The sequence below is a fragment of the Blennius ocellaris genome (genome assembly GCF_963422515.1).
Source record: "Blennius ocellaris genome assembly, chromosome: 15".
Lineage (NCBI taxonomy): Eukaryota > Metazoa > Chordata > Actinopteri > Blenniiformes > Blenniidae > Blennius > Blennius ocellaris.
Window position 1 is genome coordinate 18,156,156 of NC_137664.1, and position 60,948 is coordinate 18,217,103.

The following is a 60,948-nucleotide window of genomic DNA, read 5'->3' on the forward strand; positions in this document are numbered from 1 at the left end:
CTTTAATCGATTTTCCTGGTTAAATAAAAGGTTAAAGAAAAATCAGAAGCTAATTGAGGGATATTTCATGCTTGTCAGAGGCAAATGCATAAAAAAAAAAAGGCAAGCAGACTGCATTGCTTTCTTTTGGGTGAAAAGGAAATTGCTAACGCTCCTCAGTTCACTCAGGCACAGCCTGTGTTTCTGTGCTGCAGCTCTAATGAGGGGAGAAGAATTTGCACATAAAGAGACAGTGTTCCCTGAAAGGACACTGTTAAGTGATATTTCTACTCTTTAATCATAACTGGTTGATGTGTAATTGGCTTTTTAAAACATTTAATTTGTTCTGTTTTCAGTTATTCCCACCCTGGCAAAGACAGAACAGTACTTATACAGTAATGCGCCTCTTTTTCTTTTTTTCTTTTTTTTGGGGGGGGTTTATGAAAAAGCTTTGGATTATGAATTTTGTTGTTAAATATACTTTATCTCCTTTTTTTCTTTTAACAGATTTCCTGGAGTCAAACCTTCCAACGAAGCTAAAAAAAAATGAAAAACCCAAATCCATCAATGACCGCCGTTCAAAACACGAGTACTTGCTGCTTTTACTAAGCTTCTCCTGGACTAAATATGACAAACTGTGGCGGCGTTACTCTTTCAAACTGTGACATGCTGCCAAGCGGCCACGTGATCCGTGGAGTGTTGGCAAAAGCGGCTCTGCGAATTAACTGGGAGAGCGTTTTCAGAGGGAAGCTCTCTTTATCTCCTGCGCCGGGAGGAGCGGAGCGAGGCGGAGCGGGTGAGGAGCCGTGGTAATTGAGGAACAGATGTGGCACGAGTGTCGTCAACCTGCAGGCACCATCTGACAACTTCATCCGCCCGGCGGATTACAATGGTTCCCACTGACAACGCCAGTGCCGTGCCTGCTGCAGACCTCTGTCCCAACTGCAGCTCCAGCACGCACCCCGGGGTAGACGTGGCCAAGGCCGTGGTCCTGGGGGTGGTGCTGCTGGTGTTCGTGGTGTTCGGGGTCCTGGGGAATATTCTCGTCATCCTGTCCGTGATGGTCCACCACCACTGGCGTTCCGTCACGCATTACTTCATCGCCAACTTGGCGGCGGCGGACCTGCTGCTCAGCTCAGCCGTCCTGCCCTTCTCGGCCACCTCGGAGGCCCTCGGGCGGTGGGTGTTCGGACGGTCCTTCTGCAGCGTCTGGGCGGCGCTGGACGTCCTCTGCTGCACCGCCTCCATCCTCAGCCTGTGCGTGATCTCCATCGACCGCTATCTGGCTGTCAGCTACCCTCTCAGGTACCCTGCCATAGCCACGGGGAGGCGAGGCCTGACGGCGGTGGCCGCCCTGTGGGGCGTGTCGGCAGCCATTTCGGTGGGGCCTCTGTTTGGCTGGAAGGAGCCCGACCCAGAAGACGAAACGGTGTGCCGCATCACAGAGGAACCGGGGTACGCCTTGTTCTCAGCATTAGGTTCTTTCTATATCCCGCTGGCCGTCATCCTGTCCATGTACTGCCGTGTGTATATGGTGGCAAAGAGGGGGACCAAAAACCTCCGAGAGGGCGGGAAGAGCGAAGGCGTGGAGATGGACGGGGTGATTCTGAGGATACACAAAGGAAGCAACGTTCAGACGGAGAAACAGAACGAAGTCGCCGAGACCCCAAGACCGAAACGTCCTTCTTTCAACCTGGCGAAGCTACTGAAGTTTTCCAGAGAGGAGAAGGCGGCCAAGACTCTCGGCATTGTAGTCGGGTGCTTCGTTCTCTGCTGGCTCCCTTTTTTTCTGGTTTTACCCATTGGTAGGTACCTCACCACCATAAAAACACTTGTTTTGGACAAAGTAACAGTCTTTATGTTTGTCTATATTTCAAGTAGGGACTCTTTTTTAAAAAAAATTCAGAGGGATTTTTTAAAGCAATTGCATTGAAAGACAACTAAAAGACCTCAATGTTTGCATGTGGGCAATAGAAGTTAATACCATGATTCCACAAAATGAAGTTGCTTTTATCTGTATGAACAATACAGTAGTGGTATTACATTATCAAACACAGGAAATGGAAGAAGAAGAAAAAATGAAGGAAATTGCATCCACTTGAATCTGTTGGAAATTATAAGTAAGCTTTATTTTTAGGCAGGACTTTAAGAATACATACATGCTACTTGTTCATCTTGTTCCTCCATAATTGCACAGATGTAGGTTTTTCCAAATCTTTGGGTCATACAATACGTATAACTTCATGAACTGTTGGAAATGTCTGTCAATGTTTATATCTACCAGAGAAAAAAAACCCACCGGTGCTTTATGCAAGCCTCTTGGGCCCTGTTTACCCCGCGTCTTCAAGTGAAAACCTTTGTTGCATATTGGGTTTACGTTTACAGGACAACAGTGGTTGGAGCCGCTCAAAATGCATCTTCTTCTCTTAGATGATGTTCAAAAGTTTAAGCAGGTGTAATAGATGCTCTTTATTTATTTTGCAGGGAAGTCTGGGAATTTCTCATTGGCTCCTAAAAACATTTCTGTAGCATAAGAGAGTAACTCCAAGCCTATTTTAAGAAATATATTCTCAATAGGAGGCCTAAAAACCAAAAGTATGGCACAGAGCCTCGATCTCAACGTAACCAAGTCAGTATGGGAGAACATGAGAAGGCAGAAGTCAGCTCACATTCACTGAAGATCTGCAGCGAGTCCTCTAACAGGCTGGGAACAGACTCCATGCAGAGATTTAAAAAAAACCTAAACTTCCTGCAAAATGTACCTAGAAGAATTGATGTCTTTGTAAAGGCAAAGGGTGGTCAAACCACATACTGATTTCTCTTCTGTTCATTCTCTGACAGTCTGTTTTGAAGGCATTTTGGCTTTCCACGATTTTTCACACCTGCCTCCAACTTTTGCAAAGAACTTTATTCTTTAGGCATTTTTAACGAGCCATAAAACTTGGCAAATAATGAATTGCAGATAACTAATTTAGTAAATACTAATCTGACGGTGGAGATTGAGAACGGTTCACGTAAGTGTCAAGTATCTTCAGCAAATGGTTTAAAATAGATGAAACAAGGGTGTTGAGCCCACCTCAGGAAGATACAAGGCCACGATTATAGTCGGAACATTTCATATTATAGACATTAAATCTGACAACAATCCAAGATGGTCGGTTGAGACTGCATTGAAACTTCACACATTATCGCCGAGTGTGTTATACCTGCTATGGAGTGACTGCATCTTTTAATTAGCGGTTGGTTTCCCTCCAGGCTCAGCAAATCCACAACTCAATAGCGGGAGCAACCCAAAGCAGTGTCTCTGACTATTTGACCATTTGTGTCAAGATCTTTGTTTGGCTCCGCCCATGAAGACCTGGAGCAAGATTCACATTGAAATCCCTTCGAGGAAAAGCAGAGATGTTTTTGTTCTCTTTTCTCACGCAGACATATCGTGCAGAATTCAACCTTCTCCCAGATCTTAAATAAAATGTCATCACCTAAAACGCCCTGAAATCACATCCGGCTCCAAAGAGAGAGACAACACACACAGCAGCGTCACATCTGCTGTTAAACACACACACACACGCACGCACGCACGCACGCACGCACGCACGCACGCACGCACGCACGCACGCACGCACACACACACACACACACACACATACACACACACACACACACACACACACACTGCTCTGGGTCTTTAAAGGTTATAAAGTTGTGTAATTTCAGGATGCGATCAAGAAATGTTTTATTTGTGGCCTTGATGTAATGACTCTGTAGACAAAAACAAGTTTGCAAAAGGATATAAAACATTCTGTTTTAAAGGCTAGATTCTTAAAATGATTCATCTTTTGCCTAAATGTTGACAATTATATTATAATTGAGTCATAATTTCTCACTTTTCCTCCAGAGGTCTTCTCTGAATGGGAAAAAAAGCAAAACCTGATGAAAAGTAATCAGAAAGAAGATGGAATAGAAACAAACCAATTTAGGCTCATTTCGCTGCGGCAGTCATTTATCGGACGGTTCAGAACAGAGGCACATGCCCACCAAGCCTCATATATTCATCATTATCCATAATAGATTCCCTGAACATTTCGTCAGACCTTGTCTGAAGATGGTGATAACGGAGATGATATCAACGATAGTCGAGAGGACAAAAACTCTCCTTTGTGAAGTCTAATCTACAATCTTAATTGCTTCCGAAAAAAACTCCTGTGGCTGAGCGAAGTGTCTGTCGGAGTGGTCCGGTCTGTGCTTAACAGTAATAGTCTGTCAGCAGTTCCCTCCCAGGTCACACACTCTGAGATTGATGCTGAAGCATCTACATGGTTACACACTGCGGGAGCAGAAGAGTCGCAGTGAGAATAAAGGTGTGGATGAAAGACTTCGTTTGGACAGATGTTGTACGTCTTATCGTCTTTGAGGTGTGTGCTTTCGTAACTGGCTTACGTTTACAGGCCTGGAGAGTAGTCCCAATGGAAACAAAGGGCAGGCTGGAAGCTGTTGTCTCTCCTAAGCTGATTAGCCAGCTCTTTTAATGCAAGGATTACCACCGCACAATGATTCGACCAAAATGCAAGAGTACGTCATTTAAAGAGCCCGTGAAATGAAAAAAATAAATGTTTAAATCTTGTGCCGAGCCGCTAATTGATCAACAATCTCTTGATCTGTGTTGCATAATTATCTGAACATTATTGGAGTATTTGTTCTTAAAACGATTCTTTCTTGTCCCGTGAAAAAGCTTGAATTGAAGCACTCAAGAATGTTTCCTGATTCTGCATCCAATAGAAATGTTGGGTTCTTAGCCTGGCCCCCTCCATCATGCATATGTATATTAGCCAGTATATCCTCTGCACCGCCGTGGGCTTCAGATTTGTGCTTTATAACACTTTCACGCACGATTGCCTGCTAAGGATTTCAGTCAAATGTGGAACACGTCTGTTCGAGCATCATTTTATGGGGTCTTCATGTCCGCCACCTGTATGAAATGTATGATTTGACTTCACTCTGTTGTCAAGGAGACATGTTATCATTGTTTTTAAAGTAATTTGTTCATTCATCCATGTATGTTCCATACCTGCTTTATCCAGATTAGTGGGGCAGGGGGTCATCGCACACATTCACTTTCTCATATTGAAGTGTCGTCATGCGTGAGATCAGTAGCTGCCTCCTGCCTGTCCTTCAATGTACTTATCCTTCTATCTCAATAATGTCATTGGGCAAAATTACAAAGAAACATTGAAGCATCCACTCTGTCTTCAGGCCCCAATTACACAATGGTTCAAGTGAAAAGTTTTCCATTTTCACTTGAAAAGATTGTTGTCTAAACGAGGCTTAAAAGTTGTCGCTGACCTGTCAAAAGAAGATATCTGTTTCGACTTCTTGTGCTTCTGATTAATTTAATCATCTCCATCTAATAAGTTTGGTTCAAAACACAACCTTCAGATTATAATACATGCTTCTCGTTATTTTTAATGACTCACAAGTCAGACATTAATATTTTATGTAGATTCTACGACAGCAAAGATTGAAAATTCAAAGATTTCACACAAGTTAGTGATGTGAGAGAATTAAATTTGCTTTTATTTTGGGAGTTTGATATTAACTGTCGAATCAATTTAAAAGAGTAGTAATTTATGAACTTGCAATTACCCACAAAATCACTAACAAATGCAAAGAGATTAACTTTTAGGCCCCGTTAATGAAGTGAAAAGGCAAGGTTGTTACATTTTTGCTCCAGAAACATTTTGCATTTACATGGAAATGTTTTGAAAAACATGTCCACTTACGGGAAACAGTAAACACTATATGTGATGCAGTTGTTGTTTTTGTGATTAAACCACACACGTTTGGAGAGAACAATATCATTAACAATGGTTAGTAAATGGAAATTTGTATGGACAGACGAGCAGGTTGGATCGCTCTTCCAACCCCCAAAACACAACAAAAGTTTTCTGTTTGCACTTGACTTGCCCCTTGTGTAGAAATTTGGCTTATCGAAACGAGCTTGCTCTTTTGGATCCGTTCCCATTTAAAGAGCTACTCAAAAGGCGGACTAAATCTCATTTCTACAATTACTGATTTTTTAGGAGAAGTTAATGCATCACTTCTTTTTTTTTAGCCCTGTTTTTAATGAAACATGTAGATCAACTCACCTTGAAATTTTTCCAATGTTAATAGTTTTACAATGGCAGCAGACACTATGTTTTAACAGCACACAATATACAAATGTATAAAGGCCCCATTTAACACACATGCTACATCTGGTAAATATGGCACTGTCTCATGTATGAAAATGTCCAATTTATTGCTTTCAAATCTCGTTCTCAGCAGATATGTTCATACTCAAGTATTGGTAATTAAATCAAATCAGTACTTAAAATCATTGCACTTGTGTGGTTTAGTTTGCTGCACCTGTGACCTTTGTCTCCCTTGGTCAGCGGTGTGAAGCACAATTTAGTTCAGGGGCCACAAACAATCAAATGTATCTTCAGTGAGTCAGACCAGTAAAATAGTGCAATACTATATTACTACCCAGAATTAATTCACCCTCAACAAAAAGTCAATGATGAACTAATGCTAATTATTGTAATTATGTTAATGAAACGTGCCTGCTGAAAACTTCAGTGAAATGTCAAAAGAAAACTTCTCCTATCGTTGATGCATTAGGCATGTTTCTAAAAACTCTCCCTGACAGCATGGCTTTGAGGCAGTTTGCTCGCAATGAAGTAGCTAACTTTCATGGCAGAATCACTGAAATCTTAGCTCAGGTCAAGGTGTTCTGCTACTCTTCAGAAATGTGTTCAGAAAATCAATCTTTTCGATGAAATTTCTACAATTTTCTTGGTGGTTTGGCCTCAAGCCCTCATGTTATGTTAAGCCTCTATTGCCTCAACTGTAAATGTTGTCTAAAAAAATATGTGCTGTTTCTTCAGTGAAAGGTCTGCTGGGAAATAATGTCTGTTAATCGATAACGTGTTTGACAGAAACACTGAGAAGGGCTTCGGTTGTTTTGCGCTGAGTCATTGCAAATTCAATATTTGGGGTCGTGTGAACCGTTGACCTGACAAAACAGGCAATTTTATGGGATTCCCAGTCGGGTTATGAGACAGTAAAGGGAAGGTTTTACGACCTGACATTTTAGACTCGGATCTTCATGTGCAGATTGTGTTTGGATCGGCATCATCAGTGCACAGAGCAGAAAGAAAAGATCCTCTTGGGTCAGATCAGTCTCACGTTGCTAATCTGGTTGTAGTCAAAGAGATGAGTACACAAGATCAGCATGTTGGGAAATGACAGTTCACAGTTCAAAGTGTCTCAAGGTTGCCTCAAGCGTTGCTTATGAAGCTTTTTCAATGTATAAATAATGTTTGCATCTTTAAAATATTATTTTGAAATAAACTCCAATATTAATTAATAATGTTTTTTCAATCTGTGTTCAAAACCCTTTTCCCACTCAAGCCTTTGTTTTGTGAACAAATAAAGCAAGAACAGACTCAAGAATTGGGTCCAAAAATGTCAGATCAAGGGCTTTGAATCAATCCATTCCTGTGAATATTTAAACAAATTATAAAGTTTTAAAGAACTTTGGAGAAATCTAATCAGCCTTGTTCCTGTAGGTTCCAGACTGCACGAAGCCTCCTACTCGTCACATCACTGTCACAATCAGATTAAGAGGCTTAATATGAGATAATATAACACTTTACTCATCCCACATGGAGAAATTCAGTAGACAGCCACAAACAACAAAACAAGGAAAACTACTCACGGTGGTTTCACCTCCTTAGCATCAGATCAGAAAGAAACAAAGTTAAACTTGAAAAAGATCAAAGCTGTTACAATAAGCTGTTTCTCACATGACGTATACTTTAGGGTCCTTCAGTCCAAACTGTTGGTGAGAAGCTCAAATCAAACATTTGTGGCCAAATCACCATTATTATTTATGTGACTGAAATAGTTTTGCTATTTTTACATTCAAAACCACTTTTGAACTCTATTTATAGCTTTCACTTTGGGTAATGACTAATTATCTTCTAATTCAACTTTTACACTTCACTAATTAAAAACAAGTTTATTCTCCTGTGATTTCCATTTTCACATAAGAATTTTCTGTGAATTGAATTATAGTCATTGGTTGTGTAGCTATATCAGCCATTTAATAATGCATCAACAAAGAATCAAATTAGGGATGCACCGATACCAGTATAAGGTCCGATACTGATACGGAGTACTCATTCTTGTGAAAGCCTCCCAATACAACTCAGCGAGTATTACATGACGTCACACGTCAGCAACATCATCCACAAGGACGCAACAGAGGACGAGCAATGTCCGTGGTGTCAAGATTCTTTAATATAAATGAGAATGACAGACTGTAAATTCTGTCTGTAAAAACAATAACAATAGCAACTTAATCACCAGAGACATTTGGACCAGCAGTCGATACGACGTCGCTCAATGATTTAACTGCTCAGTGGATCCAGGATTACAGCTATGCTACATGCTAGAGAGTGTCAGGGTTCTCAAGCCAGCGATGTTCCACGGTAAATATGATTAACGTATGACTGATTCACTCATTGACACTGAGCTGGAGCGTAGGTCTGCAGTCTACAGTACACATGACGCATTGTGTAGATACTACGCACTGCATTATGTGTACTGTAGACGCAGTAGTATACTGGAGCCCTCAAGGCAACGTGTATCCTTTGTATATGGAGTATGAATTAGGCAATTAATTTAATTTATGGCATTTCGTAAGTACTGGTATCAGTACTTGGTATCGGCAAGTAGCTAAAGGCGAGTACCCATCTTTTAAAAAGCCGATGCATCCCAAACAACAACCACTTGGTCCACTCCGTCTGACGCAGACCTACTTATGTTACAAGACTTTGCTCCTGACTGAAATATCAATGCTGGCTTTTATGCTGCCAGGTCTAAAAATATAAACAGAGGCTTTCATATGTCAGCCTGACAGGAGCCCCAGAGGGAGTGAGCACTGTCGCTGTGTAACTATTGTGATCCAGAAGCTGTCGAGGCCTGAATCATTTGTATAATGTTTCTTGATAATATGTTTATGCATCATGAACACAACACCGGCCAGGACCTTTCGGCTCCCCCGCTGTGTCTTGACTCTACTCTGCCTCTCTTCACTGAAGGGACAACAACAAATTCAATTACGAGCAGCCAAATAGAACAAATAAAATGCCGCATTGTAGCCGAATGGGCTTCTACTGTGAAATGAAATGGAATGCTCCCTCCTATGAAAGCTATTATAGATAACAAGCATGAGGCTTAATGGACTGCAATGCCAGGAGGCATTCTCAGTCACCCTGTAGCCTCCTGAGGCAGCCTGTCATGGGAGGATATGCATTTCAATTGAGACAGACCTTCACGGCTCACGGCGCACCACTCACTTACGCTCTGAGGCCATGATAGTCTGGGATTCCCAGACAGACGGCCTGGCAAAAACTGTTTTTCTTCCCACTTTGAATTTTCTTTGAATACAAATAGCCCGCCTTCCACCGAAGCACCTGTTGCAGCAGCAACACCGTTGCATGTTGCAGTAGCCCAGAGAAAATGGCAATTAAGCTCATTAATGTTATCGCTGCAGTTCATTAGAGACATTTTATAGTGTATTGCGTAGCTATAGAAGCAATTAAACTCCGATTTACGCTAGAAGGCCAGACCTCTGCCTGGATCTTAACGGCTTTTTATTACCTTGTTGTTTACAGACATGTGCACCACGCTACAGATTTGACAAACATTTGGTGGAACCGCACCAAATGAACATTTATGGAGCACTCAGTGCTCAAGCGCAGTAATCGTTCTATGCTCTTCGTGGTGCATGTACACATCTGTATACATCTGTATTGATTTCCCATCTCTCAAAGTACAAAGCGCACCAATCCTGAACAACACAGCTCTTCGATACATAATAGAGATGGATGGCTGCAAAGAAAGTAGTGCACCATTCCCATGATTAGCGTTCGATCTAAAAAAAACAAAAAAAAAACAAGTTTCTCTCAAAAGAATCTTGCCTGGCAGATGTTGTCATTGTGAGTGTGTGTGAGACCAAGGGTGAACATGACTCACAGTGGTAAAAATGCACTATATAAGTGAAGTCCATTTATGATTTCTTCTGTTATTATATAATTTCCCCCAGTTGTTTCAAGGTTTTATGAAAATTGTTCTTTTTCTAGGACATTTTTTGTCTGGTAATGACCACTTTAAGGATAAAAGCACGAGTTCCGTGCAGTCCTGCAGAATACAATGCTATTCATGATTGTTACTTTGCATGTTCATATGCATCACTGTGATTTAGATTTTTGGCAGCCCTGAGAAGTCGAAGGGAACAAAATTGAATTGTGAAGACGACCGTGGGAGTGGCACCAAGCTGATTAAAACTGTTATCCTTCCTCAGGCCAAAAGAATGGATGTGAACAGTGAAACATTACACCCACATGGGATCGCTGAAAGCATCAATACAAAACCATGGGTATTAAAGCCCTTTTTGCTGTTAAAAGAACATATCCAATCCTCTGTTCATTACATGCAATATTATAGTCGGCTGTGCTTTTTTTTGGCCCATTGCTGTTCTTCACTCTGCATTGTCCCTGCGTATCCTTGAATCTGCTGACCAGCAGAATGGAAACTGCAAGCAGCTAAATGTATTGCACTGGCCCTTCAGCTGGGGACCCACTCGTAAGAAACATTGGCTCACAGTGCTATTATTGGTTCGCAAATTCCACAGGGTACTTTAAAGGTGTTCTTAAAATGACCACCGCTCAGATTGAAAGACTCTGTAACCTGGAGATGCAGGAGTCTGCTTCTGCATCTGCAGGATTATTATACCCGGTTCTACAAAAGTTAATAATGAGACCCAACATCTGTGATGGAGGGTCGTATTGAGACCCCCAGAGAGAACACCCAGTCAACAAATTACTTTCAAAGCAGGGCTGTTTATTATTAAGCTTCATTTGTGCAGTCACAGGTTAGCTCACTTACTTTTACGTTGTACTCTAATTTGTGCTTCAGAGGCCTGAAATACACACTGAGGCTGCATTTAGGCGACACCCTTTTCAAGTGAAAATAGAAAACTTTCATTTTGGGTGTCCGTTGCGCTGAAAACTGATTTTTAAAAATGCTCCCAAGATAGAAGTCTCCAAAATCTCCGTGCCAACCTGGAAAAATGTAACCTTTTCAAAACGGTGTTGGTGGAAATGCTGCTTCTGTGCATGCGCGCTATGGCCGTAGCAAAAAGCTCTTTTGCACATGCACGAGTAGATTAATTTCAATATTGTGTGTTGTAGTGCAAACGTGAAACTTTTCTGAAACAAAAATGGAAATAGATGCATTTTCGCTTGAGACGTTGTCGCGTGAACGGGCCTTAAGAGTATGAACAAGTACAAGGAAAAAGGTGCTCTTTGCTCAGTTTAATTGCCGGGAGTTTATTGAGCCTTGGTAGATTTATGAGCGTGCTCAGTGGGAGCTATTGCTACCTGGGCGTGGAACTGGAGGCATTTGTGCTTAACAAGTATGGATTGGATCTTTACAGTCTAAAGTGCTACGTTTATTTTCCAGAGTACTTGTACATTTGATTGTCCAACTCCAACACGGACATGTCATAATGTCAAATGTACTGTAGTTGTTTAAGTGCAACAACAACAAAGTCATTTTAGATTGATTTTTCTTTCTTTGTATGCTTTTTCTAGGCTCAGTCTTCCCGTCCTACAAGCCCTCTGAAACCGTCTTCAAGATAACTTTCTGGCTGGGTTACCTCAACAGCTGCATCAACCCTATTATTTACCCCTGCTTCAGCCGGGAGTTTAAGAAAGCGTTCCACAACGTGCTGCGCGGCCGCTGCCTGAGAACAGGGGTACCAACCATCAAACCGCAAGGCCACGTCACAGCTCACGCCTCCAGTACGGGCCCCACACCGAATACGTCTGCTCCTTTTGTCCAGAGCCGTGAAGCTGCTTCCTCCCGGGCCGGCTCGAGGCTCCCGTCGACCTCCTCCTCATCTGTCGCCGCAGAGCAGACTCAGAGGGCACAAGTCCAGAGCAGGAGTCTGCTGAAGGTGTGCTGCTTGTCAGCGAGTCGAACTCCGCGGCTGCAGAACCCCTCGACGTCATCAGCGAAGGTCTTGCGCCTATCTCTTGGAATCAAAGGGGAAGCTGTTTGACCTGCACTTCCATGCATCTGCACCAGTACTTTCATCAGTTTCCTGTGGACGACGGCTCTGTATAAGCTTTTGCATGAGTATCTGTGTTCATCAGCGGCGCTGGAGTGCAGCTTCAGCTGATAAGAGCTCGTGTCCGGAGCCATAAGAAAATAACTTTATTGCCTCAAGGCTTCACATCAGTCTGAATGATTGGACTGTCAGACAGATTTAGATTAATAGTCTGTATTCAAAGTAATTGAATAAGGCCTCGTTTACATGACAACGTTTCAAGTTAAAATGATTCGTTTTTGTGTTTTTGTTCCAGAAAGGTTTCACACGTACACTGCAGAACATGGAGAAGGAGTCATGACACTCTGGAGTCAAACATTGTTGTTTTGGTCCATCTACTCTTGCATGTGCAGAAGAGCTGTTTACTGAGGCCGTGGTGGGAGGCGCTAGAGCAGTGTTTCAGAACAGTAGTGTTCTTTACTGTACGCCGAGCCCAGTTGTGGAGTAAACAGACACCTAAAATCCAACCAGGGTTTTGTGTTTTCACTAGAAAACATTGTCATGTAAATGGGGCCAAAAAAAGTTCTAAACAAGACATTAAGAGCCTGATTTACTAAACGTTTCCGCAAAAACAGATGCAAACTTCATATCGCCTGTGCACACACACACACACACACACACACACACACACACACACACACACACACACACACACACACACACACACACACACACACACACACACACACACACACACACACATCTCTCTCGTTCTCATTTGTATTACAGTATTCCTACAGCTTTCACTTTCCATCTTCTCCATTGATATGGTTGTCTTTTTTTGTTCAGCTTTTGAGATGCTTTATAACTTCCTGCACCAACATGTCCAAATTACATTTCATTTTGTCACCATAGGATCAAACCAACAGAGAAATAATGTTATTTCCATCACTCTGGTGTAAACCAGAGTTGGTGCATATAAAACCCTAATTTGTGAGCTTATTTGTGGTGTGCCTGCAAGTTGATCATCTGCAAAAACCTTGCAAATCAAAGGTACATCTGAGTAAATCAGGTCTTAAATGTCTAAGAGATGCCTTTTGCTTTTGGTGAATGTATAAATGCACATGCGTTTTGGAGTGGAAGGCAGAACCATCAATGCCCACTAAAGGATGAAAGAGATAATCACAATCTTATGGAAGGGACATTGTCAAAGAGCTCCGGACGCACAATTTCTTCAAACATTAGTGTTATTTCTGCAGATTGCACAAATCCCCCAAGGGCAGAACACTCAGAAGTCTTGGAAATAATTAGCATTCAGTGACGGCGCTGAGAAAGTGGAAGATGGCGTAGGAGTCTGTCTATTATAATTGTGACCTCTGTCTTAACAGCCCAAATGCGATCTGTGACAGAGAGAAAAAGTTTGAAAGCGAGGTATCAGCTCATGTTTGACTAACGAATATAAAAGGGAGAGACATTAAAGCTCAGTATGAAAAAGTACCTTCATCCGGCTCATCCTAAGCTTGCAAAGGTCAGCTTCTGTTATGGACGAATCAAGATTCAGTGTTTTACAACAGTGCTTGTGGTGCTTCCAGACAAATAAAACATTGTTGGATTTTGTTTTGCTGTTATGGTGAAAGACTGTTTATGAAAACTGATTTCCTGCCAGTGCTACAAGTTTTGGAGCTATTTCCCCTCCATGCAGGCACTGGAAAGTTGTTTGGAAAGTTGTTTGGAAGTGATGCATGAGCAGTCAAAGCAGCATCTGTCTGGTGTGCTTGTTCGTTGTTTTTGGCCACTACATGGGGCAGAAGGACCGACTCATTACCTCATTAAAATGCTTTTAACATGTGCAAACTAATGTCTGCTTAATAATCCAGCAAATACAGAGCAACATTACCATCGAATTAAAAACCTTCTGTGCACCAGATTAGCAAAAGTATGATGTGAGGCTCAGCTCCTATTTCATTGTCCACCAGATTCTTGTCTTGTATTGCAACAAAATAGCAAGAATGGAGGAAATCTCCAGGGACATTATCATTGTCATTTTTTTTTTTCAATTACAACTAGTTCTCACTTAGAAAAAAAAATCATAGAAGTCACTAATTTAAGGATCTGCAATGTGAGAGTCTACCTGAAGCCGCCGGCTCACTGAACAACGAAAAACTGTGGGATACTCAACAGCAAAATTAATTTCATTAAGGTCAAAATAAGTTATTTTAAAACGTCATGTAGTTTCCTTCCTGTGTGATTTGCATGTCTCGTTCGCTTACAGTGATCACATTGGCCGTGCCACATGTCCAAACGTCTAAATGAAAGACGTCGCTCTGCGAATCTCATTTAAAGTTACAATCAATTTTTGCTTGATATAATTTTCTTGCAACAAACTGCAGAAACCATGTTTTGTTCACTATTTCACCTGCCAAATTTCGTATTGGAGAGAGGACAGACTAATTGCTGGGTTTACAAGACTGGACGGGCCGAGTATAGCGGATTAGCGCTCTAGCTTTTGTACACATACCAACAACACAAACATTAGCATTTATAAGTTTGATTTTCAAGTTTTTAGTTGTAAAAAGTATATAAAAAAATATTACATAATTGTACATTCAACGGTGACATGATGCATTATTAAATTACTTCATAAATCCATTGCGCAGAAGTACATAAGTGATGCGAGGTGAAGTCTGTCTGTATTTTGCACATTTGACCCTGTTTACACAACAATCTGAAATTAATTTTAGAAAAGCCTTTTTTTTAAATGATGTGTGTTTACATGGAAACAGCAGAAATGTTGAAAACAATGTAGTTTTCACATTGTGCCACTAGTGAGTGCTGTTGTTTGTTTTTGTAATGTAACCACACACAAACATTAATAATGATGAGAACGCAGACATGCGCATGGACAGACAATGAAGTTGGACTGTTCTTACAGTGGCTCTCAACTATAAAACTACGCAGGAGTCCTCGGCGAGTGTGGACTGGAGGTCATGGCTCTGGAGGCCGCCATTGTTGTTATTGTCCTTCTACTTGTGCATGTACAAAAGAGCTGTTTACTACAGCTGTGGAGCTCATGCACAGTAGCAGCATTTCAGAAAAATTGCCCTTCCCACAATTCCAGGAAGAGAGCGTTTTAAAAAATAAGTTGCGTAAACAAAAGTGTTGTGTTTTCCCTTGAAAACATTGTCGTGTCTGACAAGGCCTCAGAGATGCAGCTTGTTAGAATCTCACGTTAGGATTCTTGTAGTACAGCATAAGGACTACGCATTCTGTTCCAAGCCTGACAAGTGTTGGGTGAAGTTAGTTTTTGGCAAGATTTTTTGAATCCACGGTGGTTGTGTGGAGGGTGGGGAAGTGAGCTTCCAGATGGAAGCATGCAGGTTCAAATAAAAGCTTTGGGTCTTTGAGTAAAGAGCAAAATTCCCCCAACTGATCAGGTTGCAACAGGTGGGTCATCTGAAACATGTGGATTCAATTATGAAGATGCTAAGGACTGAAACGCAACTTTTCTCCTCTACCGTCTCATCAGTGTTAGAATGTCCGCATGGAAACTCGATGATTGAAAGGACCTTCGATTAAGGAAAGTGTTGATTAATGAAGGTTCACGTTTATTTGGTCGACTTCTAACTGGAGGACGTCACTGTGACGCTCTTGATATTCCGCTCCCCACAACTCAGCGTGATCACCTCTGTGATGCACAAGCGGTGGCCAATAAATGAAAGCCGCTGTCATGAGGAGAAGATTCACTTTGATCACCGCTGCTGAATTTTAACCATCAAAATTCAAGTTTGTTAATTAACTCGTTGCTGATGCCTGCGACGCTACCGGGAGGATATAATCCATCGCAGGCTGATGGCATGAATTGCATTGTATTCTGTGAAAGTGCCGACACTCTTTATGTCTTCACTGAGATAAATTTATCTAATTAGCTCAACAAAGCTCAACACGAATTCATGAACAAAACATAATGCGGTCCAGAGTCGAGATAACATGAGTCTTCCAATTTAAACACGTCATGAGCACCGATTAGCTTTAAAAACAAGTCTCAGTTGCCTTATCTTTTCCAGAAAAGTTGTCAGCGGCTTGTTTTTTCACTATTAATCCTTCGCCTCATCCTGTTAGCAGTTGTTTTGTTTTTTTCCCCCACTATGCTGGGATTAAAGGCACTCGTCTTCCCCGCAGACATGGAGGCACTGATGAATACCTGAGACCGCTTATCGGCTGCAAGCAGGATGTGGGGAGAATTCCTTGAAGACAAATGGTTTGTCATTTCACAATCACCTGAGGTCAGGGCACAATAAGATGAGTTTTCCTTCATACTTGCTTGGCTCCTCAGGATTCCTGCTTTAACGTCTCACTTTAAACTCTTGTGAACCCCGAGCGCTCCAACACTTTCCTCTTCTGTGTTCACTGGGCTGAACGGCTGAATGCAGCTGTCGTCTGCCAGAATCACGATTCAATGTTACGCTACGTTAGGCGGCTAACTAACATTAAAAGCATGGCTCAAGGTAATAACAAATATATATATTTCGACGCACAAATGTGAAAAACCTGGAAAATTTGGAGGCTTTGTGGAACAAACCATTTCAATTCTTCTCGAATGAAAGCCACATAAAGACACCCCGGGATGTTTTAGCACAAAGAGGCATCAAAATGCTTTAAAAGTTGTCAAATCTATTTAACTTCTCGTCGTATTTCAGCACATGTGAATAGTTCCTATGAGTTTATAGTGAGTGAGTTTATTAGTAGGGTCTTTATTGAAGTTTTCTTTACAATATATTTGAGAACAGTCGTGAACATAACTGAGCCTCCAGGGATTAATTAAAGCTCCCGTCAGAATTGAATTCATACTTTGTAAAAACAAGCATCCAAACAAACTTTTCTAAAGAATTCATTGCAAATTCAACAATTTTTTGGCATTTTGTGGCGCAACTAAACAAAAACAAACAGGTTCTGAACAGACAATATAACTGATTGAGTCATTCATTGATTCATTCATGAGTCATTTAGCATTTCGCTAAATGTCAACTCTGGTTAATATTTTGTCACATTTCAACCCAATTCGATGAATTTCTCTGAAAAAAAGTTGTTCTACAACCAGATTCATTCAATATGGACATGAAGCAATGGCAATAAAGTGCAAATAAATAGATGCATCAAAAAGTGACTTACATATCTTTTAACAACAGTTAATACAGTTCATCACATGTGAGTTAGTAATGTCAGTATTTGAAAAGTCTAAAGTCACTAAATACATGAGGTAGAAAGTCATAAGTAAGGTGAACTTTAAAGGTCATTGGGTGTCAGGCCTTCCATTGAGAACCCAACCTTCAAGAAAAATCAACAGTTGTTTTTGTGTATTTCCAAAGTGGTGCAGTGGTTAGCATTCGCCTCACAGCAACAGGTTCCCCGGTGTGATTCTGACCTTGGGTTAAAATTAGTATGCACTTCATAAACTCTGTTTACATGACAACGTTTCACATTCTCTTATTTCACCATGTTTGTTTGTCCACATTTCGAGTGTTTGTGGCGACTTCTTCGTGTGTCGCTGTAAAACAGCAGCCTCCACGATCCCTCCTTAGAATTCAGTTCACTTGTGTTTTGGTGAAACCTGCCGCCTCACCCTGCATGTGCTGATATTCGATAGGAAAGGAAACCTTGCCAGCTAATGATTCATAGCACAGTGTCAGTGCAAGAGGGCAGAGGAAGAATTATCAAACCACTACTTGTTCTCTCTGCATGCCCAGAAGAATTCATTTCCATCCTTGGATGTGTGTTTGCAGCGTGGGTTGTTTTTATGTATATATATATATACATATATATATACGTGTGCGACGAGCACTGCCCTGCCTCCACCAGTTGCGGTTTTATTTATGGAAATAAATGCATCAGACTCCTATTAAACATGCAGCGCCTCATGATTGGGAGTGCGTTGCAGCAGCTGTGGCATTAAAGCAAACACTGTTGTGATAAATGGATGCGGAGCCGCCGTTACCCGAAAGACGAGCTTTAACCTAATCAGTTGACTTTGCAGGGCGATGTTACGTTACAAAGGGCCATCATGATTCATAACGCTGAGCGGCGGACCGGAGCGGATGACGGGAATGGAAATGGGAGTCGCAGCGGCCTCGTCATTTGTGCAGGAGGAAGTGTGTGTGTGTGTGTGTGTGTGTGTGTGTGTGTGTGTGTGTGTGTGTGTGTGTGTGTGTGTGTGTGTGTGTGTGTGTGTGTGTGTGTGTGTGTGTGTGTGTGTGTGTGTGTGTGTGTGTGTGTGTGTGTGAAACCGAAACTTCTTCTAAAAGTCTGCACTTTTGAACTTGATTAGAAGCGTCTCCATTTAATTGGAATGATGAAAAAATATAGCAACTTCACGTTTGAAAGTGAAAAATAAAATCTTCAAATCCAAAATGCACCGAGGTCTAGCTTTGCAGCTGTGCAGACTGATGTTTTGGGTTATATTTTGGGGTTTTTTTTTTTTTTTTTTTTTGCATAAGCGAGCAGCTCGCTACCAAATGCGACTCCTGGCACGAGCGTGCCTTGGCAAAGTTGCCAAACTCCAAGTCTGTGCTGTTTACTGCGATTATTTTCTGTCTCACTGAATGCTGAGATGATATGTTGCAACCGGAGAGGTGACGAATCCTGCCTGCCGGCACCAATCAAGTTGGACAAAGTTGTTTGATTTCTACCTGAATTATCTTCGGCAACTTCTGAGTGGATTGGTTGAAGGTCAAATGTTTCTCTTCCTGTGAAAGGCGATTTTAATTCGGACTTGGAGAGCCGTCGCACGGAGAATCCGTAATGTGGAAGAAAGAAAATGAATCAGTTTAACTCCGCAGCTTCAGTCGTGCCACAAGCGATGCGGCGTCCTTCCATCTCTGGCTGCTTACGCAGGCGTCTCCCGCCTCGAGTAGCAAAATGATTATTCAAAGCAGCATGAATCCATTTATTTAATGAATCAAACTGGATGTGAGAGACACTTGCAGTGATGAGCGGAAAGAATGATCACCAGCTGTGCAGCTTACATTTATCAGGTAGAAACAAGCGTGACTCCACCTGAATGCCAATGCAGCTTCGGCTTTTATTTGGCCCGCAAGCTTTTTGTGAAGTTTCCGCATTAAGTCAAACTCGATTAAACTGGTTAAAAAAGTGGAGAAATAATTAGTTTTTGAAGGCCAAAGTTCAATATTTGTTTAATGATTTTTTTTGTGGAGCTGTAACAAACCCTGCCACCAAATTTACTCAATATTTTTTGGGGAAATAAAAATGCAATAAACATTTGATTAATATACAATTAATTGAACATGTTGTGATATCAACTAGCACAATTTACAAAACGTGTAACTGTGATCAATTCTTCCAAGGGGAAACTTTCAAAGTACAAACATGATTCAGTACAAGCGTTGTCTACTATTTTACTTTGTTACTGTCATCAAGTGCAGATTTTCAGGGATTTGTACAATGTTGATCACTGGCTTGAAAAACAAAAACAAAAAAACAAAAAGCAGAAGAATCTAGATAGAAGCTGCCTCACCCTCACCCTCACTGACAAATGTTCTTTACCCTCATCTGACCTTTGTTTGTATGACTGTGTTCGGCCTGACCGGCATCTTTAAGTGCGCCTTTAGTATTTGTATTGGTTGTGAGTTTTGTGGCCTCACGCCGTTCAAAGCCGAGCTGCAGAGGTCTTAACAGGCCAGAACAACGGAAACACCTGTGCTGGGAGTGCAGCAGGTCCTTGAAAAATCTATCAGGAACAAGAAAATCCTGCAGCTGTTTCTGCTGATAGTGAAGCATGCACTGCATCCACAGGCAGGCTGCCAGAGGCAAACAGTGACTCTCACAGAATACAAACAAGCTTTCTGATCAATATTTCTCAGCTTTGGGAAAAAGAAAATAAAGCCACTTTCATTGCGGAGGATCAACAGTAATAAGCTGTTACTCCCCCCACCCCACCCACCCCTCCTCTCCTGGTGCAAAATAATGCACACATCAAGAGGAGAGTTCAATAAAGAAAAACACAAATAAGTTGCGTGGGGACCTTTCAGATGATCTACCATCTCAGCCCTGACATTTGGAGCCGCCTGGACTCGTTAATTACGAAAGACTTCAAGCCTATAAAGATGCAGAGATGCATTTAACATTCAGGTCTTTTCCATTTTCAAGTTGTTTTCATACAATTGCATTGTACCCATACATTAAAGTTTCCATATTAAACGGTTTCCCAGCAATTTCTCAATGATGTCAGAGGTCCAACAACAGTGTATTCAAAGTTTATTTCCACAAACCCAGCCTTGGTCCTGAACTTCAGCCAGTCTCAACATCCCTCCAGTAAGCTCAACTGAGAACAGGCTGTTTGTGTGTCCTGTACCTTTAAATGCCAATGAGCTGCCTGTCCATGCCGACTCCATGTCTGTTTTCTGGTAGCGTTTGAGAAAACAATGGCACCCGCACGTAATTTTATAAAAGCTCATCTACCTGTGGGAGGGACAAAGGGCATATCCACTTCCAGATGGAGAGGTTGTTTCCCCAGTTGATGTCATGAAGGGAAACATCTCTGCTTCTCCTGTATGAGCACACGCTAAAAAAGTGGGGTGAGGCAGACGACAGACCTTCTCCACTTCAGGGACCTCATGCACAGGTTGTGTTTCTATTAGAAAGCCATTATGAAGGGAATTTTCTAAAATGCAGGACCTTTAAATATCTTGCAAAGTGTTTGTTGCTTCAAAATATTTCACAGCCGCTGAGCTTATAGTGGTCGTCCCCACCCCCCACATCGTAAAGGATTACTGTGGGAAGGAAATGATGCTGCGACCTGCTCCAGCACCGCAGCTTGGCTTCAGGCAAGCAAACAGATGCTGACAAACGTTAGGACTCATTTCTGAAACCCAGAGTGAGCAGGAAAAGGTTGAATCACTCGCCCAAAGGTCAGCGTGCCTGTCCGGCCGATGATGCTATCTCAGGACATAGTTTCAGGAGAGATTTCTGCAAACTGATTGAATGGCCTGAAAACTCTGTGTTTACCAGAACAATGCCTTTTTTTTTTTTAAATGAGAGAAAACAGCTGAGCCATTGCCTTTCCAAGTGTCTGAATATATTGACAGTCTCCTTACATCCCTCCTATAACCACCGAGACAAAGGTTATTGCAAGAACGTATTTAAATAGAACCAGCAGAGAGAAATAGATCTCATAATTGAATGGTTATATTTAATAGAGCAACGTTCCTATTGGTTTTTAACATGTACAACCTGAATTATCAAGAATGTCCAGGAAGTAGCAGTGTGAATTGAATATCATTTATTTCTTCTTACAAAGACTGAAAATGTGTCTTTTCATCATACCTGTTTATTTAATCTCACCTTTTTTTTAACTGCTAAAGCAATTCATAATAATTTAACCTTCATTTCAAGGTAGAATTCATTCAATGAACAAACCCACTAAATTCAAAAAATATTAGTTTATTGCATCTTCTGTTAAAACAATTATGCTTCTAAATGTAGAACAATTCAAAACTGAACTGAACATTAATTGAAGAACTATGAAGAAAAACTATATCATGGCTTTGACTATAAATGGGAAAATATGCAGAGAAACAATTTGTCACGGTTCAGAGTCAGAGACTCGGGTGCGGACAGAAAATGGCAATCAGGAGTACTCGCATAACACTTTATTAAGTGACGAGGCAAAGAACTCAAACCAAATACACAAGAAAGCAGAACTCCAACAAGACAGGACTAAAGACTAACCCAGGTACTTCAAACTAGAAAAACTGAACTCAGAGGTACCAACACAGGCGCTCTACTCCAGCCAAGAACCACCCAAACCAAACTCCAAGGACCCAGCGGGAGACGAAAGGAGCACACTGCCTGGTATGAAGCGGCAACCAAGCTGAATGGCGTGGTCGGCGCTGGAGAATACAGGAGGTGGTTTAAGGCAGATTGAACACAGAGCAACACAGACTGGGGCCAGGCAAGGCAGAGCAGGGTAGGGTACAACAAACTGTGGGGAGGTTTACAGTCCGGCGCCAAGTCTTAATCTGATGCCAGCTTTATAGGGAGAGAGGTGCATTGTTGAGAGAAGCCCCACCCTGCCGCAGGTGAGTGCACTCAGGTAATCAGCAACTGCACTCCTCCACACCTCACACAGCATGCAGCACACGCTCACCTAGGAAAAAGGAAAGGAGGGAGGGGGAAGGGAAACATGCTGCCACTAGGCAGAGCCAGAGGTGGAGGTCATAACACAATTATTTTTAAAGATACATTATCCTAAATGTACAAATGTTGCTTTAACCAGTTAAAAAAAACATTGAACAAAGTCACATGAAAAGGGAATATTATGTTTCATAATGTAATGTAAAGTAATCCAAACAGCAGGGGAAAGGTTTTTGAATTAAGTGGTTTTTTACTGTTTTCAAACAGGAGATCTTGCTGTGAGGTGATGGAGAAATCAAATGGTGTCTGGTTTCCATAGATAATGTGTATTTTTCTGTTGAAAAGTAGTATTAAATCAAGGTGTGTGTGAGTGAGTGAGTGAGTGAGTGAGTGAGTGAATGAGTGAATGAATGAATGAATGAATGAATTAATTAATTAATTAATTAATGTTCTGAAACACGACCCACTAACTGCTGCTGCTCAAACGTGATGAACTCTGCTGGCTTCATATGCTTGTAAATCTGATTGTGATGGAATCTGATTGCTCATTTTTTTTATTTTATTTTTTACTTATTGATATTTCTCAGATCTCTTGACTGAAATCCCCCAAATTTGTGAAGGATTGAATATGTAGTGTTTTCAAAACAGTCAATATTTCAGACACTTGTGTTTACTTTTACGAGAATAAACCACAGAGAAAATGAAGCAGAACTTTGTGACCAGTGATTCGCCTTGCGTTAGCTGTTCCACACCCACGTGGTGCAACAGTGAATTAAAGGAGACCACGAGGAGTTCTTACCTGGACCGGCTCTTCTGAGCTTTTGTGAAGGTTATTACTCCCCCGGATCTTTGCAGTTTTCCTACCTTTGTTCCTGCTTCCTCCCTCGGTGTGCACAGCGCAGAGGAAATGGAGACTCTCCATTGTCTGCAGCAGTGATTGAACGGTCGCCTGTCTATATGTATCAGAGCCGTGATAGACCTTTGTGGGCTCACTTATCTGCTGCGTAGCTGAATGGACGGAAGCCATTCAGATGATAGGCAGATCACAGATTACAGATCACAAGGGCCAAAGCAGCCAGAGACTCAAAGTCAGGAAGTTTCTGATGTCACTCACAGATAGATGATATGTGTAGGAAAAAGGAATGTACTTAAATGAAAAGCAAACATGAGGTCATTAATAGAATGACTGCAAACAATGGCTACAACTAATAAGAGAAAGACAGGAACAAAAAAGGAAAATGGTTCAAATGTGACACAAAAATGGCCTAAAACAGGGTGCGAATGAACAAGAGATGAAGAATATCAAAATGTGAGTCAAAATGAATAGAAAGGTCAATAAAATGAGAGAAAACATGAAAAAATAAAGAAAAAACATCCCCAACTCCATGCCGAACTGATACGTAACACAACAAACAAACAAACGATCTCAGCGAGGTGCAAAAGCAGTCAATATGAGACAAAGTTGTGCAAAAAACAAAAAGACAACACATACACAAAACTACCAACAGTGACTTTAACTCTGATAAAATGCATGCGAAATAATCTAAACGGTGTAAGTTGGTGACTGAACAGTTTCAGGCTGTTCCCACATCGTGGCTGATTTTAAATGACTGGAGAGTCAGACTGCAGTCACACTGAGTGGTCGCTAGAGGGCACTGTGCGGCCCTGGCGCATCATCATCATCATCATCATCATCATCATCATCATCAGCATCATGATGGTAATGTCCAGTCATTGTTCCATATAAACTCCAGTAAGTGACACACGTGAGAAACAGCAGAAGCTTTCCAGAACAGAGCCCGGCTGCTCCCCTGCGTCACGCTTCAGTATGAAAACACTGAAACCTCCAACAGTTTCATTCACTGTGTATCTCTGGCATCGCCTTTTTCCTGCGCCTCTCAGGAGGAAACATGAAAAGTGCCTCTGAAGTCACTTTAATGCTTCAAGATGTGCTGGATTTGTACTTTTATGCTCTGCAGACTGATCCTTGATTACCGTCACGTTTTCATTGGTTTTCATTGTTAAAGCAGCCGGTGCACCAACGCGGATGATTTACAATGAGAGCAGCAGAAGGATCTTATTCATTCACCTATTGGGATAAAAGTAAATAATAAAAAAATAATAATAAAAACGGAAACCCCCTCAGTTGCTGGGTGATGGAGAAGAAGGAGAGGTGGGTGACGCAGATGACAGCACTGCCACCTCGTGGACAGAAACGGTATCTGTCTGCTGGTGATTCACTGCCTCCACTGTGTGGCGATAAAGGAATTCATGCGACGTTCCAGCCCTGCTGAGGAAGCCTCGCGGGCACGGAGATGTGGATTAAATGTGCATTCGCTTTAGGAATAAACCGAGAAGTATGCATCAGTTTTCTCTCGGTGCTTTAGTCCATCTGGGGTTGCATACTCTGAGATTGAACCCCCCCGCACCCTGGAGGTGTTTGTATGTTTGCTGACAAGTGCAACTGGAGGTCTGCACTTTGCATGCAACCCCTGCCTCCCCATTCTGCAGTCTATGCATTCAAGCAATTTAATAACTCATTGGTTTCACAGGTAGGGTCATAGTGGTCATTTTATACACCTACACAATGTCTGTATTACGGTGTTCATTTCAAGGTTAAAGAGACAAACGGATGACTGTTAATTGAAACTGAAGTTTTTTTCTTTGTTTTTCATTAAATTGCCTTCCATGATTCTCATAAATCCTTGCAAAAGATGTGACCTTAATTTGATAGTCTTTTTGTGAAGAGGAACTGTTTGTGGCCCTCACAATGATCAAAGTTGCTGGGCGCCAGTGCGAGGAGCTTCGAATGGAGTATTTGATGGTCTCCTTTCTGTTGCATAAAATTAGGTAACATGCAACAAACTCATGCAACATTATGTCAACTGAGGTTGTACTTTGTCTCAAGCGTTCGTTTAATTTAAAAAATAAAAGACCTTTGTCCCACTGTTCTTGTAACCACGACTGTCCAGTGTCGAGTTATTGTTCTGACTGTGGAGTGATGCAACACAAACCCCCAAAAAGTTGACTTTCCAGTCTTCTTGCAGTTGCTGCATATTTGTATTTGTATATATTTGTTGATGTAAATTGTGAACATTTTGGGGTTTTCTACAGAGAGTTGTAAATTTGTTCCAGTTTGTTCCTGTTCTTGTTTTGCCCTGGTTCTTCCTGTGACCTATGCCCTCTATCATATACAACCTGTGTGTGATCACTGCCCCCGAGTGTCCAACAGCCACAGAAATTATGGAAACAAAAACAAACAACCGCGCAAGAATTCATATAAATGGTTCCTGCAGTTGTTATTGTTGTGAATCAGCATTTTGCATTTTACAAATGAACATTTACATATTTGACATTTTATTCTTTGTAAATTACTACCTTGTGTGCAGCAGCAAGTTTTAGAATTTCGCCTCTGAAACTAATACATTTTAATCTGAAATCATGTGGAAATTTGTACATAACTGTAAAACATTTGTGGCTGCACTGAAGCTAATTTATTATTTTTATTCTGTCTCCACGACATTTTTAACAAATGGTGAAAACTTCGCTTATTAAAACCCTCCACTTATTCCATTTCTTCATATTAGGGAAAATCATCCCCCTCACCTCACATACCTTCTCCTGCTGGTTATTTTCTATTCATCATTCCATTCGAAGACAAAGTTGTTTGTTTTGGCTCAATTCCAGATGCCTGAATGCTTGTTTTCCTCAGCAGATCTGGCGGCGCTGACGGGAGCCACTAATACAGTGAAATCGGCTCATGTTCAGCTCACAAACATCAAGCTTTTTAAAGAAACGTTGCACAGTAACCATCTGGTGGCGGCAGCAGGCTCTCCCTCTCCCACCAAGGCCAGATACTGACCCCCCCCCCCCCCCCCCCCCACTGTGTACAATAAACAGGGCAACCACCAACTGCCCCAGGCTGACTCTCTGCTCAGCGTTTGACCGTGCCTTTTCAGAACAGGTGCTCATACCTTCAACTGGAAATGGTCTATATGAAATAACGTAATATTTGGTGAATAAAGGCAGTTTTACAGCTGCTGCTAAGCTGGCAATTACATTTAACTGAAGGGAATATGAGCACAAATCTTGTTATCCTTCAGCTTTGTTACAATGATAATGCAGCCTGAGGACTCGATACAGTATTAGATGATTTAGTATCACATTTCTCTGCTGGGTTATATATACTGTGTGTCTCCACTGTGCATGAAATAATATGAGCTTTACTTTCAGACACGTAAATGGACTGATAGGATACAAATATAAAAAAAAAAAGATTGCTAAAGTTTTGTAAGTCATATGCAGCCTTTACTTAAAGTGCGCCTTAAAATACTGTCTATTCAAAAGCAAAAATAACCGAATGATGTTGAGCATTCAGTCAGGTCATCACATCAAAATCTGCACACAGAAGTTCATTAGAAACTAAAAACATTCCAGTCCCTCTTTTTTTGCTGATGTTACTTCTTCTTAAATTAGTGAAGCTGCTTACAGACTTTGGGAATTAAAAAAAGCAGAACAACCTTGAAAATGCCAGGAAAAGGGTTGATTATTATGAGATTTAGTTATTTTTATTGCCAGGTTTGTTTGCTGATGGTGGCATTAAATATGTGTGAGTGTGTGTGAACATCGCCAGACTGTTTGTCACCTTCTCGGTCCTCTGTACCCTCTATCTATCCTCTGTACTCTCTATCTATCCTCTGTACTCTCTATCTGTCCTCTGTACTCTCTATATGTCCTCTGTACTCTCTATATGTCCTCTGTACCCTCTATCTATCCTCTGTACTCTCTATCTATCCTCTGTACTCTCTATCTATCCTCTGTACTCTCTATCTGTCCTCTGTACTCTCTATATGTCCTCTGTACTCTCTATATGTCCTCTGTACCCTCTATCTGTCCTCTGTACTCTCTATCTATCCTCTGTACTCTCTATCTGTCCTCTGTACTCTCTATATGTCCTCTGTACTCTCTATATGTCCTCTGTACCCTCTATCTGTCCTCTGTACTCTCTATCTATCCTCTGTACTCTCTATCTGTCCTCTGTACTCTCTATATGTCCTCTGTACTCTCTATATGTCCTCTGTACCCTCTATCTGTCCTCTGTACTCTCTATCTATCCTCTGTACTCTCTATCTGTCCTCTGTACCCTCTATCTGTCCTCTGTACTCTCTATATGTCCTCTGTACTCTCTATCTGTCCTCTGTACGCTCTATCTATCCTCTGTACTCTCTATCTGTCCTCTGTACTCTCTATCTATCCTCTGTAATCTCTATCTATCCTCTGTACTCTCTATCTATCCTCTGTAATCTCTATCTATCCTCTGTACCCTCTATCTATCCTCTGTACTCTCTATCTATCCTCTGTACTCTTTATCTGTCCTCTGTACCCTCTATCTATCCTCTGTACTCTCTATCTATCCTCTGTACTCTTTATCTGTCCTCTGTACCCTCTATCTATCCTCTGTACTCTTTATCTGTCCTCTGTACCCTCTATCTATCCTCTGTACTCTCTATCTGTCCTCTGTACCCTCGATCTATCCTCTGTACCCTCTATCTATCCTCTGTACCCTCTATCTATCCTCTGTACTCTCTATCAGACCTCTGTACTCTCTATCAGTCCTCTGTACTCTATCTGTCCTCTGTACTCTCTATCAATCCTCTGTACTCTCTATCTGTCTTATGTACTCTCTATCTGTCCTCTGTACTCTCTATCAGTCCTCTGTACACTATCTGTCCTCTGTACTCTCTACCAGTCCTCTGTACTCTCTATCTGTCCTCTGTACTCTCTACCAGTCCTCTGTACTCTCTATCAGTCCTCTGTAACCTCTATCTGTCCTCTGTACCCTCTATCAGTCCTCTGTACTCTCTATCAGTCCTCTGTACCCTCTATCAGTCCTCTGTACTCTCTATCAGTCCTCTGTACTCTCTATCAGTCCTCTGTATCCTCTATCAGTCCTCTGTACCCTCTATCAGTCCTCTGTAACCTCTATCTGTCCTCTGTACCCTCTATCAGTCCTCTGTACTCTATCAGTCCTCTGTACCCTCTATCTGTCCTCTGTACTCTCTATCTATCCTCTGTACCCTCTATCTGTCCTCGTTACTCTCTATCTTTCCTCTGTACTCTATCTGTCAGAGATTGAATGTAGATAATGTCAACTCATCTACAGGTTTGTTGTTTGCTGATAAATTTAGGTGCACAGTGCCACCTACTGTGCAAGATGCAGAAGACATCCTGCCTCTGGTACAGGACTCATCCATCTAGAGAGATGAGCAACTTTAATAAAAAAAAAAAAAAAAGACCTCCATCTTCTCCACCAGATGAATCCTTCATGATGGATTATATAACAATGGAGGGGATTTGGAGCTACTAATTTACTGTAATGTGAAAAGCTAACTCGGATGCTTTTCCATTTTAAAATACATTGAACTATGTTTAAAGGGTAATATAGGCTGATCTTCTATTTAAATGCTGTTAAATGACCTTCACCCTTATTGTGTCTGATTGAGAGGTTTTAAAAGTAATATAGCAAGAACTTGATTCTGAGCCAATCTACTGAGCCTTTTCTATACAAGTATATGCAGACTTTTTCAATTAAATTATAATGTCATTTTAAGATACTCGATTGTGTTAATATCTTTCTATTTTTTTTGACATATTGTGCAGGGCATAGTGAGTTTTTTTGGGGGAGGCTTGGTCATAATGAAGACTGACTTCCCCTTCAGGAGGACATAGCTTCCAGGTGGCTCGCTGGTGGGGTGGGGGTTCAAGCAGGCCTCTGGCTGCTGTGGTTCTGTGTCTTCATGTCCGGACACTTGTCCTCTTGTCCCCCAGCCATCCATGGCTCATGAAATTACCCCGGGCTGCTCTTGCTCTTCTTCTCTCGGTTTCTCTCGTGAGTTGGTTTGCAAATGTGGTTTTAACAAAATAAGGGCGAGAGAAGTGGTGTCCTAACCCTGTTTTTGCATGTTATTGATGTCCACACATAAATCGAATTAGTTTACACTGAGAATGTCCAATATGGAGCCCGTGTTTCTGCAGGAAGAGACCTAAACCATGCAGGACAGAGCTCTCCAGCACTGGAAACACATGCTCTGTAACAGCAATTCACTGATGAAAACTTGAAAATGTGGTGTAAACAAGGCCTCGTATTTTAGTTTGCCAGTTTTTCACCACAATTAACATTTTTGTAAATGCATAAAACGGACTAAATTAAGTTGGAAATCACTGGCACCGAAGATGTATGAATGGATGAAAAAAAATGTACATGAATAAGTCTGTTCACAAATAGTTGTGTCTAAAAATGAGCCCTTTGGCCCTGAAAAGGTTCACAAATGGGATATCATGAACCTGACGTTTCCGCTGTTTAAAACAAAAGAAGAAACACGATCGTTTTTCCACCTTTTTTTTTTTTTATTCTTTGAAGTCCTTTGTGTGTCTTTCCTTTTTATGTTTCTTTACATCGTCATCCGTGGGATTTGACACTTTTTTTCCATCGTAAGCAAGCATCCCAGAAACCCCCACAGCCACCAAGACGAAATACCATCACACAGGTTCACTTTCACGAGGGAGGAGGAAGTGAGGCTCACAGAGGAGAGGGGAGGGGAGGCCTTAGAGGAAAGAAAGGGGAGAGAAGAGGGGGCGACAGAGGGGCTCGGGGGGGGGGGGTGATTCAACAGCATTAGCAACCTCCAAGTGGAGGGAAAGCTCCTCTCAGTCCGCAGCACGTTGCGTACATACATATCACTCATATATCATTAGCATAACATGGCATAGAGATAGCATCCAAGCTGACAGAGCGTTAAAGGAGTATAGGTGAGAGTTTCAGTGTGTCTGTGTCTCAGCTGAGGAGGCATGGGACACGGCGAGGGTGCCGGCCGTGACAGCTGCTTCCTAAATATCCACCTCAGATCTGGAGGCCCGGGGGTGGGCTCGGTCATCCCGGCAACAGCTGTTTGCTGTTTTACTTGTATGTGTGAGTGTGAGGTTTGTTTTTTTTATAATTTTGTATTCTCTTCAAAGGTACTTCAACTGAAAATGTTGAATAATTTCAAAAATGTGTGAAAAAGAAAGGCGAGAAAGGAGTGAAAGGAAAGCTCGCTGCCAAAACCGTGTCAGTGTGGGTGGATTTCGCCTTCCCCCGCCCTTCCGTCGGGGGCATGAGTGCAGAAACAATGTTGTGTCTGTAAGAGAAGCTACAAGTAGCAACGGGATGATAACAGGAAAAAAGAAATCCTCAAACAATGAAAATCCCTCTCCAGGCAAATGAAACCTTGCAGCACGGTGCCGTGAGGGTCGAGTTTCCATTCCTCATTCCTTAGTTGTCTCGTATTTGAATGCTTCAGAACAGCATTTGTTACGTGCCCCCTCCATGCACCCCCCCACCCCACCCGCAGCCTCAGATTCCTTAAATACATAAAGCATTTGTAACGCTGACGAGCTTTGTCAGCAGCTTCCAGTTCTATCAGAGGGGAGTGAGCCCCTGAAACACCGAGGCTGCAAACTTAAAGAGATGAAAAGTGTGTGTGTGTGTGTGTGTGTGTGTGTGTGTGTGTGTGTGTGTGTGTGTGTGTGTGTGTGTGTGTGTGTGTGTGTGTGTGTGTGTGTGTGTGAAGGGGCCAGCTGCTAAAAGGCTCACTTTAAAGCCAAGTGCAAACTTTGGTTTTCTCCTCTGAAGTGGTGCTCATTTATTCAAAAGACAAGTCTGATTAGAGTTTGAAAGAAAAGTGAAATTACATTAATTTTTTCGGCTGGTGGCGGTGAGCCCCTGTAGCGTCCAGTCTGTCGGGATACGTCGGGTTGGAAAAGCTTCAATTACCACCCTTTCCTTCAGTATTAACACAAGCGTTCCCTCCTCTGGAAAGACAAACTGGAGTGACTCACCACACCATCTTGTGGTGTAAAGTGGTATTACACTACAGAGGTCAATGAACAGATCTCTAACTTTAACAATCTGCCAGCAAATATTCAACTCGTGCTTGTTGTTTATTCAATTTATGTTGGGGGTTTTTATGTTTAAACTAAAAGATATGCCACACAGTATTCATTTTCCAATTTAAGGTGATGATACTGAGCGATGAATGCATCCAGTCTGCCTCAGTCCAGCTCCTTAGTTTCTTCTTACATCTACATGCGTTGGACTGAAAGTAGAATGCGCGGTATAACTACAATAGACAGACCAGGCAGAGCTAGTCAGCTTGCTCAATTCAGAAGACTTTCTTAAAAAGCGTCTTAAAATGACCTTCAAAAGTAGAAAACGTGACAATTAAGTGAACGTGAGATGAAAGTCACTGGAGCATCCAGTCTGGCTCTTTTGAGTTTCTATCACTTTCCTGGTGCGAGAAGACAGACTAGACATCACAGGGACTCGGTCCAAAGTGACAACACGACGCAGTGTCGGGGTGAGCATGTTGTGAGCTGTGTTTCATAAATCGTGATGGAAAAAAACGGGCTGCAAAGACATGGTGACTGTTGACGAATGCCTCGTTTACAACTAGAGGAAAAATAGAGGAAACTCAGGGAAACGTTAGCTTCGCTCCATAAACACCAGATCATGTGAGGGAAAGAAAAGTAAAAAGTAGAACATTTGAAAGCTCAGTACAGCACGGGAGCCCCGAGAAGCTCCGGAACCGCAGGGAGAGCCTGCTGTGCGTGTCCCATCCCTCACACATCAACACTTCACACTAGTCAGAAGTAACATTAGCTCATGTCTACTTTCAAGCGTAAATCAATAGCGCTCAGCCCTTAGGCACCTAGTTACAGAATGACACTAAAAAGCAGTTTGACAACAAGTTTAAACCCTAAAACATTAGAACATTTCAAGATATCAAGCGTTTTTCGTCTTTATAAGGGGGGCTCTGTCGGCAGAGAAGACCCTATGAAAGCGCAAAAATCTGGCACCTTTGAATCGGTTAGTCCTGGCTATTTTACATCTCCTTTTTTTTTTTTTTGTTATCTTACATCCTTCTCTTTACCTAAAAAAAACAAAAAACAAAACACAATAATAACAAAAGAATCCCAAAGCAAAAAAATAAACTATCAATACAACTTCTGTGGGTTCAGGCACATAACGAGTGGAAAGGAAAGGGGGATTTCTGATGAGTAAAAAAAAAACAAAAAACGGTCACATCAGGAGGAGGAGACACATTCTGGATGTAAATGCACTGGGCGGTGATGGACGGATATCTGACGCTTCTACATTAAAGACAGAAGGAGCTTTGTGATTTACCCGAATGCAAATAAAGTCTGCAAATGGAGCTGCGCAGTGAATGGCACCTTGCCCGCTTTTCTAACCTTTCTGTTTAGAGGACGGCCTCGAGACACGGTAAGGCAAGGAAAGGCTGAGTAACGCATTCTCTTTCCTCTGGCACCAACACCCGAAGACTTACAGACGACTGCATTTTACTACCTGCCAGTGCTTCCTCGCGCCCGACAGTGTGCGTACCTTCGCCAGTCAGCTAGTGAGAGGACCCAAAAGATCACTCAGTCTGTCGGATGGTGAACTGTAGTGATTGCAGCAGAGTGCATCGGCTGGCAATGCGCCGGAATGGAACAGATCGACCAGTTAGGGAAGTGAGGAAACGATAAGATTTTTTTGTCAACTCTGTCGTACTTAACATGAGAAATACATGAATAGAGCAACACTGGTGTTGTGCCCATGAGCCATTTTGAACTGGTCCCCGAAATAAATGGAAACACGGTGGAGGCTGTGCATTACCTTGATTCTTCAGTTTGGTCTCTCTTAAGCCCTCAGTGAAAACAACAGCGAAGCACAACACATCAGAAGGACACATGGCAGGGAGAAAAGTACAGTATATGTATTTTTTTTTTTTTAAACTCTAAATAATGCCGTCAAAAGTGCTCAAATAAGGAGTGTTATCTTTTTTTTCTTTTTCATCATATGAGGCAGGATTTTTTTTGTTGTTGTTTCTAACTGTGTCCTCCAGGGTCAGTTGTGGGGACGGTGTGGGAGTGGGGATGTGAAAAAAAAGCAGCAGAGGAGGACGTGAAAGACCAAGGTTGACGGATGGCCCCCTTCCCGGCGGGTGTTTTCGGTGTAAATTCCGGGCGTCTTCGCCCCCAACTTCCTCAGCTCCTTGTTGGCCATCCGTCGACAAAATCTTCCCTCATTTCCTCCTCAGCAGCTGGAGATAGAAAATCTAACCCAGGCTGGTGATGTTGGCCCGGCCACCGGGAGGCGCCACTATACGCTGGGTGTTCCTGCGAGGAATATTGTCGTCGACCTGAGCACCTGCGGGAACAAATAGCAGGCGGGTGAGGGTCTGCATCTCGTTGGTGGAGAACAGATCACATTCTACCCCGACACTAATACCCCGTGGTGACAACCCTCCATCGACCACACACACATAAGTGACACTTGTTTTATTACATAATTTTGCGAACAGAATGTCTTTAACCATTATTTAACCAGGTAAATCAATAATGAATGATAATTATATAACAGGATTAATGAATATTGGTATAGGAAATCAGTTTTACCTCTTCAGACATGTGGAACTACATATGTGTGTTCTGTGTATAAATGGATTTGACTCATGTCGCGCTTTCTATTGTAAATCACATTCATCCCATTTAAACACAAGGCACCTCCTCCATCCACTGGCAGCAGTTTGAGGTTCAGTGCCTTACTCAAGGGCACTTTGACATGTGACTGGGTAGGGAATTGAACCTGCAAATTCTGAATGAGAAACACCCCAGCTACCAACTGAGCCACAGTCACCTCTAAACATGACTTAAAATATCGATTTAGTATTCATATACTATACATAATTGTACATGCGGGCATATGTATGTATGTCTGTATACAGGTGTGTGTATATTGGTAAAGTCCTGGCATTGTCTGGAATAAATAAATATTGATACTTTTTTACAATAGCAATGTGGAAAAAGGGCATGTCCTTTGAAAAAGACCAATTTCATGTATTTCACAAAAGGTAGCATAATTAAAAACGGATTTCTGTTGACATTACACTTATTCTTCTTAAAAATGTTCGACTTGTTCAAGTTATTTTTTTTTAATTGTAGACTTTTTCAAATCTAATAACACAAACAAAAATCTGTATTTAAAGGTTATTACACTACGACTGTACTGGTTAAGCTCATTCATTTCATTTATTTATTTATTCAACCATGTTCACATTTTACTTAACAGGGTCATACATTAATGTGAACAGTGCATGGTGAAAAGGAGCACGATGAAGACATCATCTTATTGTTCATGCCCCTTTGAATATGTACAGAAAAATCGATGACCATAAACGGTCACAGCAGATGTGACTGATGTATGGTGTCCATAAGTTGCACCAGCTTGTTGTCACAAGAAAGTGATTATGTCACATATTCAAATTGTCCTGTGTCAAAGTGTGCCTTCAGTTGTTGACAGCATGGAGGCATGAAACGCGTTCTTCCTGAGACTTTTAGTAGTTTCTGAATGTGTAAAAGTCCCCTAAATGTACTGAGTCTCACAATAATGTTCTTAACCCAACTCCGCACGTTTACATTCTTTCAAATGACGGCACTTTGAAAGCCAATGCTACGTCCCGTCCTTTCACAGAATCCTGTCTGAAAAGTGTGTGACGCCACCCCCCTGAGAAACCAGCCTCCCACTCAGGAAACTTCCAAGTGTCGTCTCTTTCTGCATTAATGCAACTCTAATAATAAGCAACACTTCTGGGTTGATGAGCCTCGGCAGGTTTTTCCATCTTCAGATCACAAGTTTCAGGAAAGAGGTGTGAATGCTCGTGGCAGCTGGTTTGACATCCTGGACAACTGAAGCTGAACTCCACACAGACCTCACATGTCATGAAAGAATTTGTTTGTGACCGATGGATTGGGTTTGGTGCTACAGACCCAGCTGAAAGTGAAGCTCTGTTCACGAGAACTTAGTAGGATTCCGGCATTAAACACTCCTCCGGCCTATAAGGTTGTGGGACTGGCGGTCACCCGACTTACCGGATAGGCTGAAGCCGGACTGGTGCAGGTTGCGGACGGGTTGGTTGGGCTGCTTGGCGGGTGAGGTCTTCGCCGAGGAGGCGGGGGTCATGGTTTTGGGAGTGACGGACACCTCGCATACTGGCCCGTCGTACAGTCCCCTGGGAACGCCCCTCAGCTCAGCCAGCTGCAGGGTGTGTGTGTGTGTGTGTGTGTGTGTGTGTATGTGTGTGTGTGTGTGTTGAGGGGGAAGGCAAGACACAATAGTTAGCCGAAGCTAATAAAAGCAACATATTTGAACACGTCTGATAGACAATCTGAGCTTGAAAAGGTAAAAGAGGTCAAACGGTACCCTGCTGCGGGCCTTTATCCTCTTGTAGACGTAGTCAGGGAAAGGTTTGCGGGCCACGAAGCGTCCCGAGCCCTCTGTGGCGTGGAGGTTCCCCTCCTCTAAGACGATCTTGCCCTGGCTGATGACCACCAGAGGCCCCCCGCGGACCTCCGTGCCCTCGAAGATGTTGTACTCCACAGCCTGAGGGGAGCAGAAGAACACTGACGTCAAAGGCACATTAATCCAAAAAGTCCTATTAATGACATTTTGAGCCTGAGGTTGATCCTATGAGGAGTTCACATGACTTGTTTATTCCACATTGGAGTCTGAAGGTATGAATGGCATGATGTGGGAATAATTAAGTGTTGGTAGGATTGTATAAGAAATACGTTGGCCTGATGAGATTCGCTTGGTAATTTTAGTGTATAAAAACTGGTTTTCGTCTGACAGCGGTGGTCCTGTGATGCTTTATCACAGCTTCTCATACCTCCTGACACCGGCGCCCATATATCAAATCATAACAGAAGCACCTTCAAAGCGGAGATACAGTGATTCATGTTCTCCAACTGTATTCCCCCAGTTGTCGAAGTGATGTAGCCTCCTGCTCCGTGCTGCATACGCCTTTTTGGTTTCACAGATTTACGACAATCTCACTGAGTCTTTTTCTGAAAAACTGCCAGGGTGAAGATGATGGACTGGCACATGATGCCACCATGTGAAATCTGCCAGAACGTGCAGATTAAAGATGTGAGAGAAGCTTAAACTGATTTAACCCGCTCGTGTTTTCAAAATGCTCCCATCTGGACTAAAGCGAGGAAGGAAAGAAAGCAGGGCTGATCATTTGGAGGTGGATTGGGGGGGGGGGGGGGGGGGCTAAGGGGCACAGAAGCATCATTTGAGGGTAGTTTGGGTGGCAGTGGTGTTTGTGTGTGGACATCGAGGGTGTAGACGGAGGTTGCTGTGAGACCAGCTTGGAAATGTTCCGACTGAGTCTGAGCTCATGGCAGACTGGCAGGCTCTGAGACCCTGAAATGAGATCACCAGTAGGCCGGGGCTATCCTATGACACACACACACACACACACACACACACACACACACACACACACACACACACACACACACACACACACGCACACACACTAAATGAGCAATTCCTCCCATGAACGTTAGTCCATCATTTTCTGACCGAGCGGAATAAGAAGGAAACCAAAGAACATGATGGGATTAGTCAAATAGATTCCAAGAACTGGAGCAGCAATAGTTTCTATGTCCTTCATATACACACAGACACACACACACACACACATACACACACACACACACACACACACACACACGAGGTCGGCCTGCTAACAATCTGAACCGATGTGTTCCAGCTCTTTGGCAGATTTCGGGGGTGACATCACTCGCTGGACGCTGTGTGAGGCCCACACCCTGTTCAACAATACACAAAAAAAGGCCAGACGAAACTTTAGCTCTGTCATCCAACACAGCATCTAACGTTCTGTTAATCGGGCCTGCTTTATAGCATAATATTCTCTGTTTTATGAATAGCACCCGCGCCCTCATGCACTCGTATGGGAAAATAAGGAACCGAACATTTGGAGGAGGAATGGCGTTGATGGACAGACCGTATATGGGATTTTTTTTTCAGGCAAAGGTCATTTATATGATGTCCTCAAGCGAAAACATATAATTTTAGTTGCCTTTTGGGTGTATATTTACATGACCACAGTGTTCCAAACCCAACTTTGTGTGTAAACGTTAAAAGACTGAAACCAAAAATGCCAAAAAAAAAAAAAAAAAGTGTTTTCACTTGAAACACTGTCGTGCAGACGGGGCTGGAAAGTAGATTCATTAAAGTGTTTTGGTGGTAAAAACTGATTTTTAAACATAATATTAAAATCATCACATTGAAAGGACTATTGTGCACTTTTCTCCCGGTTTCCTTTCTTATTTCAAGCTGTATTTTCACTGTTTGGTCACCATTCAAGAGGACTGCCTTTCCTTGCATTTGTCCTTGTAATTTGACATGAGCTTCCTCATCTACTATTCCTCTGATCAGATAGGTTGAAGGATCCTCCTGCCACGTGTCAGTATCGTTCATTATCTATTAAGTGATGTACCGAGTTGTGGCTCTTGGCGGAGATGATGCTTGTGATGTCTGGATCCCACAGGACCAAGTCGGCGTCGGAGCCCACCGCGATGCGACCCTTGCGGGGGTACAGGTTGAAGATCTTGGCAGCGTTGGTGCTGGTCACAGCGACAAACTGGTTTTCATCCATTTTTCCTGTTACCTGAAATTAATCAGACACAGAGCGAGAAGTCTTTCATCTTTGGATCATTGATTTTTCCTGTTTGTTGACACTATTCTAAAAAAAATTTTTTAATACCATACCACTTGACCCAACTTCTTTCTCGTATTTTGTGGATGTGTATTGGCACAACCCTCCAGCATCATTATCATTATGCAACACAAAATCTATCAATTTTAAAAAAGCCATGTTAAGTAGTTTTTATGCAAGATTAAAGCAGTTTCAGAGATTTCGATGCCAAGAAATGTCAATAGGTTGCAAATACATATACATATCTTACGCAAATCAGTGAAAAGTCTATTCCAATCCCATATTGAAAGAACAAACACCATCATTTTATCTCCAAGGGATTGTTGAGCCTTTAGGTGTCTGTTTTGAAGAGATTAAGGTACCAGAAATGCTTAGATTCATGAGAATGGCATTGGTGATGATCCATGGCGTCCTCTTGCATTGTTGTATTCTTTCTTCCAGCAAAAAGCTGTTTTCCCTCTGACCTTTGAGATTTTTCACAATGTGGAAACTATTACAGTGTCATATGATATCTTTCTCAAATCAGCAGCCGAGGAGGTTTTAAAGTACAAGCACTTAGTAAAGTCTTCATAGTGACTTAAGATCTGATTTGGCTGCTTCAATTCATAGTCGATTGTGGAGCAGGAAGGTCAAACATGTATTTCTACTCCTTGTGCATTTTACAAAGGTAAAAACAGAATTTGTGAAAGAAGAAATAACTTAGTGGTCCGGCCCAGTTTTGACTGTTGGGACTTGAAGATACTCTTCGCTGAATCATGTAGAAGAAAAGCACAATTTAGAAAAGTAGAAATCCACGCACCACGCATTTGTCCCAGATGATGGACATTCTCTCCTCGGTGCCATTGACGCCTTCGGGGATCAAGCTGAAGTCATCTTTGCCCACGGCGCGCTGGGCGGTGTTAAAGGGACAGTGTGCACTTCCTGTCACCTGCAGGTCACCGCTACATACACACACACACACACACACACACACACACACAATTTAAATTCTAATCTTCTGACGGACGGAGAGTGATGGAGGTGATGTTCGTACCAGGAGAGCAGGGAGTTGAGATAGTCGGGTGTGGTGGGGTCCGGGCTTAGCGGAGGGGAGGTGACGTAGGCCGCTGCTTTGGCCCAGTTCTTGCTCCAGTAGTGTGAACCGTCCGTTCCCAGGCTCGCCGTGATGGGCTCCCCGTACACAACCGTGCCTGAAGGAGGAGTCGGCTCATGACATCGGGGACGACGTCTGCTGTCCGTCAGCTGGACGCTTCCACCGGTTTGAGAACAGAGGGCCATTGTGTTGTGTTCTTACCTTTCTTCCTGGCCTGAGCGATGACGTCGGCGGCGCTCTTGCTCATCACCTTGGTGATGTAGAGGGGGCAGTTGGTCTGATTGGCCACGGTCACGGAGCGGTTAACAGCCTCGGCCTCTACCTGGAGAGCAGAGAGGAGGGCGAGATGTCCAACATGTTGAAACTGGATAACTTTATACTCAAACACATTTCTGGACTCCCAGCTCAGAGATTATCAGAGCGGCCTCCTGTTCTCAGGAAACTTGGTGGTTTTTCAGCAGATTGTCAGTAAAGCTATGGTGGGAAATGTTTTCACTTCTAAACTTTCTGTGTTAATTACAAAGACAATAACTTGGAAAATCACAGAAGACTTTCATCCAACTATTTATAAGGAAAAACATGAGGAGCTTCTAGTCAGAACTCCTCCTCTTTGAGCCTTTGACCTCAAGGAGGCGCTACAGAGTCCCTCTGACAACTGAAAACATATTTAAGAAATCCCAAGAGGTATTAATATTCTTAATTCTGCAAAGTGAAGTGTAATTGGGTGTGAAATCTTTGGACCTGATCTCAATGGAATTTAAACTAAAATAGTAACTTGTCGAAGATAAAAAAAAATAAAAAAATAATTCAATTTGACTTGTCTGGAATAATCAACATCAAAAGGCTAAAAGAAAACCTGACCAGCTCATGAATCCGATTCAAGTCCAAACTCCGTGTTTATTATCAGTTCCCACAGTTTCCTCAAGTCCAATATTTCCATGTGACGTTCAGTTTCTCATAATCACCACAGATTCATCCGGAGAAGCTTCGAAATGAGAGCGAGTGAGTTTCCCTGCTGTGCTCTTTGGTTTCATGCCAACGTGAAAGCTGTTACAAATTCTTACACTGATCCAGCAACTAGTTACAAAGAGGGACCTCTTCTGAGAAAGTCAAATAAACTCATATAATCCAGAGATTAGAGAGAATATTACTTGGATATATCTGACCTGAGCAGTGAGTGTTGACTTATTTTCATACCCTCTTCAGTGTCTCAGGTTTATTACCAAATTAATCATGTCAATGATTAATATTGTGATCTCAAAATCCTATATTTTTCCTAATTCTTTCAAAAAAAAGCATTCCATTGAATCCCCTTTAATAACTTTATAGGGACGAGTCAATCATTGTAATTGTCTGATTACATTGGCTTGTTTTATCTAAAAACGTATTATGTTACCCTGTTGTTGCCAGAAATGCTTACGTTTGACTTTATGCACACTTTGCACTACATACTCTTAAAACTGTACACAAGTAGACAATAAAAGTCTTCAAGTAACTCCTGGCAGGAAGTGTATTGCCTTGAAATGAAATGTGATCCCTGTCCATGATCCTTATTGATAAATGACTGAGAAAACGTTCCAAACAAGACTGAATCATGTTAAGGGTTGCTAATCTTTCTGTTGCTTTCACCAGAGGGTCTTCATTACCTTCTGATGAAATCACCAAAGATGGGACCGTGGATTACAATCAAGATCTGACTCATGTGAGCAGTATGAGCTTCACCATGGCAGCACTCCTGATTTTTGTTTGGCCGTTTGAAATCACATCTTTAACTTTGCCTCAGGAAAGGAAATAGTGATTATTAAACACTTCTCATATCGGCTGCCTTAATGTAAAATGTCTCTCTCTGATGGGTGTTTCGATCTCGTGACTACATGGGACAATGTTGATTCACGAACACACTCTAATCTGTGATGGTTCGAGAGTAGAAACACACCCCATGAACTCCCTGAAGTGAAACCGACCGACTCACCTCCTCGGGGCGACTCAGCACGTGTCCCTCAGGCCCGGTGATGCCCTGCTCCAGGATCCTACGCTGCTCCTGAGCGCGGAAAAATGGAAAATGTGTTGAGTCATGTGCCGATGCATACATGTCAGCTGCAAAAGGGTCGTGACCCTGCTCTCACAAGCACTGAAAATGTCATTACAACCGTGGAAAAACACGACATGTTTAGCCATGAGCATCGATGTTAAGCTCATAATCAATCCAGTCCAGTGGATTCCGGTTAAAATCTGCTTGCATGTGGAATCTCAGTATGGGGTGAGGTGTCATACCTCGGCTACGATGTCCCCGTTCTCGGCGTGGACCTGGGCGATGGCTCCGAGATCGCGGATCACGCTGAACACTTCGTACACCTGCAGCAGAGAGGAGGACACAGGTAAGACTTGTCCTCTCCATGTCTTGTGTAAAGCTAAAACCGAGTGCAAACACCAAGTACCTTACGATTACAACCAACAGCCCCAACTCGTAGCCCAACATGCTAACAGCATTGTTTTTAGTGTTTCTGCCGTTTCCATGTAAACGGACATCGTATTCAAAATGTTGCCGTCCAAACACAAAGCGTTTTGGAAACAATTACGATGGAAAATGACAACATAAAGTCAATTTTAATGAAACTCTGTGGTGCAAAATACTCTGATGTGTCCAAAAAAATAGAATCCAAATTCTTACAAAGTTTTACAATTTGTTTGGTGGTTTTGCAAGATTCGACCCTCTTGCAGGCCAGTTTTGGCCCACAGGCCTTATGTTTGACATCCCAGGACTGAAGGGCTGCAAGTAACTTTTTAATTAGCACCACTAGTCTGAAAAAAAAATGCAATTTTGTTTCATAATTCCAGTTCTGACAGAACTGGAATTATGAAACAAAATTGCATTTCAAATGTTCATTTCTGTCTCAAAAGTGATGTTCAAAGTGGATTTCGTTTTGCAGGAAAGTCCAGAAGTTCTATTAAACTTCTCAACAAGCAAGATATCATTTGTTCCATCAAAAACTGTTGGAGCAAACTTTTTTTTTTCCCATCATGAGGACCGATAATCGATTATCAAATATCCTCAGAGCACGCTGAGATGTTGACAACCATGAAATACCTTCCTGTCCTCGTTGACACTGACCATCACCTTCATTCTGTCAGTATCTGAGCAGTGAAAAGAAACATGGACGCTGGTTTTCACACGGTATGCCTCTCCCACTGTCGGATTGTTTAGGCTCGATGATGAGTTCGCAGGCCGGAGGGAAGCTGACGTGTTGGACGATTTGTCAACTCACTACTGCCAAACATGCGAAGCCAGCGAGCAGCCGGAGCTTGAACCCAGAGAGGGAGCGATCAACTCTGGCTGGAGTCCTCACGCAGGTGCAAAGAACATCACAGATGTGTTTTAAAATCGGTGATTCATTCATTTTCACCATGAGTCAGAGAGAGAGAGAGACACAGAGAGAGAGAGAGAGAAAGAGAGAGAGAGAGAGAGCTGTGGCTTTCCAGAAACATTCAGACGATCATTGTGAGACGTCGCCTCGCCAGGAAAAACAGACCGACTGATTCTCACGCCAACAAGCCAAACTAAGACATGAGACATTATAATATTAAAACAAAGACTAAAGTGCGTCTTGGCGTTGGACTCTATCGATACGATGCTGATTCTTTTTTTGTTTTATAAAATGGCGACATTTGATTTATAGACCATTTTCTTTTAAAAACATTTCATTGCATTTTAGGAACTACCTCAAGATTGTTCAGGAAAACTGTGTTCCTCAAAATCAAAAGGCTTAGAGAACATGAAGAAGAACAAGACAGAAAAGGAGGAAAAAAGTGCAAAGAGAAGAAGAAGAACAACAAGAAACTGCTGAAAAAGCAGAAATGAAGGAAGAACAAAAGAGGAGCAGAAGAAGAAGTAAACAGGGAAGAAGCAAAGCCAGAAGCTAAGAAAAGAGTAGAACAAGAAGACTCAAAAGAGGACACACAGAAAAGGAAGGAAAAACAAGACAAACCACAAGAGGAAAGGAAGAAGTAGAACCAGAAGAAGTCCCACCTGAGCGTCAGTAAGCTGGAAAAGATCCTTATAGGCCAGGTAGACGAGGAAAGAGTTGACACCTGAGGAACAGGAGAGAAACACTTGAAAAAGTGGGAAAAAAGACTGAAACTGAACGAGTCAGGTTTTAACTTCTCTGATGGACATTATAATTTCAACACGAAACTGGCCAAGATTTGACTATTGGAAAATTCCACTGTGTTTAGAAATGTGGCCAGTATACTTTTTTCTCTCAATTTTCTCATAATAATCCATTTTATGTCCCTGAGGAGTCTTTATCACTTCTACGTCGATATTTTTTGGTGCTATTTTTTTTTTTAATGAAAAGTATGCTATTCTCAGTGCTTCACGTGTGATTCGATGTTTCATTAAAGTAAAAAAAAAAAAAATGTTGCTTCTTTTTTCACGTGTGTTGGATTTGGATCTTTCGGTCGTACCGTGATCCTTGACCAGCGCCTCCATCTCCTCCTGGATCCCCTTGTGCCACTCCGTGATGTCCACGTGCAGCGAGTAGTCGCAGCACGACTTGCTGTCGGCCCACTCGCGCCACTGCTCGAAGGCCGAGAGCAGACTGATGCCCGGCTCGGCCACCACATGGTCGACTGCAAGCACACACACACACACAGTTAGAATGTTCCTCTATCTGACATTATGTGTAATCCAGATCCACTGATGTTGTGTCTGGATCTAACTGAGACAAGGTTGGTTCACACCTGGCTGCCAAATGTGACCCAAAAATGCGTCTCAAGTGCCCACCTCGGCAGCAATTTGATCTGTGACGAGTACCAGACACACTACTGCTATGTGTCCACATGTCCAAAGGTTCAAAGTACAAAGCAACAGTTTCCACCGCACAAAGTTTCAATCCGTGGGCTCAAATAGACTCAAAGCAGCCACAAAAGACCACACAGTTTGACTCAAAAGGCAGAAAAGTGGTTCATAATAGGTATAAAGTATGAGCAATATCAATAAAATGCATTGAAATAAAATATGGGACAGACAAACGCCATGAAAAAAAACATGAATTAACAAAAAAAAAACACACACACTCACAGACACACAAAAATACCAAAAAGATCCCCCAAAAATTACCAGAGATCCATAAAATGATCACAGAGACATAAAATAACCCCTGAAACACAAGTCTATCAGGATACAATGCAATCACAAACAGACAATAATGATCACAAATAGACATAGAATAACCAGAATTAAAGAGAAAATAGCAACAGAGAGACATGTATTTGCTCGATAAGACACATAATTACATGATGAGACACAAAATGGTAACAAAAGCAAACTAAATAAGCATAAATATATACACTTCAAGTAAATTAGAAGTCAAATGACTACGAAGGACTCAAAACAATGAGAAAATGACACATAATTAACATTAAAACACACATAATTACGACATAAACAACAAAATAAAGACAAATAAGTTCTTAAAGCAATGAGTCATAAACTGAACACAAAGATACATGAAATGACCACAAAGAGAATGTATGGCTAAAAAGAGACTTAAACGACGACACAGAGACACGGAATAATGGCAGAGACATAAAATGACTAGTGACTGGTCACAACAAGACAGAGAATGACCACAAAGTTCTTTCAATGACAAAAAGAGACCAATAATGACCACAAGTTGACTTGAAATGGCCACAAAAATACATACATTTATAGAAATTACCCTAAAGAGTTTATTACTAAAAAAAATAATGTTTTATCAACTCAAGTAAAATAACTGATTCAACTATTATTTTCATTTTGTATATTTCTGGTTTAATGATTTGTATTCTCCATGTAACAGTTTGTGTGTCTCTGCAGTGGAATCGCATTATTAAAGGCCTGTCGCAGCAGAAATGGAGCGTCCTTGTTCCAGCCTGTCCTCTGACCCCGGGTGTGTCTGCAGCGGTCAGCTTTTACAGTCCAGGATGACACCGGCATGCTCGCACACTTTGCTTTGCTACCAGGGAGAATCTGCTGAGTCATCAGCGGGAGGGTCAGCATCGTAATTCACATGAAGCTTTTCACTCTGCTTTGATTTCCTTTTTGCTCTACAGCACTGTTTATCGATGGTTACCATGGCGACTTAAAATCAAACATGTGTGAATCGTGCATTGAATCAGTTTTGTCCCCGCACCATATTTTCTGAATAAAACCCACACATGCACAGGAAGAACACGCAATCCTCCTCAACCCTAAACTCACAATGTCATTAAAATCTCTTTTCACTCTAAAATAAGTCGTTCGGCCAACCTAAAAGTCGTTAGAAAGCAAAACGAATGTTACTATTCTTCTCTTGCTTGCGATAATAGAGTGACTCACTTCCCCATCTTCAGGCACAAAGTAGTACTGCAGGTTAGTACACGCTAGTTGGTTAGATTGTGGGAAATAGGATGGATAAATGCAGAAAGTATCTTATTCAAACCCTGACATTTCCAAATCATTTTAGTTAAGCAGCCATAAAACACGAGATTCCATGCGAATCTGTCGAGCACAGTGAAATCAGAGCATCAAAATGCATTTTCTTCGCAAGAATGTACAAGCATATTAAAAAAAATGCTCACATTTACTACACTTTACACTAAATCTACTCTGAACCACTTAAATTGTACCACAAACAACTGAAAAAACAAGTTTTCCCCGCTGCTACAGAGGTTTTATCTTCTGTCTAATGAACCTTCATGGTGAAAGCTATTTCGCGGGTTTGAGCATTGCTAACATCTCCTGTTATGATCTTGATTCTTACTGAAACAATGCAACCCCGAGTGGACAGACTTCAAATAGCAATCCACTGTATTGATACATTGCAGCAGTGTATTGTATGTTGTTTGACCACTTTGATTGGTCCACTGGACCCTCTTGGATTTTTTCTGTCCTCGCTTTGACACCCTGAGGTGCTGGACTCAATCGCAGGTAACACTGGGCCAAAACATAATACATCCTGGATGTCCAGTCCATCACAGGGTAAACACACACACAATCACACACTCTCATCTTCACATTTAAAGTCATTTCATAGCTGATTAACCTCAAATGGACTTTTGGAGGACAGCAGATTACTCATGCACAGGGAGTTCATGCAAAAATCCTCATAGAAAGAACTGCATGCTCTCAAAATCATTGATATGTCCTTTGACAAATAAATCTACTTTAAAATAAGTTGTTTAGTCATCCTGACAGAAGTAAGTGAGCAAACCTATTCCGGAATCAAGCCTATGATATTCCCACTTTGAGGCGACAGCGTGAACCACCACACCACTGTTCAAGCAGTGAAAGAACCAATGTCCAACGCATTTCATCTACTGGCAGAAGAAGCGGATATAAATCGCAACTTTGGTGTCCGATTAGATAGAAAAGCCTCAAATTTATCAACAAGCTGTGCGAAACAGCAGCAATGAATCAAGGCCAAGTATCCAAAGCGGAAGAGCGAATTCCCTCCTCGTCTCATTGTGTCCAGCAGTCGGCGGCTCGGAGCTGCAAGTCCTTTGGAGCAGATGGGGCGTTTCACATGTCTGGCTCGGTGACCAGCAGGTCTGGCGGCCGTCCCGCTCTCGTTAAGATCGTTTCAGTGAGAGCAAACCATGTGAATGAGGAGTCTCCGCAGGGGGTGGGACGGCGAGCTGCAGACAGACGTCCAGGGTCAGGGACTTACTGATCATGGTGGTGCCTCCGGCCAGCGCCGCCTTGGTGCCCTGGTAGAAGTCGTCGGCGGACGTCATGCCTCGGTCGGGCATCTGGAAACGCGTGTGCACGTCGACGCCGCCCGGCATCAGCATGCGGCCGTGGGCGTCGATGGTCTTCACCCCACCGGGCACGATGAGGTTCTCCCCGATTTGTCTGCGTAGAAGAAGAAGCTGTATTGTATTTTTGTATTGACATTCTGTAAGTTTATGTCAAAAGAGGTGATTCCTCAGAAAAAAGACTAAAGTGTTTCAGAAAAATTTCCCGTCTAAACATTTACTGAAACCAGAGACAAACGAATAAACCCGGTTGGATACTGTGTGACTTCAAACTTCCCCAAAGAAAACATCACTAATGGCGACAACATAATTAGTTTGTTAGGCTTTGTTAGTTTGAGGCTTTGAACCTTTGGCGTCATACGGTGAGAGGGGTCGCAGACAGATGGAGGAGCCTCGTGAGGGAAACATGGAAATGAAAGTTCACAGCGTGACTATTTCTATTAGGACCACGTCCAGCGGGTCGAACTGTCATACAACACGTTGCAAAGACAGACACAACACTCACGACACTGATTTCTTCGCGGTTAAATTGCTGAACTAGATAATCCCTTATCTTTTTCCAGACATGCCACGAGAACAATAGTTTACAGTAGTTCCTGGCTAAGATTCATGTATATATCTGGAGAAGGCAACAAGAGTGTATGTAGAAGATTGCAACGTGTAATGTGTTGTAAAAGTGATAAGCTCGGACTAAAGGTTAAAGCCGACAATGGTTCCTTCGTATTATAGACACAGTATGAAGAGTATGAGGTTGACCAAATCTGAGTTGGACTGTGAATTCAAGAAAAAGAAAAAAAAAACAACTCACTTGATGACTCCATCCTCCATGTAGATGTCAGCGCAGAAGGATTGATCATCGTTCACTATCTTGGCTCCCTTGATGAGGAGACGGTCACTCTGTAAAACAGTGAAGACACAACTGTTAAAAACCAGAATTACTTGGAATCAGAAAGGCTTGAGTAAATCTGTGGGAATCTATTCTGGTATAGTTTGGGGGGGGGGGGGGGGGGATTTTATAGAGGCCTGTTAATGTACCGCTCATGAGGGAGAGTATCCGATTTGGCTGGACGAGATGCACGATTAAAAGCTTTGGATAAAAGATGCTTTGGGAAATGTCACATGAAGACACGGACTGGCACTCGCAGATAAACATAAATGCTCCAAACTCTCCAGAGTCACAGCGCACACTCTGTTCAGCCTTCTTTTCTTTTTTTTTTAACAACACATACACAGGAAACCCATAGATTTATAATGTCTTTCAGCTGCAGTAATCCTCAAATTTCTGAACAGACGGAGTTTTTATCAAATCAAGAGGCAATCTGCAAAGACAAACCAGGAATAATTGATTCCCGGGGGCTGTTATTGAGAGATAGCGGGATCTCTCATGTCCCACCACAGACACACAAACCGCACGGTGTCATCGCTGCTGTGTGCCAACAACTAACTCACAGTGGGGACAATGAGGGCGGAAGCCCCGCCTCCAGACACGCCCACCCATTCTCCCCATGTGGTTGTGTTGTCGCAGTTAACGGACAAACTCCAATCAGAGGGCAGAGCGTGTCGTCAATCATCCTCGCCTGCTGAAGTGCCACTTCAGAGGAGAAGGAGGAGGACGAGAAGGAGGATGAGGATGAGGAGGAGGACGACGAGGGCGAGGAGGAGGAGGAGGAGGAGGAGGAGGAGGAGGAGCCAGCTCCACCTCCACAGCCTTCCTGCACCCCACCCTTAATCCCTTTAGCTCTCCCTCCGCTCACCCTAGGGGCCCAGCCGTCTCTCTCTCTCTTTCTCTTTCTCTTTCTCTCTCTCTCTCTCTCTCTCTCTCACCCCCCTAAGAGGGAGTGGCAGCCCTGGTCACAAGCGCTCCGGCGTCCCCGGCTAACAAAGGCCGCTCTGTTTGAGCCCCAAGTGCCACTGCAGGCCCCACCCTGCAGGACTTTCAAATACTACCTTTCACTTTCTTTCCTTTTTTAGATATCTATATATAGACCAATCAGGCACTCTGTCTTCTGTGGAGATCAAAACAAGTCAGGTGGATTTTTATTTAGACATGTCTCAGGAAGAAGTTCTCACTTTTTAATTGAGATGGATTTCAGATGAGACTGTGGATTTTGCAAACGAGTATGCAAAATCTAGAGCATTAATTACACAATGTAAAGCTCAGTGAAAGCAACGCCGTTTTGGTGCAAAATCCTTCATATGTATTATAATGTAGGACTGCATTGGTTGTTAACGAATCAGCTTTGTGAACTCAAGAGCATCCATGTAATCCAGATGATATCAATGTTGGTTTTTTTTATCTAATTGTTGGAACATAAACCACATCCATGGCACAGAAAGTAACTATCCTCAGGACGTCTTCGATCAATTGAGCATCGAACCTAGACTTTATATCAATAATGCTGCTGTTTTTTTTTTTTTAAGGTGTACAGTAGCACACGTGCCTATGTGCTGCATGTTTCGTAGGAAGCGGGTGAAATCAAAACTGTTCCTGGTGTCTGATCCCAGAGTTTCGTTGCTACAATCTGACAAGAAGAAGATGAACACTTCTTGGTCTGGAAAAATGCTTCCCAGCCGTCATCTGATGCGGTAATGTTCGATCCGTGTGGAGCAGGCGGCTCTGGCGGAGCGCCTGGCCCGGCTCCAGCCCGCTGCTCCAGCCCCTTCTCATCCCGACAACTGCTCTGAAATATGCCGTCGCATCATGTGCCTCATCATGACTGTCATTATTACATTTACTCGCTGCAGTCTGCCAAAAAAACGCTCCAGCCCATATCTTTCCAGTCTGCTGGTTTCTGTTGCACGGTAACATGATTCTTGGTGCCGTGAATCCAGAAACCCGCACTGCAACACCGTGTAATTGTTTTAGAGCTGGCGGGGATTAGGGAGAGTGTGTGATTGTACTGGATCCGGGCCAAGCGGGACAGTGACCTTTCCTTCATGGGAACCTCTTCGCCGAGCCCACAAACAGGATGTGGACAGAGCTCAATGGGTTCACTGTTTTCAGAGCGCTGTGTTTTCATTCCAGGCAACAATGAGTAACTTCTCTGATATGTCACACAGGCGGGTGGCAAACACAGTTCAACCTCTGTAATAAAGCCTCTGGGGCACTGACCTGTCTGTTTGGTTATTCTATGAAGATCAATATTTCATCTGCAAAAGCAGAAATATTTATGGGCAATAAAAGCAGATGCCCATGGAAGGCTAACTTGTCATTACGGCTGTTTCCATTCACGGTGCATTCATGATCTGCAAATTCAAATGAACAAGATTTTAACGATGAAAGAATAGTGTGATTAATTGAAATAAATCCCAAAAATCAACTAAATGAAAAGGTCTAAATGATTGAAAGGACTCTTTAATGCAAAAGGGGTAAAAAAAAAAAAAAAACCCTGCCAGCTGGTGTAAATTGAGGAAAGATAAAGAACACTGTTGATTGGAAGACCACCATTTACCTAACCTGTTAGTATTTATTGTGAATGACATCGTTATCACAATTTAAAACATGACACATGACAACTTCATACGGAACAAGTCAAAGGAAAGGTGCTAAAACTCTGCGACGTGCGCTGGAAAACAGACTGGACAATATCGTGAACCTGCACCATCACACGTTGTATCAAACTGCCATGAAATCTCACTCTGTCATTTTAGATTTACGACCTTGAGCTCTTCTTTATCTACTTTTCTCTTCAGAAATATCATGTTTCTTTTTTTTTTTTTTCATCCAAACTGCATTTATATGGAAATTGGGGGAAATGTATCATCGCTGTTCAATTGTAAAGAAGACTTCAATATTTCCGTCTGTGCAGAGTCTGCAAAATGCTGAAGCTGGTGTCAAATTACAAGTTCTTAATGCTGCATGCAGCCAGGCTAAAATCCTCCTCGTTGGTGTGCCGTTGCCTGTGTGTACGTGATGCTGGGTGGGCACTGTTCAGTGGGTTCTTGGTCTCTTTCTATGGGCTGCAGTGTAACGCAGCCAACAACAACGTCACTGATATTAGTGACAGGGAGCTGAAAGCAGCTGGAAGTCGTAAAACCAAAACGAACGGTTAAAGGATGCTAAAATGGCCCATTGAGCTGAGAAGTCATGCAGATTCAGCCTCGGTTTCTCTGCTGATTCATGCACACAAGTGAACATCGCCGCACCGTGTGACCTGCTGTAATATTAGACACAGTGCGTTCAGCTGCAATAGGAATGACGTGACGGCTGGAGCAGTGTGAAAGAAGCCAGATCATGATGGACTGTCGGAGTGTTGGGATAATCAAAATCATATCATATGTATAAACGAAAGCACCGCTCAGTAAACACTGGAGTCAGCCCGCAGAGGCCCACTTTCATAAATCCAAACCAGTGAAAACGTCTGCCAGTGTTGCAAACGTAACCCGGCAACCTTTAGTGTGTGTGTGTGTGTGTTGTCCAAATGGAAAATATCCTGGAAACATTTGTGAAGTCAGGTGGAGAAAAGTTGCCAGGTCAGAGATTCAGACTCAACGATTTATGTGTCCTGGATTAGTTTAAAAAACACACACACACACACACACACACACACACACACAAAACCTGACTACCAAATGAATCGCCATACATGTTCCTGACAACTGCAGTGAAAACACACCAAAACACAGCAGCTACATAGCAGCTGCTCGTTCGAAATAAGAGGAAAAACAGGAAATAATGTCACACCCTGTCTGCAAAAATACACTATGAACAGAGAATAAAAAGAAATCTGAGGCTTTATTTGTTAAAGCAGGGACTGGAACATAGTGTTGATCCAAAACATAATTCTCCTGTTAGTGTTTATATGGAGCCTGTTATGACCTGTGGATTTACACTAAAGTGTATCCGATTCTATAGTTTCAACTTGTCTCATTTACACCTATATTTACACAATTACATCATCGTGCATTTCCATGAAATATATAATGTGTTTATAAAAACTAAAATATCCAAATTTCATGATTTTGAGGGCAGCTGTGAATTACCGTAACACTTTTTCTATGAAACATTCAACGACTGGAGGGTGAAAAAAGCCTCCCTAGTCTGTTAGAAATTGAAGATTGATTTAAACTGATGGAGAACTTTGGAAAAAGTTCAATTCTGCAGCAAAAATGTTGACCTCATTTGTACTGACAATGGCAAAGTAAAGCTTAAAAAAAAAAGCTTGAATTCTCCTATCTGGCTGCAGGTATTTAACTCAGAGAATATGGTTGAAGTTCAAGTGTCTCATACTGTGGCTCTCCTGGAGAGAAGCTTTTCATTCCATTGGAATCGAAAGAAATGATCTTGTCCTTCAAACCCTTCAGTTCAACACTTTTTCTGAAACAAGTCGGCGAAACTACCACAAAATCTTTCTGATGCTTAAAAAAAATCTATATTATCGGATTTAAGTCATCGCAAACGTGTTGCCCTCATGTCAACCTGTTGCCTCAGTCTGCTGAGGACACCTCGAGGAACCGTGATACTGTTACTCAGTGACATGCTCCTCTGTTCTGTGTTCCACTGATCTACAACACAGCACACACACACACACACACACACACACACACACACACACACACACACACACACACACACACAGTTTGGCTTTATGAATGGGGGAATTCGGGATGACGTTGTGCACTATGTGCCTGGAGGCGGCTGACTTGGACTCTCAGCTTGCTGTGTGTGTGTGTTTGATGTTTTTGGAGACAGCACTGCGAGCTGCTTGGTCATAACAGCATGAATACTGCCTTAATACTGTCTACACACACACACACACACACACACACACACACATGGAGCGATCACCGGGGATGATTACAGCACTGTGTGTAAACGAGCCGATGATGGCTCATCCTCTGAGGATTGCTGTCACAGAGACTTTAATCCAGGACAGTCTGGAAATAGCTCCGCTCCCATTTTTACCCTCCTCAAACTGCTTCTTGAAAGGATTCCTCACTTTCCTAAAACAACCTCATCGCTCCTATTTTCACTCTTCTATCCTTCACTGGGCTGCAAAGCACATCAGGCTAAACTCACTGCTCCTGGTGGGTGTATTAATAATACCCTGGTTCTCCTGCAGGAGCGAGAACTTAACTTATCAGATAATTGATTACAGAAAGAGGGCATAGTTGATGTCATGTCAAAATGGTTTTAATGAACTAAATCAGCCTTCTGATTCTCTCTATGTTTAACGAAGGAACAATATCAGTAGTACTAGTAGTTAAAGTAGAAGCATATATAGATATAGTAGTCGTTGTTGTAGGAATCTTCAGATCACAAATACCAAATACTTGTAATACTATTTTTGATTTATCAAGAAAGAACATTTAGTTTGAACGCTTTATGCGTGTCTTGATTAAACAAAGACTTCATTACATACTTATATTCAAGCACTGAAAGGGGAACCAGAAATTACAAGTTTGAAGAGAGAAACTCCATCGCAGACAAAATTTATGGAATTATTGTAACTTCTGTTGTGCACAAGGTGGCGATGTTGAGCCGTAAAGACATGAGTCACCTACTGAAACCTCTTGTGGTCCAAAGTGGTATTACAGTACTAACTAGCCAGTGCATGTCAAAACTATAATGTCTTTGAGTGTGTGTTTCAGGTTCTCTGTAAATGCTTAAAAAACAAAAACAAAGCTATAATATGTGATTGCATTTATGCTTGTTTTTAAATTGTGTTGATTGTTATTCTGGCTGCTTGATTGGAGAAATGTCTCTTGTGCCGCAGGGAAGCTGCACTTCCAGGAGGTTCATTCATTTTTAATGAGGGGGGGCAATAAGTACGTCCTTGCCTGAAGTCTGTGCAGCTGACTCCATCTGGCCTACCGATGTGCACACACACACACACACACACACACACACACACACACACACACACACACACACATACACACACACACACACACACACACACAAATTATGAATACAGAATATGTGTTTGTGGATCTGGTTCTTAGGAGGTTGTTTCCCCATGTGGCTTAGAACCAAGAAACGAAGACGCATCCCACGACTTTGTGCCGTTACTCGCGATCAGATGGAGTTTCTGATAATGAAAAGGACATATTTCCTGGTCTCACAGTGAGGACAAGAAAAAAAAAAAAGGCAGCATGAGTTTATGGTCTGTCGGTGGCTGGAGACGCAGCAGCCGGTTGGTGGAGAGATCAGAGGATTAGTGGGCGTTGTCGTCCCGGCACTGATTAAGTCAGGCCTTAAATGGATAGACTGCCTATTCTTGAACGTTGCATCAAAGAAAATGAAGCAGGTCAGCGGCAGAGGTGATTTCTTTTAAAGGCGACTCCTTACCAGCTATTTTACAGCGTGCCGTATGGACGAACATGGCCGTTCATCATGAGGAAAAGACTGCGGCCCAGCTCGCTCACTGATTGGACATTGAATGATAAATCTAATAAACATGCTTTTGAATGATCATGCAAAGTTTCTATAGGAAAAAAGCATTGTCTTATAATGAGAAGCTTTTCTCCCTACTGGATTAAAAAAAAAGAAGAGGTTTAGTATCGAATTTATTGTACATGCTGACGGATCTGTCCTGGATATTTTATGTGTTTCTTATTGCTGGCAGGTCACACACACACTCGTTTGAGACTCTAATGAGAATACTCATTCCAAGGAGGCAGAAACACAAACTGTCATAGTTTTTGAGAGATTAATTCTCTTCTAAGCTTTGATACTGGAATATGAGCTCGTGACCTGCAAATGGTGACTTATGTGGAAAATGGGGACAGAATACACCTGATCGCAGTGAAACTGAAAAGTTCTCACTGGGAAAGTAGGACATTTACCTTCAAGATTTAAACTGCATGTCATTCAAGCATTTTTGAATCTAAATGAGGAATAGTACTTCTTTATTAGCATAATGCAGCTTACCAGCAACAAAAAAGCAGTAATGACATTGGTGTAGAAGCCAGTCCCCCTGCTGGTGCACTATGGTAAAGTATTTCAGTCCTGATTGCATCAGGAAGGGGATCTAGCTTAAAAATTAGACAATTATTACTATTACTATTACTATTACTATTTGCAATGACTTGCTGCAGTGCCTCTTGTAAAAGGGAGTGGCCGACACCTATTTTTGCTTGGAAGTCTTTAAACTGCCTGATATCATGATGTGTAAATGTACTGAGGCTGATCTGATCATGCAATGGATGGATGGATGGATGGATGGATGGATGGATGGATGGATGGATGGATGGATGGATGGATGGATGGATGGATGTGCAGGCAGAACCTCCCACTGTGTTGACTCCGGAGCAGCCACCTGACCCCTCGGGCCTCCTCCCAGGAGGCCTCATGGATCCCCATGGCTCACATGAGGCTTACTGGATGATTTGTTTATTAAGATGGGGTGGCTCCATCTGTTTGGCTCATAATTGGCATCTCATGCACGCTATTTCTTGTCTTTTTAACCCAATTATTTGACTTGTGGATGAAGACTCAGCGTCCTCCCTCCTGCATCTTCTCCTCATTACACAGCTGAGGGAGAAACATGGGAGGAAATAGGAGCCGCTGTCCCCTCCCTCCTTTCCTTTCCTCCCTCCCTCCTTTCCTCCCTCCCTCCTCCCTCGCAGCCACCCCACCCTGCTTTCTCTCTACTTTCTATTGAGGCAGCAGCACCATCCTCCCTGCAGCTCCGCCACCGATCCAGGAGGAGAAAACACACACACACACACACACACACACACACACACACACACACACACACACACACACACACACACACACACACACACACACACACACACACACACACACACACACACACACACACACACTCCGGCCCACAATGGCACAGTCTCCAACTCCTCTGAGCGCACAAACAGAGCCGATGAAAAGCCCGTTTTGTAAAGTTGGGGAGTAGGGGAGCCTCTGGGAGGGGAGGGGAGGGTAGGAGGGGGGGGGGGGGGGGGGGGGGGGTGGTATGGGGGGAATGCATGCCGGGTTCCTTTTTTTTTTTTTCCTTGCGGTGCGTTTCCAGCGGATGCGGAGCGGCATTTGCTCCAGCAGTTGTTGTGCGCTGCCACCCGGGCGGCCATGCACCAGGCGCACCGCTCCGAACAAAAGACCACCGGAGAGAAAAGCTCCAGTGTCTCGCTTGCAGAGACAAAGAGGGGCGCACACAGGGTGCACGGCATGCAAAAGAGCCAGACACACATGCCCTTACTGATCCAGACTGCATCGAGCACTTGTCGCAAAGATGCTGCAAAAACATAACGATAATAATTATAATTTATGAGCCTCGCCTCACTCACTGGTTTTTTTTGTTTTTTTAAATCGATATTCCTTTTTCCTTTACTCCCAAGCGGGTGTGATTTCTCAGGAACAAGAGTTTGCATGAAGGGGTGAGCTTGATTTGAGAGGTTTGGTGGAGGCGCAGTGAGCCATGCCGCCCCGGTGACATCCTGCAGCCCACACCCGCAACCGGCAACACCAGGCCCCGGGGATCCGGGGATCCGGACACCGGACACCGGCACCGGGATCCACTCCCAACACACCCAGACAGAACACACACTGCTCACTCACTGTGATGCGGGGGATGTTCTTCTTGCCCTGGTAGCCAGACATCTTCACCGGTCCGCTATGGATGGAATAACGCAACAGACGTGGAGAGGGAGGGAGGGAAGGGAGGGAAGGGGAAGAAACGTGCGCGCTGGTAAGTGAGGAAGAGGACGACGATGATGACGATGACGAGCACAGCTGATCCTCTCGGGAGGCACGCGAAGCTGCAACCAAAAACTTGCTTCTCAACTCCGGATCGCGTCCCGTTGTGGCAACCTCCCGGTCTCCGCCGATGCGCCAAACCTTCCCTTCCTTTCCCAGACGGAGTCAGACGAGAGGAGGAGGAGGAGGAGGAGGAGGAGGAGGAGGAGGAGGAGGAAGAGGAGGGTCCGCTTCAGGAGGCGCGTTCCCATAAAAAAAAAAAAAAAAAAACAGAACCACACGGAGCATGCGCAGAGCCTCGCCCTGCTCCCATTGACAGGAGAGAGCCACTAATGCCATCAATCGCTTTCGGTGGATTATAGGAGCGCAGCCCTGCAACCATCCAGCCGCTCGACAGGCAGGAGGAAGAGCCAGCAGCCATCTTAACCTCGCAACTACACTCAAAGAAGAGTTTTGCAATCTGAGAAGCACAAGCTCACGGGGACATTATTCACCTGCTCACACCGCGCAGGCCTATACAGCTCTACCTTTGTGGTAGTTTCTCCAGAAACACTGTGAGAAAAGTTGCCGGGATGAATAAGCACAGATAACGTGTGTTTCATTTCACATTCATCCATCCTTCCATCTTCTGTGCAGGGTCAAAGGGCGCTGGAGACAATCCTAGTTCATTACAGTGAGGGAAACTTCAACTTTATTAGTATCTGTCCCTTGAAGGGTGATTTAAAAATAGTAAAAATACAGTAAACTCAGTAAAAAAAAAAACACACTTGTACATTGTAAAACATATACCACACAAAACATGAGATAGATAGAGAAATTAGCTGTAATCATTGCAAACACTCCCTTAGTACATCTGATTACTGCTTTATCCAGTTCAGAGTCGCCCGGTGCTGGAGAGTGAAGGCCAGTCCATCACAGGGCGAACACATTCACAGTCTATACATATATATGTAAGTCGTGTCATATGAATGAATGCTTTTGGTACGTGCAAACTCTGTAAGACGAGAACATGGACATAACATTATCAACATGAGACAAGTCTGCTAACCACTTGCAACAGCAGTCACATCACGATTGTGTCCATTCTGAATGTAATAAAGCCAAATAAAAGTAAGAGAACAGTGGAATATGTTTTACAACCATGACTGAGTGTGTTGCACTATGTTTCCTCAGTGAATGAATGTGACGACTTTCCCATCAATAATATCTGCTTTGGATTAACAAACTGCACAAAACCTGCAAAGTTATTATTTACAAGTCATGCATTTTTTTGTATTATCAATATTGACTGAAGTTATAATATTTGGAAATTATTTCAAATAAACACAAAAAAGGTTGTTACATTATTGGATCAAATATCTTATGACAGTATTGGCCTTTATAACAGTACTAGTTGTGAAAACATTTTATAACTGTGAGCCCCATTCTGGGAAGTGCTACACTCTATTAGAAAGAAAGAACATGCATGTTAGTGTAAATACAGTTAAGTTCTGATGGCATTGTGCTGATTTTTGGGATTTTATATAGAAATATAATAGCTATAGATATATAGTACCATATCACAGACTGAACAAATACCCAAAAAAACCTTGGCCCAGTGCTTTATTTCCTAGAACTTTTCTCCAATAATGTGATAAGAAGAGTTAGAAAGTATTTCTTGGCTGCTGTCAGGCCAAAGAGACTTATATGCATAACGATATGAAGACTAATACGGTGGGGGTTTGGAAGGTTTGAGTTCAGGAGCTTGGCATCATCCACAAACCAAATCATCTCAAAGGATTCTAAATAGGTGTGACGAGCTGAGGAGGAGAGGATGCATGCAGAAATTAATCTGAATGTTTAAAATCATACCGACTGCAGCATGCACGGGTTTAATGATTGTAGATTAACAGGCGGCGGATGGGTGTAAAGTCAGCCCTCCTGAATAAAACAGATTGTTTTTTGAAAACTTCTTGTATCAACCAATAATGTTAAAATGGGGAATCACATGATATATGACAATAATGTAATAATTTTGGCCTTTTTTCCAATGTGATATAGCCCATAATGTAATGAGGACCATATTATCATAGCATTATGATTAAAGTGTTGGATTTATGTTGTTTCACTTTTAGCTGTTGCATCTGGTTTATCCTCATTGTTGCTCTTCGAAGTTTTTGCAACTTTTTTTATTTAGTAAATGTCCAAAAGCTTCTATTATCACGCCTTAAAACCCATCTTTTATATTTGGCCTTCAACACCACATTGAACTTTTTATCCCATCAGTTTTAACTCATCTTCTAATTTGGTTGATATTCCTGGATGTTTCTGTTTGTTTTAGTTTGTCTTAACTGCATTTGTGTTATTGCACATTGCCTGTGTTTTTTTTAATGCGTGAAACTGTACACTTGTACATCTTATTTATTATTTGTGCAGCACTTTGGTCCACTGAGTTGTTTTTAAATGTGCTTTATGAATAAAGTTGGATTGGATCAATGTGTGTTTATGCTTCCTGTTGTTCTCTTGTTGGCCCAAAGGCAGATGACATGCAAGGTTAACTCGCTACAGTATCATGTGGTGTGAAGCGGCATTACAAACCTGGAAGGGACAAATTGCAGTTTGCAGTCACACAGCAACATTTATCCATCTCCTCCACAGCTTCATGTAACTTAGGGTTGCAAAAGGAGCTGGGTGCAATCACAACTGACAAAAAGACTCAAAATTTAGAGTCAATAATTCAAATATAACAAATTTTCAGGCACTGAGAGAAAATTGGAAGACCTGAAATAAAGACCTGACCACGATACTAATGTGCAACCGCAGTCACAGCACAACGCAGTTTAAACTCTGTTGTTAATTCCCTTCAAATTGTGATTAACCTTATTTTCATTAAAAAAAAAAATATGTGAACTTGTACCCACTACGCTTGGAAAACCAAAGTATCCAAAAGGGAGTGGGGGTTGACGTAGCTGAGGTGCTGTTGCATGAGCGGGCCTGCACACCCAGTGCTTAAAACTGATATTCAGAATGATGTCAAATACTTGACTTAAACATACAGACAGTATGAGTTTGAGTAAAAAGTGGGTTGAGTGACTAATGCGTAGAAATCAATATGTAACATGATGCCGAGCTGAACACCACCACCCAAAAGCTTTTAACAGCCTCCCGAGTGCTGAGATATTAAAGTTGAAGGAAACACTGATAGGGTTAGTGCCAGAAAAAAACCTGCTTGACCACTTGGATCATACTTCTCCATCAGCCCCTCACCTTCTGCCCCTGGCTTGAAGAAACTGAAGGGCAGCAATGCAGCAATGGTGTAGGATCATGAGAGAAACGTGTTTATTCGATGGCCGTGGAGAATATGCGCGTGCTTCCTCACTCAGAGAAGGGGAAAACACGGAGTTGGCATGTGTTTAGTCATCAGTGAGCTGCACAGTGCAGCAGAATGGGGAGAAACCAAACAGCTCTGAGCAGCAGGGCAGAGCCACTCCCTCTGGCAGTGGTGGTGGTGGTGGTGGTGGTGGACCCTCTTGTTGCATCACAATGCTTTCTGGGAAATGTAGTCAGGCCAAGTTGTCTAAAAAGGTAATGCACTGACCATGAGCTTCAATAAACCGATTGTGGGAGCAGACGGAGGCGTTCGTGCGCACCTGCGTGAAGCTTTAGTGCGCGAGAAATGACAGCAAGCAAACACTAAAATAGGCAGATGGAGATGGAAAGGCGCAAAAAAAAAAACACCCCCAAAAAACAAAGACAAATGTGCAAAAAAAAAAAAAAATTACCCTTTTGTCATCCAGATTCTGAAGCGCCTCTTTGCCGGTGCTGACAGTGATCTCCACCTTCCTGGGCTGGGTGATGTCCGTCTGCCGGTCAATGACTCGGCCGTCGCTCCTTCCTCTGCACGCGGACAGCGCGTCAAAGTCCAGCGTCTTGCTGTCGGAGGATCCTTCCACCGGGCAGAACATGCCACAGAATTTCTGCCTGGGCCTGGCGGGGCTGTCGGAGCCCATACTGTTGAAAAAGCCTGGTACTTCCCCGGCGGTCGACATGCCTTTTCTCTGCTCTTTTTTCCTTTTCTTTTTTTTTTTTTCCTTCTAATTATTATAATTCCTCTTTATTGTTTCCACCGGGCGGAGTGACTGTCTGTACGCGCTCGTCAGCTTCTTGTGCTGATCCCTTCTGTTTCTTTTTTTTTTTTCCTCTCTGGACAAGCCGCCGCCTTTTTGCCGGTTTCCACGCGCAGGTGGTCAAAAAAAAAATGTGTGAGGCTTAATGCTGCATGAAAACACTCCCACTGTGGAGAGAGGAGCGCACCTCCAGCCGCTGATATGAGGGAAAGAAAAGAGGAACCCCCCCCCCCCCCCCCCACCCCCCCCCCCCCCCCCACACACGCACACACACACACACACACACACGCACACACACACGCACACACCCCAGGTTACACAACAGCGACTTCAAACTGCTTACTCATGACTCAAATTAGCTGGTCGTTCTCAGTCAGCATGTTGTGGGAAATAAAGCTCGTTTG

At 42.6% G+C, this 60,948-nt stretch overlaps 2 protein-coding genes across 3 annotated transcripts; one reads left to right on the top strand and one right to left on the bottom strand.

Moving 5' to 3' along the window:
- Nucleotides 1-691: 691 nt before the first annotated feature.
- On the top strand, nucleotides 692-12,151 carry adra1ab (adrenoceptor alpha 1Ab; the record flags this gene model as incomplete). Its single annotated transcript, XM_080509584.1, has 2 exons — nucleotides 692-1,784; nucleotides 11,682-12,151. Exons 1-2 carry the CDS (start codon nucleotides 869-871, stop codon nucleotides 12,149-12,151), a joined length of 1,386 nt encoding a protein of 461 aa, XP_080365710.1. The 5' UTR covers nucleotides 692-868.
- A 17,537-nt stretch (nucleotides 12,152-29,688) lies between these two features.
- On the bottom strand, nucleotides 29,689-60,487 carry dpysl2b (dihydropyrimidinase like 2b). Of its 2 annotated transcripts, none has more exons than XM_080510073.1 (14): nucleotides 60,200-60,487; nucleotides 47,586-47,674; nucleotides 46,690-46,874; nucleotides 43,466-43,630; nucleotides 43,029-43,090; nucleotides 41,276-41,356; nucleotides 40,974-41,042; nucleotides 39,203-39,323; nucleotides 38,942-39,098; nucleotides 38,708-38,849; nucleotides 37,690-37,860; nucleotides 35,583-35,762; nucleotides 35,252-35,417; nucleotides 29,689-33,530 (listed from the first exon to the last, which is right to left on the bottom strand). In XM_080510073.1, the coding sequence occupies exons 1-14, from the start codon at nucleotides 60,464-60,466 to the stop codon at nucleotides 33,439-33,441; spliced, it is 1,947 nt and encodes a 648-aa protein (XP_080366199.1). In that variant the 5' UTR covers nucleotides 60,467-60,487; the 3' UTR covers nucleotides 29,689-33,438. The 2 variants fall into 2 exon arrangements, with proteins under 2 accessions (XP_080366199.1, XP_080366200.1); XM_080510074.1 differs by lacking the exon at nucleotides 60,200-60,487 and adding an exon at nucleotides 56,301-56,577.
- Nucleotides 60,488-60,948: the final 461 nt, after the last annotated feature.

Excerpts from the sequence above, each read along its gene's own strand:
- dpysl2b (XM_080510073.1), bottom strand. The coding sequence starts at position 60,466 with ATGTCGACCGCCGGGGAAGTACCAGGCTTTTTCAACAGTATGGGCTCC. Across the intron at positions 41,357-43,028 it reads TCCAGCTTACTGACGCTCAG|GTGTACGAAGTGTTCAGCGT; the intron begins GTGGGACTTCTT and ends TCTCTGCTGCAG. Across the intron at positions 38,850-38,941 it reads CTCAACTCCCTGCTCTCCTG|CGGTGACCTGCAGGTGACAG; the intron begins GTACGAACATCA and ends GTGTGTATGTAG.